Consider the following 70,472-nt stretch of genomic DNA (forward strand, 5'->3'; position numbering starts at 1 on the left):
ATCATCCTATAACATGAGAAGTAGGACTTAGGCATGCATCTGGCCAAGCCCTCGAAAGAGGCTCTGTTTTTGTTGGTGTGTTTATATTTGTGCTTTGCGGCAGGGAGTCACGGTGTAATAAGTCCTATATGGCACTCCGTTAAGTCCTCATTGAAGGCATGCGGAAAGGGTTAGCAATCAACCCCCGCCTAGTCTCATCGAGTCTGTTCAGTATGCGCACGCTACGCGTGGCTCGCTTCTGAACCTGCACAAGATCTTGTTATCGAGTATGTCAGGAAAAGGGTTCATGCAGCCGGACCCCCGCCTTTCTTATAGCTCGCGTTGCTCGACGTTGATGCTCGGTGTACGCACGCACCGTTTTCCTTTACGATCCGTGACGGCTTGGTTGCTGAGAGGGGTCCGCCCTCTTGTCTATGGCCCGATCATTTTCACGAGGTCTAATGCTTGGTTGACTTGGGTTGAGCTGCTCCCCTTGGCTATGGCGGGACCGCTTTTTCTACCACTCGGTCAGTACCGTTGGTTTTGTTTGTTTTACGAGCGGATGCTCGTTTGTGTGCTTATTGTGTGCTTCCCTTTTTCCCTCGTAGGTTGATAGCTTAGCTTAGACTTGTACCCTTTGTATGACAACATTAGGTAGCAAGCTTTCCCCTTTAGCTTAGGTCTTCCTCATGCATTCTTTAAAACACAAACCACACTCTTTGATTTTCTTTTCTTAAGAGCTTGTTATTTCCGCTCCATTCCCAAGCATAAGTCTCCAAAGGTCGAGCAGCGGAGTGTGAATGTAACTCGTTCACCTAAAAAATACAAAACAAACAGAAATTAGTTAGCCGAGCTACGGTAGCTCTGATTCTGCAAAACAGATACGTAGGCAGCGGGGTAGGGCCCGTGCGAGCATAATACTTTCTTTTCCCTACATTCTGCATTCATTTTAGTCCAGATTAGTGTAGATTTGTTACACACACATAGTTTTAGACACAGGCGTGGATACCATCGAGTACGATGGGCGTGAGGGGTGCTAGCACCTTCCCCTTGCGTAACCGACTCCCTTACCTTTTTTCTCTGGTCGTGAGACCGTTGTTTTGTTTTGTGGTTTGCTGGCATTCCCTTCCTTTTCAGGATAAATATGTTAGTGGCGACTCTGTTAATTTTCGCGGTAGCGACAGCTGGCGACTCTGCTGGGGACGTCTCGACCTATTGCTGGTCCGGACTCAGCGAGTCGATCCTAGCGCTTGTGTGTTTATCTTTGGGTGTTTTTACTGCTTTGCATATTTACCTGTTTGCATTGCATTCTATGTGCGCTTTTACTTTTCTGCATCATATTCTGGACTGGCTGGATCTCTGTCTGTTGGGTGGGTGTTTCAAGAGGTAAAAGGCCCAATACCCAGGCTATGTGTGAACCATAGGAACCCTAGGATAGAGTGGGAGCATGGTTTGTCTCGAGGTGTACGTCTCGGGATGGATTATGTGAACACGAGCAGAGTAGTGGTTTCAAACGGAGGTATTATCGTCACCCGCTTACGCGCTGTGATGATGCTTACCTTCGGGCGGACCGTATACTGCGTTTCATGACCTTACCTTGGCCTAGATTTTACCCGTGAGTGGGGCGGGAATCAATGATCATATAACAGGTACATTGTTGGTGACCGTTGTTCTCGTTCGTGGGTTACCGTTGTTCTTGTTCGTGGGTTACCGCTATCCTCGTTCGTGGGTTACCGCTGTTCTCGTTCGAGGGTTGTTACCATGGTCCTTGTTCGTGGGTTACCGTTGATCTTGTTCGAGTGTACTATTGGTTCCTGTTCGTGGGGTACTATGGTTCTTGTTCGATTGTGGTAATTTGTGTTCTATTCCAGTGTGTTGGTGACTATATGTTCTGGTTCCGATGGTAACTTGTTCCGTTGGGGACTTATGGTTCGTGTGGTGGTCCGAAACTATGCCGAACCTTTGAACTTGTGCCGTGTGATTTCTCGGCATCATCAGATATATCCAGTATTGTGGGTCCCACCACCTTGCATCATTGCATGTTTACTTTCCCAAAAAAATGATGTACAAAAAATAACTAGCATACTAGCATGCATGTTCCATCCATTTCCAAGGAATCGTGTCTTTAAGTCTCGTGTCGAGCTTTTCCATCTCTTGCTTGCTAAAAAAAATCAAAACACGAGAATTTCTTGGAAATCGAATGAACATGGCATTGCACGCATATCATACATCTCATACATTTCATGCATAACAGGTATTCAAAGATCAAGGGTCTCTTATTCAGATTTGGTATTCTCACCAGACTCAAAGACTCGACTTCTTCTTATTGTTTGTTCAGAGATCAGTCATGAAACAACTTTGTGGGGTGACCAAGAAGAAAGCTCAGTTGGGATTATCTTTTTGAAGACTTGTCTTATGCTCATTTGCTTCCATGCTTGCTTTATTTGCAACTGGTTAAGCTCCGTGTTGTGTGGATGTCTACAAATTCTTTACTGGATGATTATGATACTAGGTGTGAGTTCTATCCTTGAGCACCTGGTCGTGATGTTAGGATCTACAAGTCTTCGAAATTGCTTGGGGCTCCCGCACGAGGGATAAGCAAGACATTGTCTATCTTGAGCATTGCACCATTCGCATTGCTCGAATCCCTAAAGCATTACAAATTTCCTGTGACTTCGCCAGAATCTTCTGCCATACAGTAATCAAGAGTGATCTACAAAGGCCCCTCTCATTCTCAAGGTTGTGCTTCATAGCCCAAGTCACTTCTCTTGGAATTTCCTCTTCAACAACCTTTGCTTGTCAACAGAGACGGAAAGAGAATGTGAGAAATAAGTTGATGTAATCCCAATGCCTGGTGTTCGGTTTCTTCCCTGTTTGTTGGAATTCCAGTGGGTTAAGATTCTTGCTTTGGGTCTTCCTCACCACAGATAGCTCTCCTGATTTCGATGACAATACTCGGTGTTTTTCATTCTCGGGGCACCTGATCATAATGTCAAGCCTTACAAGGTGTTGAAGTACAAAAAAATCTAGAGCTTGCTCGATGCAAAGGTGTTTGAGTTCACTCATAATGGTTCTTACTATTCAATCCCATTTCATCTGTTGCAAGTAGAATGTTTGTTCTTCCACGAGGAGTAACTCATGAGAATCGCTTGCAATTGGTACTGCCAGAGGTTTCCTTCACAATAGCTATGGTGTGTTCCAAGTAACGACTTTCATGGCCAATCGCAGAGGTTATTGTTGTTCGTCAAAAGTAATACAAGTTTCCTCCATTCATGATGGTGTTTTGTGTTTCAGCAGACATACTTAGGGCTCCCGACCGAGGGATAAGCAAGACGCCTTGTATCTTGAGTTTGTGCACAACTGGCACGACTCAAATCCCTAAAAGCTGGACACTTGCAACTTCTGTATGACTTTGCCGAAATCTTCTTCCAAGAAGTGATCTAAAGTGTTCTGACGTAGTGCTTGGTGTGTTTTCCACTCTGGAGGCACCTGGTTATTTGATTGGAGATTGTAAGCCATTCAAAGAAAAGGTTCAAGACCTGATTAACTCAGAGGCTATCACATTCACACTTGAGGGCCAGAATTGAAGTTCTCCTTTGACTTAGCGGATCTTCTGAAGCAATAAGTCCATACGGAGAGGATCTCCTCAACGTTGGTTTCTTAAATCATCATGCATGTTCATGTTTAAGCTTTCTTGTTTTGCTCAATACTGTTTGTATGTAAAACTTGTTTGTTTTTTGAACTATAATCATAATGCATTGGATATGTTTGTCTTGAAAAAATCCATTCGCTTTTGCTCTTATATGTTTTTCTATGCTTTTTGTGATACTCAACTCTTGTTAACAAAGCATGATAACTCCGTAGGGAGAATGATGAACATAATACCAATAACCTCAAATGGTATGCTTTTGAGTAAAACCCTGTTGATGATGTACAGGCATTGTTTCAAATTCCCAAACACCGGAGATATAAGGGAGTGAAACCCTCGTTAACCCCTCTGAGCCTTCGAAGTAGGAGTTTCTTTTCTATACGAAAAAACCCTCATTTTTAACCTTGGGGCAGGGTAGTGTTCAGTTAACCTGATTGAGTATTCAAAATTCATCAGGAGCACACATCTAAGGATACAATAATGGTTATCTTTCAAAAGGTTGAGGAAAGTAAAACCCACAACGGTTATCCCTCACATCAGGAGGTTGAGACCAACATCAAAGCCGCTGTGGTTTATCCCTTACATCAGGAGGTCAAAATATGACGATACCACAATGGTAATTCTTCATCAATCAAAGACTCGGGCAGTCACAATCACTTCCAGCAAATCTGAGATTCAGGATCACACGACTTGTTCAAAAAAAAAAAGAAAAAAAAAGAAGAATGAAGAAAAAAAGAAAAAGCCCGCTAAGTCAACAACTTGAAAACATGTGACTTAGGCAAAAGTTAGGGCTTCCCGCTGGACATCCAAATCAAAATTCAAAAGAATTTGTCCAGGCAAAATTTAGGGAAACAAAAAAAAAAGCAAAGCAAAGCAAAAGCGAAAAATAAGGATTACAAAATAAAGATCCTCAACAAAGAACAAGGTCGTGTGATCAGACACCAAAAACAAAAGCTAAAGTGACGGCCGTGTCCAGAAGACCTCATTGACTCCTCAATCATTTCCAAACTTCTCTTGAAAGATGAATGCTCGCATCAAGTTAACTGAATTTAGGATTGGAGAACATCATGAAGGGGGTGGGCACCAAATAATTTGAGCCCAAAATCCTTTTTTCTCAAACCGTGAACCTGACCACGTTATAACCCTTGAAAGTCCTAATTGAAGCAGGGTTAATTCGAAAGCAAACTATACACGAGAATACGGTAAGCTGACTCCTAGGAGATCCGCTAAGCGCTTGAGTTGGTATCACACCATCTTTCTTTCAAAAAAACTCGATGTTATGACATCCTTTCAAAAAGTTTCTTTAAACTTCAAGACAAACATACTCTTTGCATTAGAATTATATTTCTCATAATAAATATTCTTTGCATATGAACAAGTGCTTAACATCAAGAAAGTTTCCATCATGAACTTCAGATGAAAAGTGTATTCCTCCCAAAGGATAAGTTGTCTTCACAACTCCGTTGAGCAGAGGCAGCAATATTTCAAAGTCTGATCACCCTCAGGGGCACAAAAGTGTTTGAACACTCTATCAAGTAAGTTTTCACACAATCTGAGGCAATCAGGTCAAGATTCAAAGAATCTCTCAAAATGCTAAGAAATCAAGGGCATTCACCCAAGCACAGTTGAAGTTACCTCCAATACAGGTCAGACAGGGGCATGGTTCTAAAGTTCATGATATTGGGGAAAGTTGGCAATGATAGCACGAATATCCAGAAGTCCCTACGAGACAAATTTCTTCAAAGTCCCTACAGGCTGGGGCAAGACAGTATGCATTGGCATTTTTTCCTCGTCAAGAGGTGTTCAGTTTAAAGTTCAGGTGTGAGCTAAACAACTTATGAACTTGAGAACCATCAGGTTGTCATCCTCAATGGTCAGAAGCTGAAAGTCCAATCTTTAGTGGCATCTCCTTGCATTTCAGTGTGATTTTCAAATCCCTTCCAGAGGTTGCACCCGTTGCTTATCGGTATCCCTTAACCAGATTCATGTCATGTGGATATCGAAGTCCTTTGCTTTCCGACCCTCGAGTCGTGAGTTTCCAACCCTCGTGTTGTGAGTCCTTTGCTTTCCGACCCTCGAGTCGTGAGTTTCCAACCCTCGTGTTGGGAGTCCTTTGCTTTCCGACCCTCGTGTCGTGAGTTTATCTCCTTTCCGACCCTCGCGTCGTGAGTTTATCTCCTTTCCGACCCTCGCGTCGTGAGTTTGATTCCTTTCCGACCCTCGCGTCGTGAGTTTATCTCCTTTCCGACCCTCGCGTCGTGAGTTTGATTCCTTTCCGACCCTCGCGTCGCGAGTTTGATTCCTTTCCGACCCTCGCGTCGTGAGTTTATCTCTTTTCCGACCCTCGCGTCGTGAGTTTATCTCCTTTCCGACCCTCGAGTCGTGAGTTTACCTCCTTTCCGACCCTCGTGTCGTGAGTTTATCTCATTTCCGACCCTCGAGTCGTGAGTTTATCTCCTTTTCCGACCCTCGTGTCGTGAGTTTATCTCCTTTCCGACCCTCGCGTCGTAGATTTCCAACAATTGCGGATGGTTGTCATATACACCCCAATGTGGCTGTAAGCCCATTACTTGTCGGCATCTTTACAATCAATACGAATATGCAGAACGCTATGAAAGCCAATGCCTGTTTGGTCCCTTTGAAGTCAACACTTTCTTGACCCCTTAAGCCCACTTCCTGGTGGCATTCTCTTGGAGAACCAATGCCTATTTGATGCTCCGGCCGATACTTGTTTGGTGTTCTAATCACTGCTTGCTTGTCAACTTGTGAATCCATTGCTTGTTAGGAAAGTTTAAAGCTCAGATGTCTGATAATCTGTTTGCTCTTGCATTTGCCCATTGTGGGTGAGCAATTACTATCCTCTGCCATGTGAGGAAATCCTGTGGACGTCATGCCATATCCGGGGGCATTTTCATGTGTTTACCTCGCAGGTACATTCTTTCGAGTATGCCGTGTCTGCGCGTTGGTGGATATATCCAAATAAGAGATTCTCACTCCCCAGCTGAGCGCATCCTAATGAGAGATTCTCATTCCCCAGCTGAGTGCGCCCAGATGAGATTTTCTTTGTTCCAAGATTCTCATATCCTCAGCAAAGCACATCTCATAGCATTCTCCATGCTCCAGAAGCCTTATTCCCCGACAGAATGCCTTCTCCCCAGTTGAGTCATGATTGGATGATATCTGATTCCCCAACAAGCTCTTAATGAGGTTCCTTGCCCGAGTTTCTTGTTCTCCCCAGTAGAGTGTTTCTCTCCCACAGATTGACCTGTTTCCCCAAGAGAGTCATCTGATTCCCCAGTGGAGTTGTCTTAACAAAAGGTTCTTACGCTAAGTTCCTTATCCCCAGCGGATCTCTCATCTCCTCAGTGGATCGTTATGCAGAAGTATTCATCTTCCCCACTGAGCTTCTTCCCTCAGCAGAGAGTCGTTCGTATCCTCAGCAGGATCTGTTCTCATCAATGATTTCCCCAGCGGAATGCGTCATATACAAGCAAGTTGGTCACTCCCCATCAGAGTTGTCTCCATAACTTGTCTTTATCTTCACATCCCCAGGGTGTCGAGAATTCGCTTCTCCATATGAAGTTGCCAGGGTATTCCCCAAGCAGTTAAGTGGGATGTTCTTATCTCCAAACAGGATTTATTCCCCAAGCAGAGCTCGCATCCAAATTTGATCGTCTCCAGCAGATTTCTGATTCATCTTGGCCAGCTCGCAGTTTGTGACCCTTGGTCACCCGTCTTGTCCTTTCCGCAGAGTTCCATACTCTCTCCAGGACTTCTTCAGCAATTCAGTGCTCCTCCGTTGTCTCCCTAAGCAACGTTCGAATCATGCATCATTTGCATTGCATTCTCAAAAGCGTATAGCGTCTTCCTTCTCGAAAACGTTATTCCATACACATTCATACATACATCGTGCATAAACCATATCATATCTGTTGTTTCTTTCTACAGGAAAGTTATCCAGATTCAAATGCTCCCTAGAGAGCAATATTCGCCTAGTCATTACAGGCGCTTATCCTAATGTTTTGAATCAGACGAGGATTGTTCTACTTATTTTCTGGCACAGCTCAGATCAGTTCAAAGACATTCCTATTCCCGATGCCCCCAGATCGGTGGAAGATATTTGTTCCTATTCCTGATAAATCAGACTTTCAGTTGAAGGAACCGCCTCCGGATCTCCCAAGATCTTCCGAAGGAGCAAGCCCTCTGATACATCAGATCAGTTGGAAATATCTACTCCCTGACGATTTAGTTCGTTCAGAAGAAGAAACTCGTTTGCCCAGTCCTGATACCTTACTATCAGTTGAGGACGTTTTCTTTACCCGGCGTACACAGTTCGGAAGAAACATTTGTTCCTATCCTAATATTCAGATTCAGATTAGTTGAAAGAACCGCCTCCGGATCCCCGTGGTCTTACGAAGGAGCAAGCCACTGATATCATCATATCAGATGGAGATGTTTACCTGATTGACTTTTTCATTCAGATGAAGATTGTCCTACTTATTTTCTGGCATCATGTCCAGATCAGTTTAAAGGCATTCTTTCCCCGGCGTACACAGTTCGGAAGAGATATTGTTCCTATCCTGATTTCCAGTTCAGTTGAAGGAACCGCCTCCGGATCCCCGTGGTCTTACGAAGGAGCTAGCCGCTAATTCCCAGATTAGTTGGAATATCTACCTGATGATTTAATTGCATCAGAAGAGATGTCTTCCCAGATTCCCAGATCATGATTCCCAGATCAGAGATACCTATTACCCGTTGATGCCCAGATCAACCGATGTATCTCCTTCGATTCCCAGATCGACTTAAGACATCTATCCCGATGCATGTTCGGAGACATCTGCTACGTCTGATACTCAGATCAGTCGAGATGTTCCTTCTCTTGATGCCCAGATCTTTTGAAGTGTTTCCCCTGCCTGTGGGTGCCCGTTCCTTCTTATCACAAGTTGGAGCATATTTAATTGTCCAGATCAATTGAAGTTTTTTCTCCCTGCTTGCGGGGTGGTACATTCCTTCTTATTGCAAGATGGAATCTTCTATTGATCAAGAGCGCAAATTTTCGAGTTCATTCTGGTATTCAATCTCCTTCCACCTCAACGGTTCGAAACCTCCGTTTCTCACTCGTCAGGTTCAAGAAGTTTGAATAGGGGCAGCTGTTGCACCCCAAAATTTGCCCTCTTCATCGTGCTATAAGTTATAAATGGCGTTTATTTCGTCATTCAAAAATCAAGAAAAATTAAAGAGTTTGCATTGTTTTGAGACTGTTAAGTCAAGAGGGTTGTGAGGTGGATTGTAAGAGAAAAAGTCATTGCAAGATTACGAGCTTGAGGAGGACATTTTGTTCAAGGCGCCTTTATACTCTCATTTTATTGGAGGCTTATCGTCCAAGGTTGAGTTAGATTGACAAATTGAATCGAATTAGAGCTCCATTGAAGTTTGCAAGCGGATTGAAGTTTAATCACTAAAAGAATAGTCATGCATGTGTTGATTCAAATATCACTCATTTAAATTCAAGGTTTAAGACCATTTGGCTCAAGTTCAAGTTTCAACTTCATTTATTTCATGAATCATTGGTTTGCGATGGAGACTGAAGTTCAAATTAAATTCACGATTCCAATTCTATTCAAATATATAAGTTCAAATATACCAAAGTCCAGTCCATACAAATCTTTAGAAAAAAAAGAAAGAAAGTTGAATTACAAAAGAAAAGCCCATCCTAATTTTTCCTTGTTTCAAGCCTCTCCATTTCAATCTTAGAATTTCATGCTTTGGCTTTCCTCCACCGATTTTGTTAAATTCTTCATGACTTACACAACAAAACAAAGAAACGGTGAATCGAAGAAGAAGTCAGCAGGCGTAATAAACCGAACTGGTTCGCTAATTGCAGATCAAAAAAGAAAAAATACACATAACTAAAAGGCTTGAATCTTTTTTGCCATGGAAGAGGGATTCATAACAGAAAAAGAGCTCTAACAGAATTCCACAAAAAAATGTAACAAACTTTCGGGTTCTCTCGATCATTTTCGTGAATCTTCATCATCTTTCTCCCTACACAAAAAAATCACCATAAGAGAACGCTCCTTCAACCTTCTTCTCTCAATCTCCAAATCTCAGAACCGAATATCTCTTCGCAATCTCCAATCTTCATCACCTTCAAACTCTGAATCTACAAAACGAAAGGAGAAATTCATAACAGAATTTCAGAGGAAAAAAGAGATGTAACAAACTCCTCACAAACTCTCTGAATCTTCATCTTGATCCTCCACCTTCACTTCACACGAATCGACTCTTGAATCTCACCACCGAGTCACCACCGATTCTCCATCATCTTCGACCTTCTGTCACAACTTCATCATCACGTAATAACCTGCTTCAACACCTCGCTTCACCTTCAATGAAGATACTCTTCAATCTCAATTCCGCATAATCTTCAGCAACATCACAAAAATCTACATCACGGACCTTCAACCTCCATCAACAAAGAAGCTTCACCAAACTCTTCAATCTCGAATCAATCAACATCTAATTCATCAGTAACAACAACGATTCAAGAAAACGCATAAGAAGACGAAATCATTGTGAAGACGAGATGAAGAGGATTAACGATGAATCGGAGAAGAATGGATGCAAAATATCACCTGAATAGCACCACGGAATTCTCGTAATCGACCTCATTGCAGCGCCATCGTGTAAAGGACAAGCTTGAAGGCGATGAACTGAGATGGTGAGGGTGAAGCCGCAGCGATAGAGAATTGAGACGGATGGATTTGTGATGTTGTCGGAGATTGAATCACTAATCCAAATTGAAGGTGATGATCGGAGGGAGAACCTCTCCGCCTCCGGCGCCGCGTTTTCACGAGAAGAGGAAGAAGGAGTGCCTTGATGAATCTGATGCGTCGCATTGAAAGTAAACCTAATTCCCCTTTTACTTTTGTTGTGATTAGTTGAGTTGATTAAGATTAATGTGTGATTAAACAATCTGGATGTAAATCATTTCAATTGATGATGAATAATCTGAATTTGGATCAAACTTGGACTTAGAAAATCTAGAAAATAACTTTGGGCCTGTACCGAAATTGATTGCTGCACCCCCCATGTAGCCCAACTCTGCTTTCACTTGTGCAAAAAAAACTGTGACAACAAAAACATATCCTTGGGCCATTGATTGGGGCCCTGCGCCCAGAACTGCTATGCACACCAAATGTCAATTTTAAACCCCCTGTGTCACTTCAATTTTGTATTAGAATTTAGATTTCCCTTCTAGTTTCTTTTCCTACTTTTGCATGATAAGAATATAAAAACAATTACGTTTGTTAGACTTTTACTTGATAAAAGGAGATAATAAAAAAACATGTAATATGTTCTCTTGTTAGAATTTAAATGTTTTGCTATATTGCTTAGTTTTAATTCTTTGATAAAATGCTATAAAAAATATGACGTTTGATTAGCTTTCTCGCATTGATAAAAAATAACCAAAAACATGTAATGTTTTGCTAGTTAGACTTTAATTGTTTTGTACATAGTTTTGTTCGTTTATTTTTAGATAAAAATGCCATAAAAAACAATTTAATCTTGTTAGATTTCGCTCTAGAATTTAATTAGAATTTAATTTCTATTATTTTTTATGGCGGGTGCGTGTCTCCTTGTTGCTACTGATTTGTTTGCTGAGATGTGCGAGGTACTTTGAGAGGGTTCGATTGTGATTTGATTGCTTCGTGTTCCACTTTATTTGTGGGACACAAATTCACTTCTGGTGCGATTGTTTTGCATTGTGTTCCACTTTATTTGTGGGACACAAACCTATTTCCGATGTCAGTCACCCGATCTCTCATTCATTGAGATGTATACTCCTGTATTGTCTGGATTGTTTCCCTTGCAGGTTGCTCGTGTGGTTATGCTTGACGTGTACCACATGTCGCTCGTGATTTATCTTCATGGCGACGCTTTGTGACTCGCTTTGCTTGATGATGGCTTACGCGAAGTATTTCGGACTTCTCTGCTTACGCTTGCTAGCTCATTGCGGATTTGCTATCCGTTCAGTATTGTCTCCTTGTCCCTTTTACCGCTTTCTCGCATCATCCTATAACATGAGAAGTAGGACTTAGGCATGCATCTGGCCAAGCCCTCGAAAGAGGCTCTGTTTTTGTTGGTGTGTTTATATTTGTGCTTTGCGGCAGGGAGTCACGGTGTAATAAGTCCTATATGGCACTCCGTTAAGTCCTCATTGAAGGCATGCGGAAAGGGTTAGCAATCAACCCCCGCCTAGTCTCATCGAGTCTGTTCAGTATGCGCACGCTACGCGTGGCTCGCTTCTGAACCTGCACAAGATCTTGTTATCGAGTATGTCAGGAAAAGGGTTCATGCAGCCGGACCCCCGCCTTTCTTATAGCTCGCGTTGCTCGACGTTGATGCTCGGTGTACGCACGCACCGTTTTCCTTTACGATCCGTGACGGCTTGGTTGCTGAGAGGGGTCCGCCCTCTTGTCTATGGCCCGATCATTTTCACGAGGTCTAATGCTTGGTTGACTTGGGTTGAGCTGCTCCCCTTGGCTATGGCGGGACCGCTTTTTCTACCACTCGGTCAGTACCGTTGGTTTTGTTTGTTTTACGAGCGGATGCTCGTTTGTGTGCTTCCCTTTTTCCCTCGTAGGTTGATAGCTTAGCTTAGACTTGTACCCTTTGTATGACAACATTAGGTAGCAAGCTTTCCCCTTTAGCTTAGGTCTTCCTCATGCATTCTTTAAAACACAAACCACACTCTTTGATTTTCTTTTCTTAAGAGCTTGTTATTTCCGCTCCATTCCCAAGCATAAGTCTCCAAAGGTCGAGCAGCGGAGTGTGAATGTAACTCGTTCACCTAAAAAATACAAAACAAACAGAAATTAGTTAGCCGAGCTACGGTAGCTCTGATTCTGCAAAACAGATACGTAGGCAGCGGGGTAGGGCCCGTGCGAGCATAATACTTTCTTTTCCCTACATTCTGCATTCATTTTAGTCCAGATTAGTGTAGATTTGTTACACACACATAGTTTTAGACACAGGCGTGGATACCATCGAGTACGATGGGCGTGAGGGGTGCTAGCACCTTCCCCTTGCGTAACCGACTCCCTTACCTTTTTTCTCTGGTCGTGAGACCGTTGTTTTGTTTTGTGGTTTGCTGGCATTCCCTTCCTTTTCAGGATAAATATGTTAGTGGCGACTCTGTTAATTTTCGCGGTAGCGACAAAGATACAAGTAATGGGTTTGATAAGGATTGACAAAGTTTCAGACATAGATAAAGCTTCAAACATCAACATAGTCTCAGACAAAGACAAACAAATATATTACATCAAAAGCCTTAAAATAAATCTCAAAGCTAGTGTCAACACAAGAGAATATATTAGACAAGGCAGAAGAAATCTCAAAGCAAATGTCAACACAAGAGAATCTATCAGACAAGGCTAAGAGGAGTTAATCTCCCAATTTAGTAAGTCAGTGAAACTTTTGTAAAAGAAAAAGTTCTTTCTTTATAGAAGTAGATGGATATAAACGCATGCGCGCGCGCGCACACACACACACACACACATTTAAAACCTTTTTTTATAAAAGACTTTGAAAAGAAAAAGTCTAGAGAATTATATATAGAAGTTGCATAGAAAATGATGAGAGCATTCAAAAAGCTAGAAAATATTTATGACTGAATCTAATCGATTATCTCAATCGATTAGATTGGCGTGTTCTTGAGGAACAAGGCAATTTAAATGCATTCAAACGATTAACAACGACTATATATCACTTTTTCCTATTTTGGAACTCATAGTGTTCTATTTAAATAATCTAATCGATTAGCTCAATCGATTAGTAACAATCATTTTGGATTTAATGTTATTTCCTCTTTTGAATATTTTCAAGCTTATAAATAGAGGTCTCATTCCTCATTTCAATTCATCCAGAAATCGAATTTTGTATTGACACACACTTTGTCACTCTAAGTTTTCATCTTCACTTTCTCTCACTAGTTCTTATAGCAAAATATTTGTATGAGGAAAGATCTTTTGTGAGTGAGGTGTCCTTGTAATTTTAGATGGATAACATTGTATAAGTTCTCCAAGAATGTTGTTTATGCATCTTGGATGAACACAATCTATTTAGGGATAAAACTATGTGAAGCTAAACCCGTTAAAAGCTTTGGTTGGGGATTGTGTGATCAGTTCTTGATATTAATATAGGTTGAAGATTGTTAATATTGATGAAGTTCCCTTAAGGTTCTTAGTAATATTTGTTCCTTTGATGGATGAAGTTTATTGTAACACCCCAAAATTCATTTAATTATTTAAATGAATTATTAACAATTTATTTGTCGGAATTTAGTAGAAGTTGGGAACTGTTGGATTAATAAGCTGGTTTTAATTATTAAAAGGCATTATCGGATTTAACGGTCGGTTATAGTAATATGATATTAAGGAGATTATATTATTATTATTATGATGAATTAATTTTAGTTGGAGGATTATTGTTAGAAAATAATATTTTGGATGTTAGAATATTATTTATTTTGGTTGGTGTTAGTAGAATAAGGAGGTGTTTTTAGTTGGTCCATTTGACTATTGGATTATTTGATTTAATAGTTTAATAGAATAATTGGTTTATTTTATTAATAGAATAATAAGTGAGGTTATATATAAATAGTAGTGGTAGTAGAAAAATTAGGTTCTTACGTAGAAGAGAAAAAAATACACCGCCGGAACCAGAGTTAGGAGTTCAACCGGAAACTGTTAGAGACCAAAAATTCAGGTAAGGGTGGGATTCATGCTCTATAAATAGGGACATGATAAATTGTATGTGGGTTTGAGGAATTTTTATTGTCTCTGTTGTGTCGATTGAAATTTATGATATATTTACCTGTATGTGTGCCTTGGTGTTGGAAATTATTGTGAGAGTATACTATCTATGATATTATTTGAATGGTACCTCTGTGATAGTTTGGTGGAATTAAATCTGTGATCGATAATGTAACAGCAAGTGGGGGCGCCGACTACATGAGAGAGGGACGGGCACCACCCTTTTCATTCTGTAGAAACATTATATAGGATTTTATTAGGTATTATGACATCATCCTGGATATTGTTTCCCTTATATACTAACGTTCCTTTATAATCACAAATTAGACATGATAGATTTTTATTGAATTTAGTATACAGCAAAAGTGATGCATATAGATAAAATTTAATATATATACCTTGATAACATCAATAAATTAATAATTTAGTAATCTATTAACTATGAATCTTAACTTGGAATATATAGAATTGAATTAATTAGGTTAGTTAAGATTGATACATGAACATGGTTACAGAGTAGTATTTGAAGTCATAGAGTATATATACCGCAGTGTCAATTTTACAGTGTTGATAAAATAGCAAGAACACTAGTAATTGATACATTTATATACTCCAGGGATGAATTTTAGTTGCAGAGCCAGAAACAAATAATAACATTTCAGATTTTAGTAGCAGTGTATTTAGCAGAGTAATAACTATGTGGCAGTAGCAGAGTCAAATTTCAGTGTACTTTTGAATGAGAAAAAAATTAATAACGAATCGAAAATTAATTAACTGAATAGTATAAATTAGGCGAGTCCGGAATCGATTCGGTATCCGGTAATTGACGACGTTTTCGGCGATGTTTTGGCTTGTTGCATATTTTGAGATATTGCGAATTTTGCGATGTTGCAGGAAATTAAAGTGATGAGTAATTATCAATAATGATTGATATATTTTGGCGACGTAGGCGAATGCCTTATGCGACGTTGTTTTGTGGTTGATTGTGGTTGTTGCATTCCATAGTGTCTCATAAATTGCATGTTGTAGCGACGGCCTGGATTGGCAAAACAGCGACGAAGGCCTATGCCTGTTTTTGATGCCTCGGTTATCTGGCAATTGGCGATGGGGGCTGAAGCCCTGGGTACCACATGCATGATGCATTAGTCGTGTCTCATTCATTTGCTTTATTGCGACGTTGTGTGTGATTATGTGATTTTTGATATTTTGAATTGTTTGTGATTGAAATCGAGACGTGACATATATATTATGACTTGAACCGTAATATACTTTTTATCATGACTTTATTTATATTGTTTGATATCTCACCCTTTGCTTGTTTTCGCCGTTGCCTTTATAATGGTAACGTGCAGGTGATGCTAGTGAGTGAAGGATTAGCTGTCGCGAGTTGAGTCGGTTGTCGCTCTGATACGTAGCACTCGGGGGGATAAAACGATTGTTTTTATTGTTGTTTTAATTGCTGAATTTTATTTATTTTTGATTTAAATTGTAACTTAAAGTTACCGTGCAAAGATGCTACGACTTGACTTGAGTACTTATGAAGTTTGATGATTCCGCTGCGAAGTAATTTATTTGATGAAGTGTTTTTTTTTAGGATTAAAGTAATGCTATAATTTGTCCGCTTTCGTTTAAGTGCTATGTATCTATGTGGAGGCATAATTGTCGTATGTGAACTAAATGACGAATGTGACATCCTATTTTATCGTATGAAAATTTTAAAATACTTTGATTTTTGTTTATAATTATCGGGTAGATTTGGGGTGTTACATTAGTGGTATCAGAGCAGGTCGGTCCGTCCGACCAGTTGTCGAGTCGTAGTTAGTTAACAATCGAGTATTGTTAATTACTTTTATCTGTTGTTTATGTTGTAGTGCTTAGTTGAGATGGCTGGTAGAAACGATGTTGCGATTGCTGCTGCTTTGGAGGCTATGGCGCATGCTTTGGCGAATCAGCCAAATGCTGATGAGAATGCTGGATCTCGTAGTTTAGCGACCTTCCCGAGGGAGAATCCGCCGGTCTTCAAAGGCAAGCATGACCCTGATGGCGCATTGGAGTGGTTGAAGGAGATTGAGAGGATCTTCCGTGTGATGGACTGCACTCAGGCGCAGAAGGTTCGATATGGAACTCATATGCTGGCAGTTGAAGCTGATGACTGGTGGCTAGAGACTCGCCAGAGATTGGAAGTTGCTGGAGAAGAGATCACTTGGATTGTTTTCCGTAGGGAGTTTCTGAGGAAGTATTATCCTGAAGATGTTCGGGGTAAGAAGGAGATTGAGTTCCTAGAGCTGAAACAGGGAAATATGTCAGTGACAGAGTATGCTGCAAAGTTCACTGAGTTGGCTAAGTTCTATCCGTATTATGACGGAGCAGGTGCTGAGTTTTCAAAGTGCATCAAGTTTGAGAATAGGTTGCGCTCTGAGATTAAGAAAGCTGTTGGGTATCAGAAGATTCGTATCTTTCCTAATCTGGTTGATAGTTGCAGGATTTATGAAGAAGATCATAATGCACATTACAAAATTGTCAAGGATAGGAGGGGCAAGCAGAACCGTAGTACACCTTATGATGCTCCAGTTGGAAAGGAAAAAGCAGAAGTGGCTAATGGCAAGAAAACTAGTGGGGGAGGAGCTCCTGCTAGCGTGGTTTGTTTCAAATGTGGAGAACCTGGTCACAAGAGTGATGTGTGTACTGTTGGGGAGAAAAGATGTTTCCGTTGTGGTAAGATAGGACACGTAACTACTGATTGTAGGCATAAAGAAGTTATCTGTTTCAACTGTGGTGAAGAAGGGCATATTAGTAGCAAGTGTCAGAAACCAAAAAGGGAACCAGGCAGTGGAAAAGTGTTCGCTTTAGTTGGAACTCAGACAGCTAATGAGGACAGGAATGTCGGAGGTGCGTATTTCATTAGTAATACTTTTAATTACTATCGTTGATTATTGGTGTTGCTAGTTGTTTCGTTGTTCCTTTTGCGTTGAATGATTAGTATGTTAGATTTAAACCTTGTTGAGTTTGATTGTTTCGAAGGAATAGTAGTTAGATTGTTATCAAACACAACTTGGGGATCGGAGAGTTAGAAACTAGAACGAAGTTAAGGATGGTGGTATCAGATGAATTTTCGAGGACGAAAATCTTTTAAGTGGGGGAGAGTTGTAACACCCCAAAATTCATTTAATTATTTAAATGAATTATTAACAATTTATTTGTCGGAATTTAGTAGAAGTTGGGAATTGTTGGATTAATAAGCTGGTTTTAATTATTAAAAGGCATTATCGGATTTAACGGTCGGTTATAGTAATATGATATTAAGGAGATTATATTATTATTATTATGATGAATTAATTTTAGTTGGAGGATTATTGTTAGAAAATAATATTTTGGATGTTAGAATATTATTTATTTTGGTTGGTGTTAGTAGAATAAGGAGGTGTTTTTAGTTGGTCCATTTGACTATTGGATTATTTGATTTAATAGTTTAATAGAATAATTGGTTTATTTTATTAATAGAATAATAAGTGAGGTTATATATAAATAGTAGTGGTAGTAGAAAAATTAGGTTCTTACGTAGAAGAGAAAAAAATACACCGCCGGAACCAGAGTTAGGAGTTCAACCGGAAACTGTTAGAGACCAAAAATTCAGGTAAGGGTGGGATTCATGCTCTATAAATAGGGACATGATAAATTGTATGTGGGTTTGAGGAATTTTTATTGTCTCTGTTGTGTCGATTGAAATTTATGATATATTTACCTGTATGTGTGCCTTGGTGTTGGAAATTATTGTGAGAGTATACTATCTATGATATTATTTGAATGGTACCTCTGTGATAGTTTGGTGGAATTAAATCTGTGATCGATAATGTAACAGCAAGTGGGGGCGCCGACTACATGAGAGAGGGACGGGCACCACCCTTTTCATTCTGTAGAAACATTATATAGGATTTTATTAGGTATTATGACATCATCCTGGATATTGTTTCCCTTATATACTAACGTTCCTTTATAATCACAAATTAGACATGATAGATTTTTATTGAATTTAGTATACAGCAAAAGTGATGCATATAGATAAAATTTAATATATATACCTTGATAACATCAATAAATTAATAATTTAGTAATCTATTAACTATGAATCTTAACTTGGAATATATAGAATTGAATTAATTAGGTTAGTTAAGATTGATACATGAACATGGTTACAGAGTAGTATTTGAAGTCATAGAGTATATATACCGCAGTGTCAATTTTACAGTGTTGATAAAATAGCAAGAACACTAGTAATTGATACATTTATATACTCCAGGGATGAATTTTAGTTGCAGAGCCAGAAACAAATAATAACATTTCAGATTTTAGTAGCAGTGTATTTAGCAGAGTAATAACTATGTGGCAGTAGCAGAGTCAAATTTCAGTGTACTTTTGAATGAGAAAAAAATTAATACCGAATCGAAAATTAATTAACTGAATAGTATAAATTAGGCGAGTCCGGAATCGATTCGGTATCCGGTAATTGACGACGTTTTCGGCGATGTTTTGGCTTGTTGCATATTTTGAGATATTGCGAATTTTGCGATGTTGCAGGAAATTAAAGTGATGAGTAATTATCAATAATGATTGATATATTTTGGCGACGTAGGCGAATGCCTTATGCGACGTTGTTTTGTGGTTGATTGTGGTTGTTGCATTCCATAGTGTCTCATAAATTGCATGTTGTAGCGACGGCCTGGATTGGCAAAACAGCGACGAAGGCCTATGCCTGTTTTTGATGCCTCGGTTATCTGGCAATTGGCGATGGGGGCTGAAGCCCTGGGTACCACATGCATGATGCATTAGTCGTGTCTCATTCATTTGCTTTATTGCGACGTTGTGTGTGATTATGTGATTTTTGATATTTTGAATTGTTTGTGATTGAAATCGAGACGTGACATATATATTATGACTTGAACCGTAATATACTTTTTATCATGACTTTATTTATATTGTTTGATATCTCACCCTTTGCTTGTTTTCGCCGTTGCCTTTATAATGGTAACGTGCAGGTGATGCTAGTGAGTGAAGGATTAGCTGTCGCGAGTTGAGTCGGTTGTCGCTCTGATACGTAGCACTCGGGGGGATAAAACGATTGTTTTTATTGTTGTTTTAATTGCTGAATTTTATTTATTTTTGATTTAAATTGTAACTTAAAGTTACCGTGCAAAGATGCTACGACTTGACTTGAGTACTTATGAAGTTTGATGATTCCGCTGCGAAGTAATTTATTTGATGAAGTGTTTTTTTTTAGGATTAAAGTAATGCTATAATTTGTCCGCTTTCGTTTAAGTGCTATGTATCTATGTGGAGGCATAATTGTCGTATGTGAACTAAATGACGAATGTGACATCCTATTTTATCGTATGAAAATTTTAAAATACTTTGATTTTTGTTTATAATTATCGGGTAGATTTGGGGTGTTACATTAGTGGTATCAGAGCAGGTCGGTCCGTCCGACCAGTTGTCGAGTCGTAGTTAGTTAACAATCGAGTATTGTTAATTACTTTTATCTGTTGTTTATGTTGTAGTGCTTAGTTGAGATGGCTGGTAGAAACGATGTTGCGATTGCTGCTGCTTTGGAGGCTATGGCGCATGCTTTGGCGAATCAGCCAAATGCTGATGAGAATGCTGGATCTCGTAGTTTAGCGACCTTCCCGAGGGAGAATCCGCCGGTCTTCAAAGGCAAGCATGACCCTGATGGCGCATTGGAGTGGTTGAAGGAGATTGAGAGGATCTTCCGTGTGATGGACTGCACTCAGGCGCAGAAGGTTCGATATGGAACTCATATGCTGGCAGTTGAAGCTGATGACTGGTGGCTAGAGACTCGCCAGAGATTGGAAGTTGCTGGAGAAGAGATCACTTGGATTGTTTTCCGTAGGGAGTTTCTGAGGAAGTATTATCCTGAAGATGTTCGGGGTAAGAAGGAGATTGAGTTCCTAGAGCTGAAACAGGGAAATATGTCAGTGACAGAGTATGCTGCAAAGTTCACTGAGTTGGCTAAGTTCTATCCGTATTATGACGGAGCAGGTGCTGAGTTTTCAAAGTGCATCAAGTTTGAGAATAGGTTGCGCTCTGAGATTAAGAAAGCTGTTGGGTATCAGAAGATTCGTATCTTTCCTAATCTGGTTGATAGTTGCAGGATTTATGAAGAAGATCATAATGCACATTACAAAATTGTCAAGGATAGGAGGGGCAAGCAGAACCGTAGTACACCTTATGATGCTCCAGTTGGAAAGGAAAAAGCAGAAGTGGCTAATGGCAAGAAAACTAGTGGGGGAGGAGCTCCTGCTAGCGTGGTTTGTTTCAAATGTGGAGAACCTGGTCACAAGAGTGATGTGTGTACTGTTGGGGAGAAAAGATGTTTCCGTTGTGGTAAGATAGGACACGTAACTACTGATTGTAGGCATAAAGAAGTTATCTGTTTCAACTGTGGTGAAGAAGGGCATATTAGTAGCAAGTGTCAGAAACCAAAAAGGGAACCAGGCAGTGGAAAAGTGTTCGCTTTAGTTGGAACTCAGACAGCTAATGAGGACAGGAATGTCGGAGGTGCGTATTTCATTAGTAATACTTTTAATTACTATCGTTGATTATTGGTGTTGCTAGTTGTTTCGTTGTTCCTTTTGCGTTGAATGATTAGTATGTTAGATTTAAACCTTGTTGAGTTTGATTGTTTCGAAGGAATAGTAGTTAGATTGTTATCAAACACAACTTGGGGATCGGAGAGTTAGAAACTAGAACGAAGTTAAGGATGGTGGTATCAGATGAATTTTCGAGGACGAAAATCTTTTAAGTGGGGGAGAGTTGTAACACCCCAAAATTCATTTAATTATTTAAATGAATTATTAACAATTTATTTGTCGGAATTTAGTAGAAGTTGGGAATTGTTGGATTAATAAGCTGGTTTTAATTATTAAAAGGCATTATCGGATTTAACGGTCGGTTATAGTAATATGATATTAAGGAGATTATATTATTATTATTATGATGAATTAATTTTAGTTGGAGGATTATTGTTAGAAAATAATATTTTGGATGTTAGAATATTATTTATTTTGGTTGGTGTTAGTAGAATAAGGAGGTGTTTTTAGTTGGTCCATTTGACTATTGGATTATTTGATTTAATAGTTTAATAGAATAATTGGTTTATTTTATTAATAGAATAATAAGTGAGGTTATATATAAATAGTAGTGGTAGTAGAAAAATTAGGTTCTTACGTAGAAGAGAAAAAAATACACCGCCGGAACCAGAGTTAGGAGTTCAACCGGAAACTGTTAGAGACCAAAAATTCAGGTAAGGGTGGGATTCATGCTCTATAAATAGGGACATGATAAATTGTATGTGGGTTTGAGGAATTTTTATTGTCTCTGTTGTGTCGATTGAAATTTATGATATATTTACCTGTATGTGTGCCTTGGTGTTGGAAATTATTGTGAGAGTATACTATCTATGATATTATTTGAATGGTACCTCTGTGATAGTTTGGTGGAATTAAATCTGTGATCGATAATGTAACAGCAAGTGGGGGCGCCGACTACATGAGAGAGGGACGGGCACCACCCTTTTCATTCTGTAGAAACATTATATAGGATTTTATTAGGTATTATGACATCATCCTGGATATTGTTTCCCTTATATACTAACGTTCCTTTATAATCACAAATTAGACATGATAGATTTTTATTGAATTTAGTATACAGCAAAAGTGATGCATATAGATAAAATTTAATATATATACCTTGATAACATCAATAAATTAATAATTTAGTAATCTATTAACTATGAATCTTAACTTGGAATATATAGAATTGAATTAATTAGGTTAGTTAAGATTGATACATGAACATGGTTACAGAGTAGTATTTGAAGTCATAGAGTATATATACCGCAGTGTCAATTTTACAGTGTTGATAAAATAGCAAGAACACTAGTAATTGATACATTTATATACTCCAGGGATGAATTTTAGTTGCAGAGCCAGAAACAAATAATAACATTTCAGATTTTAGTAGCAGTGTATTTAGCAGAGTAATAACTATGTGGCAGTAGCAGAGTCAAATTTCAGTGTACTTTTGAATGAGAAAAAAATTAATAACGAATCGAAAATTAATTAACTGAATAGTATAAATTAGGCGAGTCCGGAATCGATTCGGTATCCGGTAATTGACGACGTTTTCGGCGATGTTTTGGCTTGTTGCATATTTTGAGATATTGCGAATTTTGCGATGTTGCAGGAAATTAAAGTGATGAGTAATTATCAATAATGATTGATATATTTTGGCGACGTAGGCGAATGCCTTATGCGACGTTGTTTTGTGGTTGATTGTGGTTGTTGCATTCCATAGTGTCTCATAAATTGCATGTTGTAGCGACGGCCTGGATTGGCAAAACAGCGACGAAGGCCTATGCCTGTTTTTGATGCCTCGGTTATCTGGCAATTGGCGATGGGGGCTGAAGCCCTGGGTACCACATGCATGATGCATTAGTCGTGTCTCATTCATTTGCTTTATTGCGACGTTGTGTGTGATTATGTGATTTTTGATATTTTGAATTGTTTGTGATTGAAATCGAGACGTGACATATATATTATGACTTGAACCGTAATATACTTTTTATCATGACTTTATTTATATTGTTTGATATCTCACCCTTTGCTTGTTTTCGCCGTTGCCTTTATAATGGTAACGTGCAGGTGATGCTAGTGAGTGAAGGATTAGCTGTCGCGAGTTGAGTCGGTTGTCGCTCTGATACGTAGCACTCGGGGGGATAAAACGATTGTTTTTATTGTTGTTTTAATTGCTGAATTTTATTTATTTTTGATTTAAATTGTAACTTAAAGTTACCGTGCAAAGATGCTACGACTTGACTTGAGTACTTATGAAGTTTGATGATTCCGCTGCGAAGTAATTTATTTGATGAAGTGTTTTTTTTTAGGATTAAAGTAATGCTATAATTTGTCCGCTTTCGTTTAAGTGCTATGTATCTATGTGGAGGCATAATTGTCGTATGTGAACTAAATGACGAATGTGACATCCTATTTTATCGTATGAAAATTTTAAAATACTTTGATTTTTGTTTATAATTATCGGGTAGATTTGGGGTGTTACATTAGTGGTATCAGAGCAGGTCGGTCCGTCCGACCAGTTGTCGAGTCGTAGTTAGTTAACAATCGAGTATTGTTAATTACTTTTATCTGTTGTTTATGTTGTAGTGCTTAGTTGAGATGGCTGGTAGAAACGATGTTGCGATTGCTGCTGCTTTGGAGGCTATGGCGCATGCTTTGGCGAATCAGCCAAATGCTGATGAGAATGCTGGATCTCGTAGTTTAGCGACCTTCCCGAGGGAGAATCCGCCGGTCTTCAAAGGCAAGCATGACCCTGATGGCGCATTGGAGTGGTTGAAGGAGATTGAGAGGATCTTCCGTGTGATGGACTGCACTCAGGCGCAGAAGGTTCGATATGGAACTCATATGCTGGCAGTTGAAGCTGATGACTGGTGGCTAGAGACTCGCCAGAGATTGGAAGTTGCTGGAGAAGAGATCACTTGGATTGTTTTCCGTAGGGAGTTTCTGAGGAAGTATTATCCTGAAGATGTTCGGGGTAAGAAGGAGATTGAGTTCCTAGAGCTGAAACAGGGAAATATGTCAGTGACAGAGTATGCTGCAAAGTTCACTGAGTTGGCTAAGTTCTATCCGTATTATGACGGAGCAGGTGCTGAGTTTTCAAAGTGCATCAAGTTTGAGAATAGGTTGCGCTCTGAGATTAAGAAAGCTGTTGGGTATCAGAAGATTCGTATCTTTCCTAATCTGGTTGATAGTTGCAGGATTTATGAAGAAGATCATAATGCACATTACAAAATTGTCAAGGATAGGAGGGGCAAGCAGAACTGTAGTACACCTTATGATGCTCCAGTTGGAAAGGAAAAAGCAGAAGTGGCTAATGGCAAGAAAACTAGTGGGGGAGGAGCTCCTGCTAGCGTGGTTTGTTTCAAATGTGGAGAACCTGGTCACAAGAGTGATGTGTGTACTGTTGGGGAGAAAAGATGTTTCCGTTGTGGTAAGATAGGACACGTAACTACTGATTGTAGGCATAAAGAAGTTATCTGTTTCAACTGTGGTGAAGAAGGGCATATTAGTAGCAAGTGTCAGAAACCAAAAAGGGAACCAGGCAGTGGAAAAGTGTTCGCTTTAGTTGGAACTCAGACAGCTAATGAGGACAGGAATGTCGGAGGTGCGTATTTCATTAGTAATACTTTTAATTACTATCGTTGATTATTGGTGTTGCTAGTTGTTTCGTTGTTCCTTTTGCGTTGAATGATTAGTATGTTAGATTTAAACCTTGTTGAGTTTGATTGTTTCGAAGGAATAGTAGTTAGATTGTTATCAAACACAACTTGGGGATCGGAGAGTTAGAAACTAGAACGAAGTTAAGGATGGTGGTATCAGATGAATTTTCGAGGACGAAAATCTTTTAAGTGGGGGAGAGTTGTAACACCCCAAAATTCATTTAATTATTTAAATGAATTATTAACAATTTATTTGTCGGAATTTAGTAGAAGTTGGGAATTGTTGGATTAATAAGCTGGTTTTAATTATTAAAAGGCATTATCGGATTTAACGGTCGGTTATAGTAATATGATATTAAGGAGATTATATTATTATTATTATGATGAATTAATTTTAGTTGGAGGATTATTGTTAGAAAATAATATTTTGGATGTTAGAATATTATTTATTTTGGTTGGTGTTAGTAGAATAAGGAGGTGTTTTTAGTTGGTCCATTTGACTATTGGATTATTTGATTTAATAGTTTAATAGAATAATTGGTTTATTTTATTAATAGAATAATAAGTGAGGTTATATATAAATAGTAGTGGTAGTAGAAAAATTAGGTTCTTACGTAGAAGAGAAAAAAATACACCGCCGGAACCAGAGTTAGGAGTTCAACCGGAAACTGTTAGAGACCAAAAATTCAGGTAAGGGTGGGATTCATGCTCTATAAATAGGGACATGATAAATTGTATGTGGGTTTGAGGAATTTTTATTGTCTCTGTTGTGTCGATTGAAATTTATGATATATTTACCTGTATGTGTGCCTTGGTGTTGGAAATTATTGTGAGAGTATACTATCTATGATATTATTTGAATGGTACCTCTGTGATAGTTTGGTGGAATTAAATCTGTGATCGATAATGTAACAGCAAGTGGGGGCGCCGACTACATGAGAGAGGGACGGGCACCACCCTTTTCATTCTGTAGAAACATTATATAGGATTTTATTAGGTATTATGACATCATCCTGGATATTGTTTCCCTTATATACTAACGTTCCTTTATAATCACAAATTAGACATGATAGATTTTTATTGAATTTAGTATACAGCAAAAGTGATGCATATAGATAAAATTTAATATATATACCTTGATAACATCAATAAATTAATAATTTAGTAATCTATTAACTATGAATCTTAACTTGGAATATATAGAATTGAATTAATTAGGTTAGTTAAGATTGATACATGAACATGGTTACAGAGTAGTATTTGAAGTCATAGAGTATATATACCGCAGTGTCAATTTTACAGTGTTGATAAAATAGCAAGAACACTAGTAATTGATACATTTATATACTCCAGGGATGAATTTTAGTTGCAGAGCCAGAAACAAATAATAACATTTCAGATTTTAGTAGCAGTGTATTTAGCAGAGTAATAACTATGTGGCAGTAGCAGAGTCAAATTTCAGTGTACTTTTGAATGAGAAAAAAATTAATAACGAATCGAAAATTAATTAACTGAATAGTATAAATTAGGCGAGTCCGGAATCGATTCGGTATCCGGTAATTGACGACGTTTTCGGCGATGTTTTGGCTTGTTGCATATTTTGAGATATTGCGAATTTTGCGATGTTGCAGGAAATTAAAGTGATGAGTAATTATCAATAATGATTGATATATTTTGGCGACGTAGGCGAATGCCTTATGCGACGTTGTTTTGTGGTTGATTGTGGTTGTTGCATTCCATAGTGTCTCATAAATTGCATGTTGTAGCGACGGCCTGGATTGGCAAAACAGCGACGAAGGCCTATGCCTGTTTTTGATGCCTCGGTTATCTGGCAATTGGCGATGGGGGCTGAAGCCCTGGGTACCACATGCATGATGCATTAGTCGTGTCTCATTCATTTGCTTTATTGCGACGTTGTGTGTGATTATGTGATTTTTGATATTTTGAATTGTTTGTGATTGAAATCGAGACGTGACATATATATTATGACTTGAACCGTAATATACTTTTTATCATGACTTTATTTATATTGTTTGATATCTCACCCTTTGCTTGTTTTCGCCGTTGCCTTTATAATGGTAACGTGCAGGTGATGCTAGTGAGTGAAGGATTAGCTGTCGCGAGTTGAGTCGGTTGTCGCTCTGATACGTAGCACTCGGGGGGATAAAACGATTGTTTTTATTGTTGTTTTAATTGCTGAATTTTATTTATTTTTGATTTAAATTGTAACTTAAAGTTACCGTGCAAAGATGCTACGACTTGACTTGAGTACTTATGAAGTTTGATGATTCCGCTGCGAAGTAATTTATTTGATGAAGTGTTTTTTTTTAGGATTAAAGTAATGCTATAATTTGTCCGCTTTCGTTTAAGTGCTATGTATCTATGTGGAGGCATAATTGTCGTATGTGAACTAAATGACGAATGTGACATCCTATTTTATCGTATGAAAATTTTAAAATACTTTGATTTTTGTTTATAATTATCGGGTAGATTTGGGGTGTTACATTAGTGGTATCAGAGCAGGTCGGTCCGTCCGACCAGTTGTCGAGTCGTAGTTAGTTAACAATCGAGTATTGTTAATTACTTTTATCTGTTGTTTATGTTGTAGTGCTTAGTTGAGATGGCTGGTAGAAACGATGTTGCGATTGCTGCTGCTTTGGAGGCTATGGCGCATGCTTTGGCGAATCAGCCAAATGCTGATGAGAATGCTGGATCTCGTAGTTTAGCGACCTTCCCGAGGGAGAATCCGCCGGTCTTCAAAGGCAAGCATGACCCTGATGGCGCATTGGAGTGGTTGAAGGAGATTGAGAGGATCTTCCGTGTGATGGACTGCACTCAGGCGCAGAAGGTTCGATATGGAACTCATATGCTGGCAGTTGAAGCTGATGACTGGTGGCTAGAGACTCGCCAGAGATTGGAAGTTGCTGGAGAAGAGATCACTTGGATTGTTTTCCGTAGGGAGTTTCTGAGGAAGTATTATCCTGAAGATGTTCGGGGTAAGAAGGAGATTGAGTTCCTAGAGCTGAAACAGGGAAATATGTCAGTGACAGAGTATGCTGCAAAGTTCACTGAGTTGGCTAAGTTCTATCCGTATTATGACGGAGCAGGTGCTGAGTTTTCAAAGTGCATCAAGTTTGAGAATAGGTTGCGCTCTGAGATTAAGAAAGCTGTTGGGTATCAGAAGATTCGTATCTTTCCTAATCTGGTTGATAGTTGCAGGATTTATGAAGAAGATCATAATGCACATTACAAAATTGTCAAGGATAGGAGGGGCAAGCAGAACCGTAGTACACCTTATGATGCTCCAGTTGGAAAGGAAAAAGCAGAAGTGGCTAATGGCAAGAAAACTAGTGGGGGAGGAGCTCCTGCTAGCGTGGTTTGTTTCAAATGTGGAGAACCTGGTCACAAGAGTGATGTGTGTACTGTTGGGGAGAAAAGATGTTTCCGTTGTGGTAAGATAGGACACGTAACTACTGATTGTAGGCATAAAGAAGTTATCTGTTTCAACTGTGGTGAAGAAGGGCATATTAGTAGCAAGTGTCAGAAACCAAAAAGGGAACCAGGCAGTGGAAAAGTGTTCGCTTTAGTTGGAACTCAGACAGCTAATGAGGACAGGAATGTCGGAGGTGCGTATTTCATTAGTAATACTTTTAATTACTATCGTTGATTATTGGTGTTGCTAGTTGTTTCGTTGTTCCTTTTGCGTTGAATGATTAGTATGTTAGATTTAAACCTTGTTGAGTTTGATTGTTTCGAAGGAATAGTAGTTAGATTGTTATCAAACACAACTTGGGGATCGGAGAGTTAGAAACTAGAACGAAGTTAAGGATGGTGGTATCAGATGAATTTTCGAGGACGAAAATCTTTTAAGTGGGGGAGAGTTGTAACACCCCAAAATTCATTTAATTATTTAAATGAATTATTAACAATTTATTTGTCGGAATTTAGTAGAAGTTGGGAATTGTTGGATTAATAAGCTGGTTTTAATTATTAAAAGGCATTATCGGATTTAACGGTCGGTTATAGTAATATGATATTAAGGAGATTATATTATTATTATTATGATGAATTAATTTTAGTTGGAGGATTATTGTTAGAAAATAATATTTTGGATGTTAGAATATTATTTATTTTGGTTGGTGTTAGTAGAATAAGGAGGTGTTTTTAGTTGGTCCATTTGACTATTGGATTATTTGATTTAATAGTTTAATAGAATAATTGGTTTATTTTATTAATAGAATAATAAGTGAGGTTATATATAAATAGTAGTGGTAGTAGAAAAATTAGGTTCTTACGTAGAAGAGAAAAAAATACACCGCCGGAACCAGAGTTAGGAGTTCAACCGGAAACTGTTAGAGACCAAAAATTCAGGTAAGGGTGGGATTCATGCTCTATAAATAGGGACATGATAAATTGTATGTGGGTTTGAGGAATTTTTATTGTCTCTGTTGTGTCGATTGAAATTTATGATATATTTACCTGTATGTGTGCCTTGGTGTTGGAAATTATTGTGAGAGTATACTATCTATGATATTATTTGAATGGTACCTCTGTGATAGTTTGGTGGAATTAAATCTGTGATCGATAATGTAACAGCAAGTGGGGGCGCCGACTACATGAGAGAGGGACGGGCACCACCCTTTTCATTCTGTAGAAACATTATATAGGATTTTATTAGGTATTATGACATCATCCTGGATATTGTTTCCCTTATATACTAACGTTCCTTTATAATCACAAATTAGACATGATAGATTTTTATTGAATTTAGTATACAGCAAAAGTGATGCATATAGATAAAATTTAATATATATACCTTGATAACATCAATAAATTAATAATTTAGTAATCTATTAACTATGAATCTTAACTTGGAATATATAGAATTGAATTAATTAGGTTAGTTAAGATTGATACATGAACATGGTTACAGAGTAGTATTTGAAGTCATAGAGTATATATACCGCAGTGTCAATTTTACAGTGTTGATAAAATAGCAAGAACACTAGTAATTGATACATTTATATACTCCAGGGATGAATTTTAGTTGCAGAGCCAGAAACAAATAATAACATTTCAGATTTTAGTAGCAGTGTATTTAGCAGAGTAATAACTATGTGGCAGTAGCAGAGTCAAATTTCAGTGTACTTTTGAATGAGAAAAAAATTAATAACGAATCGAAAATTAATTAACTGAATAGTATAAATTAGGCGAGTCCGGAATCGATTCGGTATCCGGTAATTGACGACGTTTTCGGCGATGTTTTGGCTTGTTGCATATTTTGAGATATTGCGAATTTTGCGATGTTGCAGGAAATTAAAGTGATGAGTAATTATCAATAATGATTGATATATTTTGGCGACGTAGGCGAATGCCTTATGCGACGTTGTTTTGTGGTTGATTGTGGTTGTTGCATTCCATAGTGTCTCATAAATTGCATGTTGTAGCGACGGCCTGGATTGGCAAAACAGCGACGAAGGCCTATGCCTGTTTTTGATGCCTCGGTTATCTGGCAATTGGCGATGGGGGCTGAAGCCCTGGGTACCACATGCATGATGCATTAGTCGTGTCTCATTCATTTGCTTTATTGCGACGTTGTGTGTGATTATGTGATTTTTGATATTTTGAATTGTTTGTGATTGAAATCGAGACGTGACATATATATTATGACTTGAACCGTAATATACTTTTTATCATGACTTTATTTATATTGTTTGATATCTCACCCTTTGCTTGTTTTCGCCGTTGCCTTTATAATGGTAACGTGCAGGTGATGCTAGTGAGTGAAGGATTAGCTGTCGCGAGTTGAGTCGGTTGTCGCTCTGATACGTAGCACTCGGGGGGATAAAACGATTGTTTTTATTGTTGTTTTAATTGCTGAATTTTATTTATTTTTGATTTAAATTGTAACTTAAAGTTACCGTGCAAAGATGCTACGACTTGACTTGAGTACTTATGAAGTTTGATGATTCCGCTGCGAAGTAATTTATTTGATGAAGTGTTTTTTTTTAGGATTAAAGTAATGCTATAATTTGTCCGCTTTCGTTTAAGTGCTATGTATCTATGTGGAGGCATAATTGTCGTATGTGAACTAAATGACGAATGTGACATCCTATTTTATCGTATGAAAATTTTAAAATACTTTGATTTTTGTTTATAATTATCGGGTAGATTTGGGGTGTTACATTTATCAATATTAATGAACTTTCCATTAGGTTAAAGCTTTGGTTGGGGATTGTGTGATCAGTTCTTGATATTAATATAGGTTGAAGATTGTTAATATTGATGAAGTTCCCTTAAGGTTCTTAGTAATATTTGTTCCTCTGATGGATGAAGTTTATCAATATTAATGAACTTTCCATTAGGTTTATGGTTAACCCGTTTAAAACCATAGGTTAAAAGATCAGCCTGTTAAAATCTCAAGAGGTTATTGGTTATCCTGTTAAACCAAATTGAGTTCATATATTTCGTGGAGAGAAGACTTACCGCTTACAGTTGGGAAGGAAGCTCGGCCATTTTTGTCTCAACATTTGAATGGAGAAGACGCAAATGATCAAATCTTTTGTCTTGTATTATCATGGTTGTAGGACAACCACCATTTCCTTGTATAAGGGGGTTCGTGAGCTTCACCTACTAAAAGCTTTCAAGTATATAATGAAAACTCTTAAGATTAGTTCTTGGGAGAGGATTAGGTCTTTTATTTTTGACCAAAAATTTATAATTCTTGGTTTTTTCTTCTTCCCTTAACTCTTTTAATTTCCACATTTTATTTTTATATTTCGCTGCTTAGAAATAGAAAAATATTTTCAAACTCTGATTTTAATCTCGAAAATTTTTCAAAACCATGTTTTTCCAAACCACACAATTGACCCATTGTGTGTGAAGTCTCAAGTCCAACAAGCCTGAGGCACCCCTGGTAACATAGGCGGCACATGAGGCATCCCAAGCCATGAGGCACCTTAGGAGTTTAGAGGGGACCCATCAGACTTAACACTGCTGCCTATTTACATAGACCATGTTGCCAGATATATCTGGGACAAATAGATAAAATTTAGTTAGATTCATTCTTTTGAACCTATGTTTGTTGTATTATTAAATTATGTTTGTTGAATTCATTCTTATTAAATTATGTATGCAGGAATGTGATCCGCTAAAAATATCAACCATGGGCAGAAGATTACTGGTCTACCTCAGCCTAATGAGTTATGGTTTTAGAAAGTTTTGCAACTACCCGGGATACGATACTCGTGCAAGACCGGTTATGTTACAGTTAACCATGGTATGCTTAATGCATTTGTAGAGAAATGGAACACGAAGACATCATCATTTTATCTACCACATGGTGAGATGACTATCACACTAGACGATGTCACGTGTCTGTTGCATCTTCCGGGTAGGAGACAAATTTTAAATCATGGGAAGATTACCAAATACAAGGGGTTAAAGTTGATGGTAGACTAACTATTAGTTGACCCATAGGTTTCCATGGAGGAGTTTGATTTCACTCGAGGGGATCGTGTTAGGTTTAGCTTCTTGGCGAAGGTGTTTACATATGAGCTACTAAGAGCACAACATGCTATTGGTGATGATGAGGAGGTAGCGCAACATAGAGCATATGATGTGAGAGCATACATGTTATATTTGATTGACACTGCCATTTTTGTGGACAATAGTGCCCTTACGTGGATGTCATCTACCTGTAATACTTCGAGGACTTTGAGCGGATCCATGATACAATTAAGGGGCACTTGTTTGGTCTACTTGTACTCTAAGTCATCTGAAGGTTGTATGTGGAAGACGAGTAGATGACAGACAATATCACACTTTTGACGGTAACATTTCTTGGTCTTTTGTTCTTGTGTTTCATTAAATTATTACAACGTCGTTACTAACTAATGATTCGTGTGTCCTTCTACACTTTTCTCAGGTTTGGATCCTCCAACACTTCCCATGCATCTCTGGTTGGTCATGTCTACCGACTTATACTGAGGACATGTTGTGTGCTTCAGTATTTTCCCGTTCAGAGGGAACCAGGCAACACAATCGTTCAGAGTGTATGTTGATCGTTTGGTAGCAGAGGATATACATTTTCATTCTTACGTCGATCAGCGTGAGATGATTCCCTTTGATGACATAGTCTTATACTCTGAATGGTTGGCTTGTGGGTCACGTCTGACGTCTTCTTATTTGCATGAGCGCGTCATACGTCAGTTCAGCTACATGCAGTACATTCCTCGAGATCCTTCTGTGTTTGCTCATTCCACTATGAAACATAGAGATATGAATGCTATGTTTGATGATTATGTTAATTATCTAATACTAGATGAGAACGACTGGAGCAACATAGATGGTTACATATGATGGTTCTTCCCGGTGTCACATCATTATATGGTACTTGAGGCTCCACGAGATCCACCTAGGCCAGGTCATCAGAAGAAACTAGAGGAGAAACATGCCAAGGCATATCACGTTGTTGATGTGTTACCTAGATGAATTCATCTCATGGAGATTGGACATATTGGTATTGATTAAGGACTCTTTCTGGATGACAAGCGAGGGACGTTGTAAATGCCATGATGGCAGAGACTCGAGAGGCTCTATAGTACAGGGCAACATAGGAACAGGGGAGCACGAGGCTGAGCCCATCATACACAATAGATTATAGTACATGTACCCTAAATATATTTTAGGTTGTATTTTATTTATAGACTCTGTTATAATTTTTGGATTTGATTTATATACTCTTTGACTTATAATTTTATATATGTCTTGGCGAATAGTGAATACCTAAACTGATTAAAAGGAAGATTAATACCGTCTCGGAAGTTACCGAGGGAAGAGTTCCACGCGAATTTTTGATATTGAATAATGAAGGCGTCGATGTGCTGAGTTGAATCAGATGAAGCCGCACGTGTTGTACTGAGCGATGGTGATTCTGAACGATGATATTCGCGATGCAGTTGTTGCCGTGAAGGATCGGGAGTTGTTGTTGTGAATTTGGTTTAGTTTGTGAGGTATGGAAGATGATGGTTCAGTTTAGTGAGTGTTTGATTTGTGATGAAGGTTGTGATGAAGAGCCAGTAGATGATGTTTTGGTTTAGTGTGATGGTTGTAGTTTGAAAGTGAGCACTGATGGATGTTATGAAAGTTTGGGATTATGCAAATTAATGATGAAGAAGGTGAGTTTGTTTTTGTTTGTATAGTGAGTATTGAATCTGAATGGTGGTTTGCTGCTAGTATCCGTCAAACGATTGTTGACGTTTTACAGGCTCATAGAGGTGAAGGTCACGAACATGGTGATGTATTGATTTGTACAGGTTTACAGAAGTTGAATGTATAAAGGTTTTTGATGAGATTTGGAGGAAGTTTTGGATGATTTTGGCAGCGTTTCGAAGCAATTTTCTTCCTTACGCCCCATTTCGAATGTTTAACCCCTTTGTTGATTGTTTGATTTTGTTTTGGGCCACTGTAGGAGGCCCAGCACCCAGAGCACTCTTTACACCTCCCTTTCATTTATTTTTAACCCATTTCTATTTTTGACTTATATGTTAGTTTTATTTCATTTTTATTATGTTTGTTCATTGTTTTAATTTATAATTGTTAAATTCTCATAAAAATACAAAAAATGCTTTTATTTTAAATTTAGATTTTATTTTCTTTATATTAAAAACCTAAAAAACATTAGTTTAGTCTTTTAAATTCCAATTATTAGATAGAATTAACATAATTTTAGGATTTAGAATTTCCCATTCATCTCATCTTTTAATTTTCTTTTTCTTTTCAACTTTTAAAACATTTAATAAATATCAAAAGTGGAGAAGGGTGAGTATCCTTGCATTGGGATTTAATTCACCATTATCCACATTTCCCTCTAAAAAATACCCAACAAATAAAAAACACTTAATACACTTAATAAATTTCAGATTCTTAAAAAGTTGAGAAGGGTGAGTATCCTTGCATTGGGATTTAATTCATCATTATCTACATCAAAAAACACCAACCAATCCATTTTTTTCTTTTCTCTTTAAGAACATGTTAATTCCTTTCCACGACAATTGTGTAAGTCTCCAAAGGTCGAGCAGCAGTGGAATGCGACGTTTAACATCGTTCATTTAAAAAACACAAAAACATACAAAAATTTGTAAGCCGAACTACGGCTGCTCTGATTCCTTAAAAGGGATACGTAGGCATTGGGTCGCGGGTCCTGAACGAACACATCTTTGTAAATATTTCTTTCTTTTCCCCGTGTTTCTTTTCTCTTTCTTTTTCATGTGTTTCCCTCTATCTTTAGGCTTTAGATTTTTAGATAACACCCATAGATTAAACTAACAAGAGCGGATCCCGTCGAGTATGACGGACGTGAGGAGTGCTAATCCCTTCTCCTTGCGTAACCGACACCCTTACTCTTTTCTCTGGGTCGTAAGACCTTTTCTTTGTTTTATTCCGTTAGGTTTTACTCGATGTTTTTCCTTTCCCATCTCTTGGGATAAATAAACAATCGATGGCGACTTCATTAATTTTAAATAATCAGTTGATTTCGATCCGGTTGTCACAGTCTTTTTTTTCATAGCCTTAATATTGTCGAATCATATAATTATTTGATTTGAGAATCTCTTAACTTAAAATTAACCAGAATTTATCGTTTACACTAAATACTAAGATACATATCTGAATTCTTTACATAGATGTATCTTCGAAAAAACTAACGTTTAACCAAAACAAAATTCTAAAAATTCATCTCTAAAACAAACTAATCTACAATATAAGAAAGTTAACTGCTCTGGAAAATACTGATTTGCCCCCCTGCTTCCATATTGCTCCACGTGGACAACTTACTTGCAAAGCTTCCCAATCTACCTCTTGGAATTACGTTTCTCTCTCATTTTTTCTCTTTCGCGTTTCTCTTTCTCTCTCACTTTTTCTCTTTTTTTCTTTCTCTTTACAGAAGGTGGGGTTGTTCTTCCTCTTCCTCGATCTTCTCCATCTTCCTCTTCCTCAATCTTCCCCATCTTCCTATTCCTCTTTCTATCTCTCTTTCCACTATTTGTTATTCTCTTTCTCTATCGTTGAGAAGAAACTCTGATTTCTGATTATGTAACGATGCACGAAATTAGGGTTTCAAAATCTTATTTAGACTAAAAGAAGAAACACGAAATCAGGGCTTTGGAGAAAGCACTGGTATCCCTTTTTGTATTCCACCATGGTGAGTTTCGATTTCGATTCTGTATCTTATGTGAAAGAACAATCAAAGCATTCATCGAAACAATAGGCTATGGTGATACTGAATACTGAAAAATTGTTTATTTATGATTCATTTTTATAAAAACTGAATGTTTGTTTATTTGCTGTTATTGTTGTTATTGTTGTTTTTGTTTTTGGTGGTGTGTTTAGGGAAGCAAAATGAGAAGAACTTGTTGAGTTTGAAGGGTTTGTTTTGTGACGGAGTTTCTTATTTTTTTGTCATTTTAAGAAGATTGAATCTGATATGAAACTTTTAATTTTTGATTTTTTTTTCTCTGCAGATGTGAGAGTAATGGAGTTTGCAGATGGTGAACAATGTCCGTTTTTTTAGAACTGTGCTTTGAATGCTTATATATGCAGAAAAATTAGGGTTTGATATTTATTAACAGGCCTTTCTGCAATCATCCTCTCTCTATCTCTCTCTATTCTCAAAACACGTGCTCATTTTATGTTGTTTTCTCGAGTATTATCTTTGACTCATTTCGGTTTTTCGAACTGATACGGATTCAATTTTTTTACTGGTGCAGGTCCGATTTGAATGTGTATTTGGACTCATAAGCTCGGTTTGGACTATCTACATTTTTTCGGTATAGATTCATACTTATTCTGTTTTATTGAAAAACCTTTTATCATCTTGAAATTGGAGGAAGTATTTAGAGGTAATTGCTATCTCACCCTCTCTTTCTGTCTCATTTGTGTGCACTTAATTAAGATTTAATATAATAATGATACATGCTGAATTTAACGTAGAGCGCTTCAAAGGATAGTGCAGGAATCTCAATTACCAGTGGAAGAGCATGAAGTGGTGATGAGGAATTTGGAGCGCAAAGAAACTGAGTACATGCGGCTTCAAAGACGTAAAATTGGAATTGATGACTTTGAGCAACTAACATTAATTGGTAAAGGTGCTTTCGTTGAGGTATGAAAACACAATTAAGCAATGGATTTGTTTCTTGGATGTTTTCTGGTTGTTATCAACTTAAAGTATATTCATGCATCACTGTAAGTTGTTAGCTTTTGTGAAAAATGTAGGTGAGGTTATGCCGTGGTAAAAGTACTGGAGAAATTTTTGCCATGAAGAAATTGAAGAAGTCAGAGATGCTTAGTTGTGGCCAGGTACCGTGTTATGTAAATATAGACATGCTTCCCCTTCTACTGCAACTTTCATTTTAGTATTTGGATGCTCAAAATTCATACCCTCATGTTGTTGTACTCGAGTTGCTTCTTTAAAGCTGATGCCGTTTGCTGCATTACGTATCTATTTATGCTGCTGTTTCTAGACCTCAGAGGTGATCCTTACATCAACCTCAGCTGTAAAGGATGAATGTGGGAAGCCCCAACTGAAGTTGTGTGGAAGGTAAGAAGACTTGCTGGACAATGTTTAATAAAATTTCAACCTTTAAATTTACCTACTGTTAGAGAATGTAAAAATTGAAGAGTGAGTCAATCATGTCTAAATGACTAAGACCAAAGAGAGAAAGTAAAGCATGCTGAGTTACAGTAGTTCACAACAATGCCATGGCCTTATCTAATCTCTCATAAATTTAGTTCATTGCATGTAAATGTATTTCTATAATTTTTGAGTCTGTGATGGAAAATTACGGTGTATGTATGTATCAGTGGTTCCTTTTGGGAAGTTATTTGTATGGTACTTCATTTTTTTCTCTTGCACAAAAAACCAATACCTGAACTTTTAAAAAGAAATACAAAATGCCGACGTGTGATGCCAATTGTGAAACAATTATTCTATCCTTTAGTTTTTTACCTCATAAGTTAATCTCGACTTGTGCAATATGTTATTTTTCCTATTAAGAATTTTACGACTATTTCGGTTGAATTTGTATTTCCAATGTTAAGTTGTAATGTATACACTTTTTGGCAGGCTGGTCTTCCCCCAGGCGTTCTGAATATAGTTTCTGGCTATGGTCCAATTGCTAGAGCACCTCTTGCAAGTCATATGGATGTGGATAAGGTATTTTTATGTCCATATCCTTTAGATTATCCCTTACACGTTGATATTAGTAAAATTCATCCATTTATATTAATATATTGTTACAACTTCATTTTTTCCCTTCTAATTTTGCAGTTAGCATTCACTGGATCGACGGAAACTGGAAAAATTGTGCTTCAACTGGCTGCAAGAGCAATCTTAAGCTTGTGACGTTGGAACTTGGAGGAAAATCACCTTTCCTTATTTCTGAGGATGCCGATGTTGAGAAGGCTGCTGAAATTGCAGGGTAGTTGTTGTTAACATATATATGGTGACATTAGGGCTTATGGGGTGGGATGATATTCGGTGGTACAACAATTCAAAAATTGATACTCATCATAATAACAGTGCGGTGTAATTGAGAAAAAGAGGTATACTTTATACACTTCATCTTAAACCTTAATTATTTAAAGTATTTACTGTAATTTCTTAGTTTAATATATTCTACGGTATTAATTAATGAGTGCATTTGTTTTGAATGTATGAATTAGTGTTGGTTTTCAAATCGTAACAGGTTAAAGAATTGAAGACTTTAAAAAAAGCTGTAATGAAATCTGATACCAAGACTGGTGCAATGGAATCTTTTGATCCTGAGAAATACATAGAAGCTAATTTACCGGTCCGGGTTAATGAACAAATAATGACCAACTTATTGCAGTCCCTCCTTGTTGGCCTATCGATAATAAGCATCTTCGTTAACAAGAGGATACCAAATTCAGTCTTATGGGGTTATTTTGCTTACGTGGCAATTGATAGTCTTCCAGGGAATCGGTAATGATATTTTTTATATTGTTGTCAATCATGTCTTTGGAAATGAAAAGTTTGTATTTATGTTTATTAAGCGGCCGCTGCAATTAATAATGTTTACATGAAGTCGTTCATGAAGACACTGATCATATGCTCTAAGTTCCATTTCAACAAATTCACTTGTCTGGTGATGAATCTCACTTTGATAACTATGATATGAGTGGTACTCAAAATATAAATCCAAGGATAGGTATGAAAATCAAGTTTTTTGTTTTTCTTTTGCTGTTGCATTTTCTTTATTTCTTAGTTTGGTTTCTAATGTATACTAACACAGAGTATTTAGAAAATTGCATTAATCTGATTGGCTTCTTTTCATGGATTTGATTATTAGGACTACCGAATTTGCATCTGGGCCATTGTTATGATTTTAATCTGTTGATTTTGGGTTGCGATATTTTCGGTGAATGGTTGTGTTGTGTCAATCTGATTTTGATTTCATTGGCACTAAGAGAGTGTTATTTTCTTATTGATTATAACATTGTTCAGGAAATAAATGGATTTAAGAGAGCAATGGGATCTAGGGAAATACTAATGTCGAAGCGATGTGTATGCTTGTGATGATGTCTAACAGAGTCGTGGATCTTGTGGTTTCCGTGTGTGGGAAGATGAACTACTCAATATTGCAAGCACTGATGAACTCGTCAATAACACGAGCGTTATTCCTATGCAACAGAGCAGGCAAAGATCTCAACGAATTTTTCAAGGGAGACCAAACTGATACTGATTCAGATGTTAACGACCTGACTAATGATTTGACTGATGGTAGTGATTTTCTATTAGCGACTAAAAGGATGAGAATAACATATAGTTTTGAGAATCCATCACCAGTTTCTAGATCTGAGATTCTTGAGGGAAAAAGTGGAGGATCAGGATCATCTGTAGAGGAGGAAAGTTCATCCAGAATCAATAAATTTAGCCTCGTGGGCGGAAATTGAGGCTGAAGCTTTTCTATCATCACGTATGTCGACACCCTCACGGATCAGTTGTCGACAAAGTTTATTCCAAAGCGACATTTTGGCTGCTGATGCCTCCTTAGGTACTATCTTCATATGTGGAAATTATCTTGTTCTTATTGCAGGTTCTTATCCAACGGGTTGGTTAGGTCGTCTTATTTTCTATCATCCAACTGAAACCTCTCATGTTATTGTTGCTCAACTTTTGTTTCTTGAATCTGAAAACCCTTCCAAGCCAATCAACATGTACCTCAATTCTCCTGGTAGTGCCGTTACTGCAGGTAGCATTTTATCGCCTTTAATGTCTCCTTAAAAATCCCTTTTTTTTTTATTATCCATTCTGTTGTACCACAATAACCCCCTAATTGTCAATCCCTTCATGTGAAAAAGTTGTGTTTTTGTGTTAAATAGGTAAGGTTTTCTTTTCCTGAGATTTACTTTGGAGTCTGTTTGAATAAGCAACTTCATTAAACAATTAAGCATGTTGTTAGTCACACATTGAATGAGATATAAGCTGAGAATGTGTTTATAAGTGAGAAACATCTCTCATTCTATAAGTCAGATTTATAGGATTGAGTTAGGCTAAACTCAGATTATAATAAAGTGCTTATCATGTTAGTGGTTATGTATTTCCAAAATCAAAACATAAGTATAGGGAAACTGTTTTTAGATAAGCTATAATTTGTTTTCAGAATATTAGGGAGAGCTCATCTAAATTAGCTTAAGAAAGTGTGTTGTAAAATGTTTTTAAGACCGCTCAAACACTCACAGATGTTAGTAGATATGCCGAAATAATCTATTCGTAGGTCAATCCAACTGCAACCCTGATGTCACAAGTTATGAACTTTTCTTTAAGACTGTTCAAGCCCTCGGAAATGTATATAGATATGCTTGTAGATAAACACCAAATAAAGTATTTTGAAATCAATCCAAACGCAACCTTAATCTAAAGAGTTCTGTATCTTTTAAAGGAATAGTGCATATATTCAAGTTCATTATGAACGAATGACTGAATGACTAATTGACTTATTGTCTTATAATTACCAAATGCCTATAACTGCTAGCTAACAAACTGTTGAGTTGGATAGTGATACAACTGAAGTCTGGTTGTGATGCGGGCTTGCAATTTATGTTACTATGCAATACATTCGGTCTCTGATCAACACAATGTGTTTGGGGCAGGCTGCGTCCATGGCTTCTCTCCTGTTTAGTGCGGGTGCCAAGGGTCAGAGGCGTTCTCTTCCGAATGCTACAATCATGATTCACCACCCTTCTGGTGGATACAGTGGCCAGGCAAAGGATATGCAAATTCATTCCGATCATATTAAAAAAATCTCGGAAGAGCTGAATAAGTTGTACGCCAAGCACACGGACCAACCGATTGATGATATTGAGAAGAAGATGGATAAAGATCATTTTATGTCTGCTAAAGAGGCAATGGAGTATGGGATTATTGATGAGGTTATTGATCAGAGACCTATGACTTTGGTTTCTGATGCTGTTGGCGATGAAGGCAAAGATAAAGGTTCAAATTAGAATTGGAGGGTAAGGTTTCTTTTAGTTGCAGTTGGTATAATTTTATCAATTGGACATAATTTTTGTAAGTTTCAGTTATTAGATTTTACAATTAAGCTTCTGTCATTCTTCTCAATTCGGTTTCATTGGCATATTTTTATCACACAGATTTTGAGCTTTAAGTACCCTTATCTTGAAGTTGCTAATCTACTATAAAGCCATTACTAATCAATTGGCCAAACATCCCAAAATGCCCTTCTCTTTATTTTCATTTGCACTGCCCGATGGACAAAAATGTAATTAACAAAATAAGTGTTCCAAAGAGCTACTTTTCTCATTACAAGTCACAACTGTTTTAATGTGATTGGTCCAAATTAACTTTTCTCTCTGCTCCCGTTTTCTCATTCCAATTTTTTCCTAAACTGTAGCTGACACAACCTTTCCTTTCTCTCCCTCTCTCCCATTTTCTTTTTTATCATCTCTCTTTATCTTCAAACCCTAATGTATGAGTAACGCTGTGTGAAATGGAAGACAAAGCGAACTCGCAAAATGCATAAACTCATAGCCACAAAAATCTCCGTCTCTGATTCTATGGTATGATAGAAACTCATCTTCATCTCTTCCAAATATCTCACTTCACCATTATTTTTGCTGCATCATAAACCCAATGAAAGCACTACAACCATTATCATTCTTTCTTGCTCTATTTTCAACTAGGTGTTATATAGATGATTTTGTTACCAATGTTTAATGTTGTTTTTGTTTTCTTTTTTAGTTTTTTCAGGATTTGTACTTCGACATGGCTGAAAATAACTCAAGGCATGTTCTTGCCCGATTTTCCATTCATTTTAGTTTTTATGTTGTTTTGGTTTTCATGTTTTGATATCCTTGAGCTCAATTATTTACATGTTTTCCAAAAAAAATTACGTTTTTATACCAGACTACACAGATCTGATGGTTAGAGTTTCATTATCCATGGTGAGTGTTTGTTTCACTAAAGAATTCGGGTTTCACCAGGTGAGTTTGATTTCTCAACTTGGTTTTCGATTTTTATTTATTTATTGTTTGCAATTTGAATGAATTTGTTTTTGGTTGTGGTTGATGTCATTTTTTATCATGAATCATGGTTGATTTATCACTGTGTTTATTATGTGGCCAGGTTGGTATTGGGTTTGTTCTGTGGGTGTGGAACTACTTTCTGATTTTTTTTAATTTGCTCTGTTTCTTAGCTGTTAAATAATCACGTTGGTTTTATGTTTATTCTTTTTCTTTTTTCGTCTGATTTTTGTTGTTACGAATTCGTTGTTGTGTTGATTTGTTGTTATTGACTGATGCTTACCCTGTCTCTACTCTCTGTCATCTTTTATATACCTTTGTGTTGAACTATTGCAGCAAATACTAGGTGAGAGATTCTGCTTTAAGATGGGAGATCAATGTGTCTTACTCTGCTAATATTTCTGTAAGCACTTTTTTCCTTCTAATATCACTTGTGAATAAGGAAAATTGGTTTAGGGTAGTCCTTTTTACTTATGAATTTGTCAACATAGCCTTGGTTCGAGTGGCACCAAGTTTCTTGGAGACAACTTGGTCTCTGGATTAGTCTGAACCACATTGAGGCTGCTTTGCGTCCAGTTTATTATACCTTGGTATTTTGACTTAAATGGAGTAGTTCCTTTCTCTATAAGAAAACCCTATAATCTTAGATGACATATTGAAGCTGTAAATCCACATTGAGTCTCAAGTCTGTTAAATGAATTTGTATTTTTACCCTTTTGAGGAGGATACCGATCCAAGCTGATAGTTTCAAGGAATTAAATGCCATTAACACAAGGAAATTTTTCATTATTTTTTCTTTAAATGGTCACTTTCAATATGTTTTGATGACATTTTTTATTTTTATTTGTGTAGATGTTGGTTTTGGGAAAAAATGGCGACTTAGTGCTATAAACCTCCTGCAATAGTGGGTCTAGGAAAGGGTTAGGCTCATTGTGTATTTTGTAGATTTTTTTTCACTTTACTTTTGCAAAAAACTAACTGCATAATTTGAATCCATGACCTTCTTAGTCACATGGCAGCAACTATGTGCACCTGACACCAAGTCTTTGTCTTCCGTTAAAAATTTTAACCCCAAAAAAGTTGTAAGATTTTTTTCATCCACACTCTAGATTATCTTGTGTGTTTAAAGTGCATGAGCAATAGAACTGGAATCAAATATGATATGTTGTTGTGTTGATTTGCACATTGGGTTTGTGTTGATTTGTTGTTATTGACTGATGCTTAGACTGTGAGCTAAGAATGTCGCCGGATCATGAAGAAAAACCAATTGTTATTTTTGTTTATAACTCCAGGATTTATGATGTTGGCATGAAGAAAAAAGGTGTCGACGAGTTTCCCTTCTGTGTTCATCTTGTCAGTTGTGTTGTAACAATCCATCTTTTTAATTGTTAGCCTTGTCTGCTAGATGCATACAAGGTATTGTACAATAAGATTATCTGTCTCTTCCCCACTGATAAAATATAACTTGAAAGTTATGCTTTTAATAGAAAATATTTTTTCAAAATGTGATAAAGTCTAATGTTTCTATCAATGATGAGAATGTTTCTACCAACTGAATTATTTAGCCAACAGTACTTCATCAACACAAACAACTCAACCTTTACACAATTTCAATTTTATTTAAAACTTTATGTTTTCTACCTATTACTTTCTTTATTATGTTCATGAATCTCATGCTGGTTGCTATGTTCATGAGAAGGGAAAGTTTGCAAGGGCTTTGGCATAAATACGAACTAGACATTACATTTTGTGGTCGAGTATGCACCAATATCAGCTATAATAATGTTCAGACAAGTAACTAGAGGCTGCACATAAGTTCTTGCAAATGTAATAATTCTTAGTAACAAGACTATGTTCACTACAAGAAAAATGACCTTTGGTGACAGCCATTTTTGAATGTTTTACCTACAGACAACAAAAATCGTCACTAATTCTTATTTTAATAGTTTTATTTATTCAATTTTACTTATCTTTATTATTATTATTATTATTATTATTATTATTATTATTATTATTATTATTATTATTATTATTATTATTATTATTTTAAACTCAGATCTCTCTCTTTTGACAAAATGCGAATAACCTTCTCCTAACGTGCCACTCGTCTCTCTCTTTCTCGTGCCGACAAAACGCAAAGAACTTTCACATAAGCGCTTTTCCAAACGCGCTTTTTTCTCAAATCGATTCTCACGGAAGTTCTCCAATGTTGCTTTTTCCCCAAATCGTTCAATCGCTCGACCCTAAAATTGTTCAATCGCTCAACCTCAAAATCGTTCAAATCGCGTAAACCTCAAAATTGCTCGTCCTTATTTCAATCTCAACTCTTTTAGCTTCAACCTAAATCACTTGAATCGTATCAATTGCTCAAACCTTAACAATCAGATCTGAATCGTTTCAACATCAAAATCAATCATTTGAATTGCTCAATCATCAAATCTTTTGTGTGAGCTCTGTTTATCATATCATGTTATAGGAGTTGTAGTTAAAATAATTCAATTTGATGTTTTTCATGCCTTTAAGGTCGAAGACATCGCCATTATATGCGCCTCGCGTCACCGACACAAATCAGGTACTATAAACTTTTAAAACTAGTTTAAACGTATTTTTGAATGTTTATCTGACTATTGATTTCATCTAAAATTTGTTGTTTTTGTCACTAATTTATACTTGTTATTGAATTTGAGTTCATGGTTATGCGTTAGTTTTGTCATGCTGAGGAAGACCGTTGTTATTTTTCTAGTTGTGTATTCATTTATTGTTGGTAATTACTTGCATTCACCAATTTCGGTTTCCAATTGCATGTGTATTTACTAAGGAAATGGTTGTTGCTGCTTTCACTATCAATGTAGTTGATGACCCCTGCACTTTGAGTAAAGTGTTGTACTTGAGACCCCTTGGAAATGTTTATGAGTGGAATCTAGATTTTGTATATTTACGTAAAGTTACGTAGCAGTAAATTCATTTCAACATTACCTATATACTAATGGAATCTAGATTTTGTTACTTCTGATGAGTATTTCTAAAGTTACATTTTCTCCTTCCGCGGAAGCAAAGATCCATTCACGACGGAGACAAATCCAATGCAATTCTCCATTCATAGTTTCAACTCAACTCAACTTACAATACCTACAACTATCTAGTAAATCAATTTTATTCTAAATATGGTTTGGAGTTTGACAAGTCTTGGTTTTTGGTATTGTTCTTTCTATTATACAGGCAATTGGCACAATCAACATGGCTACTGAGTTAATCCAAAAGTTGGGCATTTTTTCCATTGGAGGTTAGTATTTCTAAAATTTCAGATTGGTTCTCATTGGATACAATTGTAACTAAACTACTCACTTGTTTCTGGTCTTTTTCAGAGCCACAAAAGTTTTCAAAAGATGGTTACGAAGAACTGATGCAAGTGAGTGTCATCTTGCTCATGATATGCTTTCAATACTTCTTTTTTCATCTCTTATTAGGTGCTCTCCTAGTCGAATTCTGAACTTTCAATACTACTCACTTCTTTTGCCATTGAATTTTGGTTCTTTTTTCATCTATTTTGTGCAGGCACTTTGTCCCCAATTTAAATATGGGCGCTGCAATCATTGAAAGTTTGAGGAAGCACACAAAGTAACAATCTTTATTCGCTGATTTAAATTCTTTTATACATAGTTTCTTTTCTCTTTTTTGAGTTAATAGTGATTAACCCTTGTATGACATATTTGGACTGTCACTTGATGGTTACAAATCCTTTTGATTATGTTGAACCTTTGGGTGACTGGTTACAAGACAAGTTTTTATGGCCCTATTAATGCATATGCAGGGTATGCAAGAATGAAGGAATCCCATTTCGTGAAGTTGCTCCATCATGGTTAGAACATGAAATCTGGGAGGAAGCATTCATCACAAGTATTTTTCTTGTCTTTTCATTTATTCATTTTAATGTTATTGAGGATAGAACTCAACATTGCACAATAGTTCTTTTGGAAATGTGAGTGGCTGATGAAGCCTCATGAAAGCTGTACACTAAATCAATGATATAGGGTTCTGATACATTTAAACCGTTGGTCACTCACCAGCAGGTGCTGGTGTAGCCTATAGAAAAGTTCTTGTTCTATGTTGAAGTTATGAAATTTTTAATTATCTATTCTACTCAAACTTACAAGATTTCAGACTCTCCTTTTAGGTTTTCTTATATCCTAAAACTCACATGGGATCTGATGTCATTACAGGTAGCTTGAGGATTTTGCAACATGTAGAGAGTATTCAGGTTCCAACAGAATGGCAATCTGCCCATTCTAAAACATGGAAGGATATATCATGGACAAAAAAGCAATTTCAGGTGGTAAATTAATACCGTTGCTGCATTTATATTAATTTTATTTTAGTTTCTCACATTTTGAGTTACTGCAGGGTGGACCTGGAATGATCACGAATTTAATCCAGGTAAATTTTCTTTATTATTTTCACATTTTGAAGATAGGTTTAACTAATCACTCTTAAAGAGTAAAAATCTTCAAAGCTTTTACTCACTCAAGCTTTTTCTTATTTTTAAGTTATATATTTTCAAATATCGCAATTGTAAAACCAAAATGCGTGATTTTTTTAATCAGGAAAAAGTTATGGAGAAAGCAATTTTGGAAGGGTACCCAATGAGAAACATATGTACAAGGTGAAGATCCTACTTCTTTGCTGAGATGAAATAGATGGTAGTTGACCTATGATCCGCTCTTGACTGTTTGCAACCGTTGGTTCTATTATGTATGGAATCCTTTGATCTGTGTTTTCCTCCATTTGTGGTTGAAGCTCATGAACTTTACTTGTTGTTCCATAATCATGTTACAAAATATTTTTTGCCTTGATATTATGCTGCATGCCCTCCTGAGTGTGTTCTACAGGTTGGTTCTTTATACTTGTATTCTCATAAATTTGATCATCAACATTGCTTGAGATAGGTGTAGCCCGTTCCTTAGAAGTGAAAGAATTCTGTTTAGTTTACTCAGTAAAACTGTGAGATAAATGTAACTTATGATACTTTACTATTAGAATTTAGAGGGCTTTGATTGTTCTGCTGCAAGTTCTTGCCAGTCTTTGTATGCTCCTTGAAACTGTGAGTTATGACTTGTTTGACTGCATCTTGCAGATTATTTAGTCTTGAAGTTTCAGCCATCTTCAACCCTTCATTCCCGAACCTTGCCTTTGTTCTATACTACCTTGCGGTTTTTTGAATTGAACCTTTTTTTTTTAATTTAATTTACACAGGTTGCTGAAAGATTTGTTGCTGCTATTGATGAATCCGCAAAACCACCATTTCAAATGGGATTCTTTATTGATTACAATATTGATGATATACTAAGACAAGCAACTGAATCTACTCTTAGGTATCAAAGAGGTACTTTATAACATCTCACCCGATCAGGATCCTTATGTTTACTCCTCGTTTATGCTTCCGTGTTATGTGTACCCAGCCAAGTTCAAAGGCTAATCTGATGCAATAATATTTTTGCAGGGGAACCAATCTCAGTGCTAGACGGAGTACCTATTGCAATAAAGGACGAGATAGATTGTTTACCGTATCCAACAACGGGTAAGGCAGTGTACTGTTTTAATGATTTTCTCAGGATCATCTATTCAAATGATTAAGCTGCTAATTTCATAATTCATTAAAGCATCTTATAATGGTGTGTTCAAGGAGGTACGAAGTGGATGCATAAGGAAAGGCCTTGTAAAGACGATGCATGTTGTGTTAAGCGCTTAAGGCAATGCGGTGCTATACTTGTTGGGAAATCCAATATGCACGAACTTGGGTCTGGAACTAGTGGGATAAACCCACACTATGGGTAATAATAACACCACCATCATCAGCATGTGTTACATTCTTTCATATTGTGTTTACATATTTTGTGCCTTTGAACTGTGAGTGATGTTGTTTCGGTTTTTTGAATTGAATCCATGCATGTTTTCTATTTCCGTACGCATCCAATTCTTGCATATACACTGTTCTGGTTTCGTGTTAATTTCATGAATATTTGCTGTTGTTGATACAAATGATATTTCGTGCATACTTATGCTGCTGTTTCGAATTAGGATTGCTCGGGTATATGTTACTTCTGTCCGAAATAATTTATGCATATTAGCAATTGATGTTTCGAATTAATTTAGTGTGTACTAGTTCTTTATGTTCTTGCATATGCCTCTGTTTCAGGAAAATCTTGGTTGCATTCGTAAGACTCTCGCTGACTTCACCAGCTTGAATCACTGAGTAGTTAATGTACTACTTCTGTCGGGTGGACTCCATCAAATGCTTTCGAGCCTGGTGGTTACAAATCCTCTTGATTATGTTGAACCTTTGGGAAAAGCTTGTGCTTCTGGGTTTACACTAAATAAAGCTGGTGCTTCTGGTACTTCGGGTGGACCGTTTCCCGTGGGTTTACACTAAATAAAGTTGGTGCTTATGTTGAATCCTCTTGAATATTTAACTTGGTCATTGATTAGATTCATACAAAATAGGGGTCTTTATAGTTATACTTATTCAAACAAAAAATAAGAAAATGTAGTTGAAATTCTTTGTTACTATATTGAAATATTTGAATTTAATTGAAATTGATATTAATAGTTTAATTTTAATATTAAGTTAATTTGTCATATTTAAATTGAAATAATAGAAAATGTATCGTAAATTTTTTTATCGAGTAATTGAATTTTAATATTATATTCAATTATAAAAAAAATTAATTTATAATTTTATTATATTTTGGTAAACTAAAAAATATTATTTAACAGAGTTCTAGTGATACCTATTAAAACAAAAACTGTAGGTAAAAATAGAAATATTTGTAACACTAACCTATGATATAGTGACATTCAGGTAAATATTTGCCTGTAGCTAAAAGCTATCGTGACACTTCTTACACCGTAGCACTACACCCCCTTATAATTGACGCTAGGGGTGGGCGTCACTCAATGTTTGCAAGACTTTTACCTACGGATTATTGACTTTTAGTGACACTTTTTGAGTGTCACCAAAAGTCAATTTTCTTGTAGTGGTTATTTGATATTATCATGGCAAATGTATCTAATGAAGACTCTCTTGATGGCAAACAAGAGAATAATGTGATTCAATGTGATTTAATTGACTATTATTTTATACAAACAAGAGAATAATGTGATTCAATGTGATTTAATTGACTATTATTTTATACATTAAAGAGAATAATGTGATTCAATGTGATTTAATTGACTATTATTTTATACATTAAAGTCATATAAAAATGTCAATTATTTTGTTACAAGTGAAGGATGAGAAATTTATGATAAGTTTTAGTTACAAAGGAAACAATAATCCTCAATATCTTTTTATAAACTATATCTAGGAGATAGTTATTGATATTATTTTGTTGGTGATGCCAATTATTTTGTTATAGAAATATTTTGTTGATAATGCCAATTATTTTGTTATAAAAATGTTTTGTTGATAAAAGGATAGCAACCTTCAGGAATCCTGCTGACTGCAACTGTCAATATAGTTAAAATATTAAATTAAATAAAATAAATATAAAAAAAATAAGCATGAATAAATTAATAAATATAATATAATTATATGTTTGAATGAGTGCTATCAATTTTTATGTTTTTTTTTATGATTATAAAATAATTTATATTTAATATTTTATGATGTATATGACAAATTGACAATGTTTGTAGTTTTGTTGCAAATACTTTAGCGAAGTAAACTTAACTCACTATTTTTACGGGTCACTATCACCACAACACATTTTTTATTTTAATTAATAAATTATAAATATTTATAATTATTAGTGATATTTGTAAATATTTATAATTATTAGACATATTGAATTTATCATGTTGATGATTTGTTACATATTTATTTTTAAACATTTTTAATTATTAGTGATTTTATAATAACAATTATATATAACCCACAATCAAACCTTATAGAATGATCTAAGATATTAATGAATTTATGCGTGTGACCTATCTTAAACCTTTTTGTGTATCATTATTTTGACTTAGAATTTAATTTTCATACTACTAATATATTATTAGTAAAACTTTTTTTAAATGGTTAATTTCCATTTTATATATGCAATCTGGTCAAACTTCTTTACTTCACAATTATCGTTTAAAAAATACTACACCACAAATAATGCACCCGTGCGACAACACGGATCTCTGACTAGTTATTCATAATAATGTAAGATGAATTTTTCAGCAAGCGCGTCTAATAGTATTTATCTGATTGCTAAATTATGTGTGTGAAAGTAATGCTTTTATATCTCTTAGTTTGGTACTTGAAGCTCTCTTTAAAATAGTCTAAATAAAATATTATCAAAAATATATGGGTTTTGAAAAAAAATTGTGTTGAGTTTTGTTTTGATAAGAAATTTTTTAAATATACAATTATACTTTTCAAATGTGATTGAATATCTTAAAATGTGTTTAAATATTTTAAATGATATTCAAATATATTTTTAAGTGTGATTGATTATTTTAAATATGAGATAATTATTAAACAATTTATTGAATATTACTTTTTCAATGATTAAAATGTCATATATTATTTGAGACCCTTTGAAATATTTAAAAATATTTAAATTGAGAATTACTTAAAAAATGTTTTAGAATATTTTAACATGTTTTTAAATATTTTAAAAATATATTTAAATATTATTTAATTATTTTAATATCATTAATAATGTGCTTAATTTTATAAAATAAGTAAACATGATTTAAATTAAAGGTTTTACTACTGATTTGAATATGGTTACAAAAATACATATTTTAATTTGTTGCTTCATACATTAATTAACATTTTATTTTTTGTTGGAATAAATAGTCTTGCTTTATATATTGATTTAAATAAAAATTTATTCTCTGATGTTGCTGTTAATGTGAGTTGCCTTATTTATTTCCCAAATAATGATTATTGATTTTAATTAAAAAATTATATTAAAAAATATACATTTAATATTCAAAAAAAATATACATCTGAAACGAGACATGGAATTATTGATCAAAATATTGATTATTAACTGGACATGAAGTTATTGATAAAAACTTTTTTTTTAACAGGACATAAAGTTACTTAATGTTGATTATTTATTTCCTAAATAATGATTATTAATTTTAATTTAAAAATTATTAAAAAAATATACATCTAATATTAAAAAAAACAAAAATAAATGTACATCTGAAACGTTATTGATCAAAAATATTGATTATTAACGGGACATAAAGTTATTGATAAAAATATTTTTTTTATTAATTATACCTTCAATTATTAATTTTTTTACGGATAATCAGACATTTTATATTAAAAAATATATATCTGAAACAAATGCGCGTCCCGTACCAGTACCCGTGCGAACGTACGGTTTGTTACTAGTTTTTAAAAAAAAAACATCCGAAAAAGACATCTTCAAAAACTGAGGCTTATTTTAAAAATTAGATCAGATCATTTTCTGGTACAACATAAGAAATTCTCTAATATTTTTAAGTACAAAATAAATAAATCACCACGCTGACACCTTCTGAATCTCATCTCATCTTTGAGGCCAAATCCAAGAGACCCCTTGTGCAAATCACATCTCTCATCCATCTTCTCTGTGTGTAGCTTCAACAACACAGACCCAAAATAGTTCATACACAAATCCAACCCTAATTTCTCAACTCTCATCCATCATGCCAGGTACCACGCCACTTTATTATACCTTAACTTCAAACTATTATTCACTCATCTCTTGTCTCAATCACCACCAATTTATTCCAAATTTCATGTTTTTCTTATAATTTCAAATTACTCAGCAAAATGGGTAAATGTTAGAGATTAAGTACTCTCTGAATACAAGTTAAATTTATGTTGCTACTGTGTTTCTCTCATTCACCATATTGCTAATTAGTTTGTTTGTTTGTTTTCATAGATTTACCTTGTTATGTTTTGTTTGTTAGGATAATAACTTGGTATAGCATTATTTTGAAATGGACGTCATGATTGGATTTCCCTCGGCTCATACTCATCTTGTTCTTTTGGCAAAACTCATATTTTACTAAAATGATTTTTGGTTTGGTCTAGTCTGCTTTATGAATCCTTAGCCTCTGTTTGTTAAAATTAGCGTTTGACTGATAAGTTAGCTTATAGCTTATGACTGATGGCTGATGATTGATAACTTATAGCTGATGACTGATGATTTATAGCTGATAAGTTATTCGAAGTGTTTGATAAAATTAGCGGTTCAATTACCTAAACGATTAAAATGACATTTAATATTTAATTGTTTTATTTTAAATTAAAATAAATTATAAAGGATAGTAGTGGGTTTTAGATAAAATATTAAGGGTAAAAATGGAAGAAAAAATGAAAAGTTATAAGCTAAAATGTTATTTGAAGTAGCGTCTGAAAAATAAGCTATAAGCTAGTAAAATAAGTTATAAGCTTGTGATGAAAAGACTGTTATAAAACAGATATTTTATTGTCATATGAGCTTATAAGCTACCAGCTATAAGTTCAACAAATGGCTAGCCTTAGTCCTGTCTAATTTTAATTATTTTATGATGCATTGTTGTGTTCATTTAGTTATTCCAATTTTGCTATCGCTACAGGGATGAAAGGTGAAACTATAGCTTGCTTCTCAAACCAAACAATTACGGCTCAGTTGTAACCGAAGGAAAGCATATGCAACAATGTACAGCACATATTTTTCCACAACCATATATGGTGTTAGCTGCAAAGAATCATTCCCTTTATCTTTCAATGGGTATGAAAGATTTGACAGAAACTCGTCACAATTTTCATCATGTCATGCTTGTTGTGACTCTTGTGCTCTCTCCACTCATAGACTACACTTAAAGCCTTCTCTTCTAAATGGGTTGAGTCAGTCCACTCTCCTTCAATTCTCAGCATCTAGGAGGTTTATTTTCAGAGGTGATGACCTTTACTTTTCTCAGGTTCCTTATGGTCTTGTCAGAAGCTCTTATGAGCTTAAGTGCCCTACCAATCAGACAAATGTTTATAATAGAACTAGAAGCAGAATAAAGGAACGATGTTTTTGCTCAGCTTCACAGAAAGGGAGACAAAATTTCTCTTCATTTTCTTCTCATGATGATTCTGAAATAATTCCTCATGATGATTCTGAAATAATTCTTAGTTTTTTGAGTGAGGAAACAGATAGAGATGCTTCAGATTTCAAACTGAAGAATGTATCTTCATCCAAAAGAATGGAAATTAACAAGAGAAACAATGTGAGTAGAGCAAGACATTTGAATTTAAGTGAGAAAACAAAAACAAAGAAAAAAGGAAACCTAAAGCAACACGAAGCATCCTCCATAGACTTGAGAAGAGAGTGTGAAAAACCTGACACTGAATGGGAAGCCCCTACTAAAGGTGAAAATTGTAGGAAACAAAGAGATATGTCTAGTTGTTCATCTTATTACACGCTTTCGTCAGGAGATTTTGAGAGTGACTTGGAAGTGCAACATAATACGGGTTTGGAAGAGTTTTCACTGGGATATGAGAAGAGTGAAGCAAACCATATGAAGGGAAAGGTAAAGGAAGAATTCAACAGACAGAAAGATGACTCAAAGAAGGTGCACGACGTTTCAAATAAAGAAAGAGTTGTATTTGGCGCGGATATTGATTGGAACATAAGAAAGAAGTCTGAAAAAAAGATGACCGAGGGAATTGTTTCGGAGATTGAATCCACAAGAGGGCACCAAGATATGCGTCCAAGAGAATCTACAATACATGAATCTGGTTATAAAAAAGCTTCTATTTCACAAAAGAAAGTCCATTGTGAGGAAGATGATGCATCTTTTGTAAAGCATTTGGATAAGAAAACAAACAAGACATACATGCAAGTAGGAAATAGAAGAAATCATCAATCTGCATATACACAAGAGTCTGGTTATGATGAAAACGAGTCAACTTTATTATCAGGAAAGAAACTCAGTGGCAGTGAAGGGAACCTTGAAATGTCCAACAGACATGAAAAGTTTGTTGGTTCTACTTCTACAACCGGAAAGGAAAGCTTAAAATCAAAGAAGACATTTGCTAGCAAGGAAGGGAAACTGGAGATATCAGAAACACATTTACAGGACACAAGTGATAAAAATAAAAACTTCATTGGTTCTTCTTCTACCAAAACAATGGATGTAATAGATAAAAGTTCCCAAAAATATATAGAAAATATAAATATTGAAAACACTGAGAAGACCTCTGATGCTAGGACGAAGAACACGGGAGAAAAAAAGAACTCAGTTCTGAGTTCTTCTCAGGGAGTGGGGTTGCAACACGAAAGAGAGAAGACCATTACACATGATGATGCCAGAAGAAGAAAAACCCAACAATTTTCTGAAGTATTACAAGCTCATGGGAATTATGTTGAAGATATATCTGTCATGAAGTCTAAAGCTAGTGTGAAGAACAAAGAAGAAAGTTCATACATAAGCTCACATGCAAGGGATTCGTGGCTCCAAACTGATAGAAGGAAAACTCAGAGTGTTCATCATAGAAAAGGATATGAACATGTCAGCACTTTATCAGAAGGCCGTGCCAATGACGAAAGGCAAGTTTCGAGTTCTCAAATAACTTCCGAGAAGATGAGCTTTATTCCAAAAAGTAAATTGGCATCAGCTGTTAAAACTAGAGAAAATTCTTCCCAAACTGATGAAACTGCCTCAAGAGGGAAATCCAGCTTCCAGGGATCATTAAATTCAGTTTCCGAGGCTGGAAAACAAGTGATGTTAGCAGATGGTAATGAAAGGAATTCTGAAATAATGTTGAACCCTTCTTCCCAAATGGGTAGAGTTTCAGCTGATGTTGAACGCACGGCTGGGTTTGCTAGCCCTGATAGCTACCTCGAAACTTCAGAAAGCAGCTCTTCTGCTTTGCATAGCAACTTGGGAGTAAGTCCTGCTATGCTTTCAGGACGACCATATGGCGGGCCTTCTATTATCATGACTCCAGAAGATGTGCTTGGTTCAGCTAATCGTTTTGAGGAATCATCGAAAGAGTTTGTTGACGAGTTCGTGGACAGGGTCAGGCATGAAGTCACAACTTCTGAAATACAAGAGATGGAAGTTGCTAGAACAGAGCCGTCCTTTGATGTTGTGGATAATCAGAGGCAACAAGACACTCAGAATGACTCTCAGTTAAAGAATCACGATTCTAGCCATTCCACTGGGCTTCTTGGTGCCGAAGGAATTTCTGATGAAATGTGGGATGTAAAAGAACCATCTGCTGAGCATGGTTTATTACCTGAAAAACCAGAGATCAGCAATGAAACTGCAAAACCAATTGTCAATAGAACTGGAAGGTCCCTATGGAGAGTAATTTCTGATATTGTTCGATTACGTTGGAATTCACATGCTGGTTCCTCCTCTTCTGCTGGAAGATCAGGTGAGAGAAACTCGCCAAACAAATCTGACAGTGAGACATGGTTTTCTGGGCAAGAGCATGAGGAAACCGGTAAAAGTAACGTGATGAAAGAAACAAGTGTGCTACCACAAGCCATGACTTCTGATAAATCAAAAGCAAGTGCTCGTTATACCGAAAGTGAGGGAGAGGTGTCTGAGACTAAAATGTTGAAGGACAAAGGAAAACTTATTGAAGTTGGATCATCTTTTCCAAATAAATTGGAAAGTGGATCAACATCAATAGGTACCTCATATGCTGATGGAGAGGAATTTTCTAGTTGTACTGAAAATGAAAAAGATTTGAAAGTCACTGCTTCTAGCTTTAAAAAAATAGAGTCGCCAATTCCATTATCTGTTAGAGGAAAACCTATTGCAGGAGAAATTATAAATATCGGTGGATCCAACATTTCTAGAACTGAATCAGGGGTGCCAACAAAAAAACCCGTTGCTCCAACGAAGACCGAAATGTCTGGCTCAGAAAAAAAGGATGGAGAGTTGAAACAAAGGAAATTTCAGCGGAAAGGGCAGGTTTTAAGAGATAGATTCGATGACTGGGAAGAAGCCTATAAAGTTGAACTTGAGCAGCGAAGAATTGATGAATTGTTCATGAAAGAAGCACTTTTGGAAGCCAGGAAGGCTGCTGATACTTGGGAAGTTCCTGTTGGTGCTGTTCTTGTGCAGCATGGAAAAATTATTGCCAGAGGATGCAACTTGTAAGGTTCAATGTTTTTGCATTAGTTCATTCCATCTAGTTACCTTAATTTTTGAATTTATACCAAAATATATGTTTCAGAGTAGAAGAGTTGCGGGATTCCACAGCCCATGCAGAGATGATCTGTATACGAGAAGCTTCAAAATTTCTCCACTCGTGGAGACTATCAGTAAGTTTTTCAGGTTTTAAGTTCAAGTGTATTTTGATGTTATAGCCGAAGTTTAATATTCATTTGACCAAAGTCAAAGCTATTTTTCCTAATACTACATTGTTATTAGGTGAAATTATTGCGCGATGTATTAAATCAGAGTCTTCCAATAAATTAGAATGATGGCTTATTCTGACACAAATTTCCCCTTGTCAGGAAACTACACTTTATGTAACGCTTGAACCCTGTGCAATGTGCGCTGGTGCCATTCTTCAGGCAAGAGTAGACACAGTTGTGTGGGGAGCTCCCAATAAGCTTCTTGGAGCCGATGGTAGCTGGATTAGGTATGCAGTCCATATACCTCTTTGTATTGTTCAAAACTGGAATTGAGTTTTCTGGCTTAGAAATAAACGATGATGATGATTGGTTTGCAGGCTTTTCCCCGACGGAGGAGAAAATGTTTCGGAAGGCAGAGATATAGCGCCTGCGCCAGTTCACCCATTCCATCCGAAAATAAAAATAAGAAGAGGAGTATTGGCGACAGAGTGCGCGGATGTAATGCAGCAATTCTTTCAACTGAGAAGGAAAAATAAGAAGGAAGAGGTACCACAGGAACCCTCTTGTCTTCCTGTTACTCATCACCATCCTGCCAAGTTACTCAATAAGATACATGACATATTTCATGTAATGTTTTGTCTCTAACAGACTAGGTTGACATCATGGTTTCTATGTTTTAAATGATTTGGTGAATAATACATTATTTGGATTCTCTCTGTCATTTTCAACCACCTATAAGCTGACGTGGAATGTAATTTCAACTACTGATTGCAACTTTCATTTCAAGAAATAAATTTGAACGCCACCATAATCTTTAATTATTTGAAAAGGGCGAGAAATTAGATTGAATAGAAGATAGAAGATCAGAGTCACTTTGGTACGTTGAAGTTGAACCGTCAAATACTAACAGAAAGGGAAAGAGACCTCGTACTTGCGTATAGGTTATTTTTTCCAGAAAATAGTTGCTAAAATCATAAAAAATGTAAATGACAACGAGGGGATGTATTACCAAAGACAATTTATCATAGCACCCTTGCTATTTTTTTAGTTTAGTATTTTTTTCAAGCCCCGTCAAAATTTTACTAAAATGCCCTTTGTTTTCGGAGAAACATCATCGCACACATAAATTTTTTTTGTAAAAATTTAATTTAGAGATACATCTTCGAATAAGTTCAAAGTTGAGATGTATTTCTGAAAAATACTATTTTTAGAACAAATGGTATTTTTGATAATTGCCTTTTAATTTGGATAATAAAATTTCAAATTGAATGGATAAAATTGCAAACACATTTATAAATAGCATATTCACCAAAGGTCATAAATTAGAGGTATATAATTATTATTCTGTCTCCTTTTCAAATTAATTATTATAGTGTAGCATTTGATATTTTTACCAATAACATTTAAAAACAATAAAATAATAAAGATTAAAAATAATTTTATAATTTTAATGACATATTTGTAACTTAAAATCATAATATTTATATGAAAAAGTTATAAAATAAAGACATTCATTTACCGTGATAATAATCTTCTAAAATAAGAAATTTATTATTAATAATATATCTTAATTTTAAATATTATAAAATATATATAAAGATTCATAATTATAAAAATATATTTGAAATTTAAATAAATCATAATATTTATATATATAAAAATTATAAAATAAAACATTCATTTACCGTGATAGAAATCTTCCAGAATAAGAAATTTATGCATTAATAACATATATTAATTTTAAATCTTTCAAAATTAAAGATATTTTTGGAAATACATCTCCGGATTAATTTTGAATTTATTCGGAGATTTATCTCCGAACTAAGTTTTTAAAAAAAATAAGATTTTGTACGTCCGGAGATGTATCTTCGAATAAACCTATGAGCATTTTTGAATTTTCAGAGGTGTTTCCCAATGCACAAGGGTGTAGAGAGGAATTGCCTTACCAAAAGGGAGTGGAAATGAGCCAAAAGGCATGACCGTCTACTATAAATTTTGATAATTGCTCTTTCCACTTTTAGAGGTTCTCCCATACCATACCAAAAGGGAGTGGAAATGAGCCAAAAGGCATGAACGTCTACTATAAATTTTGAGAATTGCTCTTTCCACTTTTAGAGGTTCTCCCATACCACTCTGAAAAGACTAAAATATCTCAATCGTTTGGAGATACATATCTGAAAGTACCTTTTACACAAACACACACACCTGAAATAACAATGATGAGAAACTCTTATTTTGTAAAAAAATTAATCCAAAGATGCATCTCCGAAATATCTTTTAGTTCATTCATCGGTGAGTTTTTCGGAGATACATCTTCGGAGTATGCTCTGTTAGATTAAAGCAGAAACAAACTGAAACAACAATGACAGAATAAAATTGAATCAACTTAAATTAACTCCAAAATAAACATTACATAGATAAAACATTACATAAATTTAAAATTACATATTAAAAATAGGAGGTGGTTTGGGATGTTGGAATATTCTTATAATATCGTCAGCTGATCTTTGAATCGTCGCACCCACTTCAATCGAACCCTTTGTTGAGTAACGGTAAAAGGTACTCCATGTCACCTTCAAATCATCATTTGTCTTCAGCTCAAGCATTGTGAACTGTATTGTATGTTCATGAACATAAAATACTTCTTTATTTGTAAATTGTGCACAAACATCTACCTCTACAACGGTCGATCGAGCATCCAGTTTAACATCAACATTTGCTTCTTCCAGTTGAACATCATCATTCACTTTATCCGATTTAACATCATTCTTCACTTCGACGGTTTAACATACACCCTCACAATAGCTTTAAGAAATATATCCGGGTGTACCATATCTATTACCACCAATAACAGAAAAATACTGTTAAAATTCAAACTATCAGGACAATTCAGAGATGTATATTCGGACTTCACCAAACTTTCTCCGGAGATGCATCTCTAGACTCCACGTTCATTTTCAACTTCGATGATGGATTAATGCAAAGAATGTGAGATGAAAAGAATGATATATATCTGTAATTCCATCTTGTTTTGCTCCCTTTGAAATGATGAAATACAATAATGATATTTTGGTGTTGAAAAGATAATTGAGAATGAGAGAGCTTTTTTCAAGGATTTTCCTATGGTTTTTTCTTTTAGCTCCCTTTTGCAAGGTGGTGTTTTATCAACTTTTCCGCCACTGAGTTGTTATTTAAATCAATTAGTTGCGTGAGTAACAAAGTCCTATAATTGAGTGCAGAAAACATTTCAAAGATACATTTCTGAATACACCCAAAAAGTATACGGAGTGACGGTGGGTGGGATAACTCAGCAGACACTTGCTAGTTGGGTTAAGGGAGTAGTTGGTCCAGGATTCAACTCCTGACAGCAACATTTATTTGTAAACAGGTTGATGGTATTTATAAATCAACAACTTTTGAAAATAAATACGAGGATGCATCTTCAGACTATTTTTTTTAAACTGGAATAAATCTCAGAAAAGAGAAGATTGACGTAATTTTATGTGCGTTCAAAAATACATTTTCAAATGAATGAAAAGCAATTTTAAATTTTCAAAAAAGTTTAGCATACTGATGTAAAGGTGAAAAAAACATTTCCTTAAATTTTTAAGGTTTGAGTCTAAGAACAGATCTAAATGGGAAAGGGCCCCACTAATTATTCAATAGTCCATAATTCATACGTATATCATGTACATATTCTTTAACTTAATGTAAGTTTTCTCTTAAAACAATAAACCATAAGGCAACTATATAATTATATATACTCATACTAAGTACTCACATATTTTAAGTTGAATTTAGTATATCATAACTATGTTTTTTTGTGTTATCAAAAAAAAAAAAAACTATGTTTTTTTGTTATGGGTACAATGATCACATTAATTCTTTATAACATAATTAATATGTAATGTATAATATTTTATTTTGGAAACTACTTAAAAAATCTATTTATTTTATGAATCAAACAATCCAATTTTTACAATTTTATGAACTAAACGTGCTTGAAAGTTACTCCATAACCATCACATTAAATTTTAATTAACGGGTGAATTGAGTCTAAAGTCCACTAATTTTACGAACCTACACATTTTGCATTGTTAGCGTAGATCAATGAAGGATGTCACAATCACATGAAGGCTACATTCCTCCTTCCACAGATGGCCAACGCCTTACGTTTCTACCTATCTTCTTGATCATAGCCAATAAATAAGAAACTAAGTATCTCTTGTATTCACAAACAACAATGGCTACAATGTTCTGGGTTCTCACTTTATTAAGCCTCAGCTGCCTGCTAGGATTCAATGCCCAAGCACCAGCAACGGCACCAACGAAGTTGCCGCCACCTACAACCCCAACAGCAACTGCACCATCAAAGTTGCCACCTACAATCCCAACAGCAACACCGCCTGTCATTACACAACCACCTACTGTGGTGGCATCTCCCCCCATCTCAACCCAACCACCTGCAAATATAGCACCCAAATCTGCTCCAGTGACATCACCAGCTCCAAAGGTTTCACCGGCATCAAGTCCAATAGTCCCTCCACCCCAACCACCAAAAACTTCACCTGTCTCAACTCCCACGTTGCCACCACCGTTACCACCACCACCAACATTACCACCACCACCAAAGATATCGCCAGCACCAGTTCAAACCCCACCTGCCCCTGCACCAGTAAAGGCAACACCAGCGCCGGCACCTGCACCCACAAAGCAAGCCCCGACTCCTACACCGATTACTTCACCACCAATACCGGCACCAACACCTGCAATAAACGCCCCTGCACCAGCACCTAAGTCTCCCAAACACAAGAAAGGAAAACACAAACACAAGCACAGGAGACATCATGCACCAGCGCCAGCACCAACAATTATTCACAAGAGTCCCCCTGCACCACCAACTGATTCTAAAGCAGATGTCGACACAACACCGGCACCAGCACCTAGTCTTAATTTGGTAAGATCTCAAACCATTATAATATCAAATTACAATTATATAAATATATAAACAGGTGATGATATAGCTAGTTAGATTAAATATAAACCATATCTTTTACCAACACATGTCATCAACATCACATTGTTCTGATCACATCCTATGTTTTTTACTTCACAGAATGGTGCACCATCAAACCATCATCAAGGGAGAAATATATGGGCAACAGCTGGATTTGCTTTCACTGTTTTCCTAGCGGTAACTGTCTACAGCTGCTAGCAGGCGCACATAGTATGGATCCTTTCTAAGCAGTTACGTGGTTTGCGGAATTTAAAATCATTTCAGGTGTAGAGATCTGAATAATGAGTGTCAATACTCTTACTATTCTTTCTTTTTAATGAATATGGATTTTTGAATTATCGAAATAATCAGGAAATGTCACATAAAAATGCCTAGTTATGAACTACACATCAAATTTGATCAACTTCTGAGTCTGGGTTCATTTTCTCCCGAAAATCATACTCCGTGATTAGTCCAAGATTGTCAACTAATTTGTGATGCCGTTGACAGCCTGCACACTAATAAGAGGAGTTTCTAATTACTTACAATGGAATAAGTGATATGATAACAGCAATTATGCATATATGTTTGTAAGGAACAATGGAATCAATAAGGTATCTAAAAAACACTTAGCAAAAAAATATATATATAAAAGAAAACTATTGAACTGGCTGCAATATAAACGACACAAATACATTTTCATACTTAATCCAAAAATTCAGTCATTCCATACATTATTGAACTTCATGAGAAGGACAAAATGGAAATTATTGAATAGAAAAATGTTTATAATATATTAAGTACAACAACAGCAAAAGCAATGTTATATATTTCGCCTAATTGTGGCATTTGGGATCACTTAATTGCAGCCTCTAACACATTGCAATGTCACAAGGGATATGTGAACTTCTATGATTGAAAATAAGCTTAAAAGGCCTGAAGATAAAGAGTGATAAACTAGTGACACTTTACTGTGACAACAAGTTTACTATTAACACACATAGCCCATAATCCAATGCAGTATAGTAGCTACATGAAATATGGATAACATAATTATATCTTTTCCCTCTCTACAGAATTCATGTGCTATTTGTGCTTTTAATGATCCCTATTCCCTTATCCAATGTCTATGTTGTCACTCTTAGATAGTGCGGCAGTCTACCCCAAAACTGAAGTTGTGGGGTGCGGGATGATCTCAATTTGATATATTTAAGAATTATTACTCAGTTAATACTTTTTTTTTTTTGATCACATTACTCAGTTAATACTTAAAAATACATAATTGCTGAAAAATGAAACAACTTACTTAAAATTCACATTCATAATTACAAATAAAAGCCACAGGCCTTGAGGGACACTATCGAAATTCAAGAAAACAAACAAGTTAGGCCTCTAAAGCTTAAAGTAACTACACATTAAAACTCAAACAAAAGTTCTCATCAATAAGTTATAACAATTAGCTGTGCCTCTGCAAAACAAGAAGAATCAAAACTGAGGGGCGGAAACAGTGAAACAGAAACAGAGCTGCGAAAGAGGGAAAGCCTGCAAATGAAGCAGGAGACAACAGTGGCCGGCAAAGGCAGGGATTTGGACATTTGGTCCACATCATTTGATTGCACCTAGGGATGGGAATAGGCTGGGCTTACTAATAGGGGCCTATGGCCTGGCCTGATTATGTTTTTGAAAAAGCCTATTTAATTAAATAGCACGGACTTAAGTCATCAAAAAAGTCTACAAAATCTGATAGGCCAGTTTATATATGCATAAACATAATAAAAATTATTAAAACATTTTTTATATGAAATATATTTTAGAAATGCTCGACATCACGGTCTTTTTTTAGCACCACAAAACATTGTTAAATGTAAATTTTGGAGTCATTTAGGAATAAAGTTATGTTGTTGTTATATACACGTATTTACTACTTATTTTTTACAAAATTTTCAATGTAAGACTTGTGAATTTGTGTATGAAAGTGTTTACAAATTCGTAAGTCTTACATCAAACGTATTGCTAAGGATAACTAACAAGGGTGTGTATATAAGAACATGACTTTATAGATATATGTGCACTTAGCACTTTTTGTAGTGCAACTATAATTATTATAATACAATGTTTTAATAGTTTTCTTTCTGGTCTGTCCATGAAGTTGTTTGAGTCTATGTGTTAAAACCCAATGTTTAACAACTTTGGTAAATAGGCTCTTTCATAAGCTTTAAGGTTAGATCAGACTTTTAAAAAAGTCAGATCAGTAAAAAAAGCTTATAATTGTTTTAGGGTAATCTTGTCTTTTTTTCCCTAAGATGTCGGATATGGGTCGGGTTTGCGCGACATGATTGATTGAACACCCCTAAAAGAGCAAAACCTTATAATACAGACAAACCCAAATTTTTTCTATCTAGTGAATCTCTTTGTCTTTTGCATCACAACTCTCTATCTCTTGCAACTCTCTCTGTCACACGTAGCTCTTTCAATCTGATAAGATCAATTTAGTATTTAGGGAAAATGGTAAACAAGTACACAAAAGTAGCTAGGAAAGAAATGGATTTTATTGAGTACTAGAGTTCAAATGGGATCTAGTAGTACAAGAAATGCAAAAAATAATAAAGTGCATATCACCACTTCAGTTTGCCCATCTGACTAAGGGTGATATACACTGCTATATTTTAACTTAGTACCTGCGTGTTTAAGCAATTCAGACCAGAAATTGCTTAAGAAAACTAATTACATGTTATGTTTAGACTTTAGAAGGAGAAATAAATACAAGTAGAAGTGAGTAAATACATGAGGTCGGAATGAAGAAGTAATGCATACCTGAACAAAAACGGCCCCCCTTTCATAAGCTAATCGGTTTACAAGCCTGTTTGTTCTTTCACCGCACAAGTCACATGTAAATTGTACGAGCAAACTTCTTCTAGGAAGATTTAACTGAATACTAGCATCCTGCATATGCCAAGCATAATAATAGTTTACTGATATCAGAAAAAAAAAAAACCCTAACGAGGCAAAGCAAAAGAGAAAGAGATTAACCGGTGCAGAATTGTGTGATTCTTGCGGATTCGGGGCGGTTACAGAATCATCATCGGCCAGCAATCCATGTACTCGGGTGGGAAGCCGTTGTGGAATTCTTGACCTGATGAAACAAGGACGATTTGGTTGCTCATTGCTGTTACTAGTAATCAAACGGAGGGACGGATTACGGTTACTAGAAATGGAACTAGGGTTGAAACGGAGGGGAAGATTAGGTTGCCGATTTGAGGAAGAGAAACAAGTCAAAACTGTTGCAAAATTGTACACACTGCCTGTAGCCATTGACGATTCAATCATCTCTGCCCTTTCACACTCCTCCGGCAATTTTATAACTCACAGTATACTCTCTATTTTATTTTAGGGTTAAATAAATTTTTATTCGTATAAATATGAAAAATTTCAATTTTAGTCTCTACAAAAATTTTCTTCAAATAATGGTCCTAGCAATATTTTTTGGGCAAATTCTTAGGTACCATCTTGTTTTGAATGGGTACTGGATTGAAATGGACGAATTAAAAATGGCCACTTATCTTATTTAATTGATATTTTATTTAATAGTTATTTTTAAAAAAATAAATAAATAATTTATATAATTACAGATATAATTTTGGCCACGTGCAAAATTCTGTTTTCCCATTTATTTCTTTATTTTATATTTTTATTTATTATTATTAATTATTAATTGTCTGGTTTCAGATGAGTTATGAACGGCGGGGTTGGATTGTATTTTCTGTGGCAAATAATTTTCTTATGATGTGTTCGTTTGATTTCGAATCGGGCTCTTAATTCTGGTGGTGATATGGTAGATCCGGTTCCGGTCGTGTTCGTAGTCGGAGTTTCTCCTACTCCTGTCATAGGTGGCCTCGTCGGCGCAAGGAGATTGAACGGAGGAGTTGTCTACGTCGTAGGATTTACCAGCTTCAACACCGTAAAAATCTTGAAAAAAAAGGAAATTAATTTCAATAATAGATAGATTTATTTCAATATGATTCTATTTTTTTCAGATTTCGTTAATTTGTCATTGTTGAATTTGTATAGTGGAATTGGATTATGTGAATTTGATGAGAGGTTTTGTTGAATAAGATTTTTGTGATTTCAATAAGACTTTTATGGCAATGTTCACATGGAAGAACAAGAAGTTTATTGGAATGGTGATAAAAGCTGGAAAATGTTAGCTTGCTGTAATAAAAAAATTTGGAGAGGTTTTTGTGTTTGAAAAATATGTTAAAGTGTAGAAGTTTTATACGTGAGTAAAAAAAAATTTGTGAATGAAATTGTTAGTGGTGGAGATTTTTTTTTGTTTTTGTTATTTAGTGATGATGTGAGTTCTGATTTTGTGATGCATTTGTGAAGTTTATGTCAATGCTGATGAAGGTTAAAGGTAATTATAATAATGGCGAAATTATAGTGAGGCAATTTCATGATTTATGGATGGTCATTTAGTTTTGGATTGATAGTTTTTGTATATAAGTGATGTTAGAATTTTTTGAATTTGTAAAAGTGGAGATGAAGAAGAAAGTCTATTACAAGAAGAAGAAGGAAATATTGAGTTTCTTAAAGAACATAACGAGAACAAAAATAAAAAAGTGGAATTGTTGGTATATTTTTTAATTTGTTTAATTGATTGGTCTGATAATTATTAATATAATGATTTTTTATAAATAAAATTAATATTAATAATTAAAATTAAAATTGTATAAGTGAACCTATCAAAATTAAACATGTCAGACAGGGTACTGGTACCCAATAAAATTGAATGGGCACAAAAGTGTTCACCTATTTTCTGTCCCTATTTTTGGTCTCTCCCGTTAAATTAGGCTTACGTGGCAAGCTAAGTGTCACACCACGTCAGTTAAAGTCAATACTAAAGAAAAAGAGATAGATTGCGGGGGTTTTAAACCCCCTTTAAATAACTTAAAAAACAATAAATTTTCACAAGCAATTAATCAAACAATTGGTAGGGAAATATTTGTTACCCTCATTCTTTATATCATCAAACCTACAAACTTACACTCTCTCAATCCTCTTTGCATCTTCTATATATCTTTTCCTTCCCCATCTTTCTGTGATTAATCAAACCATGTCTCTACAAAATGCACTGATTAATGAGAACAAATTAATGAACATTATAATTGAGATAGTTTCGCTGAGTTGGTATCTCAATAGATTCGTAATAATCTCGTCAACGTTACTGCATGCATAGAGAGAGAGAGTAAATAATTAGACAGATTGCATTATTTCATAACAACATAATTTTCCAATAATAACTATTAAAATAAGATCAACAGTAAACGAAAATTTTTAAGGAACAATGCATCTACTATCTACCCAATACTAAGAAATTGTCCAAACTGTCTATTTTACCCTTCCCTTATCATTTCTTTACACATACAAAAGGTTAATCATGTAATTAAAGAAATAAAAAATAGAACATGCCAAATGTTGTCTTCTCATTGGTCAGTTCTTTCAATTATTGTAGTTGCATAAACCTTTTTACTCCAACCTCTTCAATGCTGTCACAACATTTTAATATTCTCTCTCTTCCATTTTCTCTCGTCTTCCCTCTATTCTCCATTAAACCCTAGCCGCCGTCGGCTCTTTCTCCAGCCACCACCACCCTAAATGAAAATATTAAGCCCATTTTCATATTCCCCGTAGCGATCTCACCGTCGACCGTCGCCTATCCTTCTTCAATACTCGCAAAACAACTGCATCAATGGCAAAGCAGCTCCACGAGATCAAGGAATTTCTCTTGACGGTGCGTAGAAAGGACGCGAGATCTGTGAAAATCAAGAGGAGTAAGGATGTGTTACTAAAGTTCAAGATTCGTTGCTGGAAGTATTTGTACAAGTTGTGTGTTTTTGATACTGATAAGGCTGATAAGTTGAGGCAATCTCTTCCTCCCAGTTTGATTGTTCAAGATCTGTAGATTGAGTTCTGTTTATCGGTTCTGTTTTATATTTTTTGAAATTTGAAACCTTAGGTTTTGTGACTTGGTTTTGTGTTTATTATAATTTATACTTTTATATGATTGCTTTTTGAGTTGCTATGTAAAAAAATATGATTTCTCACTCTCTTTTCCAGTCCTCAAAACCCTAATCATGATTTAGGCATGATGATTATGATGACAACAACATTTGGATGACATGTAGAGAATGAAATGGAAGACGAAGCTGCTGCTGCGTGAGATGCAAGCCAAGGTCGAGAAAGAGATGGATCTGTGCAGGGTGATTCCTGTTTGTCCCCATTAAGATCTTTGTGTTTTTAGTTTTATGCTATTTTTGTACTTTATTTTTGAAAAAATTCTGGTGTGTGGTTTTGTAAGAGATGCTACTGTTGAGACAAATCAAGGCCTTCACCTGTTTTTTGCTTCTTTTCAGATGACAGATCAGTTCAATATCAGTGTTTGAATTTTCTGGGAGTTGGCAGAATGATGCAGCGCAATGGTTAGTTTTTGGAATATTTGTTATTTTTTGGAATTCTCTTTATCAGCTTTAGGTGCCTTAGCAAGAGCTATAGCTCTCGGCTTAACAAAATCCAAAGGAATAACAACCTTATCAACATGATAAATATCAAGTGTTTTATCTGTGATGAAAGCGGATCCTGCAGCTTCTGAATATGTGGTTCTTGACTCATATTTTGGTTTATTTCTTAATGTGAATTGTTTAATTTGTTTGGTTAGTTTGGTATATTTGAAAGTGGGATTGATGATGCTGCTAAAAAACCCGGTTGCTCATGGATAAGGATAGAATGTCAATAACTATTTGGTATTTTTGGAGTTTTCTATCATGTGAGTTTAAATTGCTTGGAGTTTTACCTTGGTATTTTTGGAGTTTTCTATCATGTGAGTTTAAATTGCTTGGAGTTTTACCTTGGAACTATAACATAGTATTTAACGTGTTTCAATGGGGTTTACAATTTATGGATCTTTGTTTTCATATTTATATAAACAAAGAAGAGGAATCCTACCTTGAATAACATTATTATCTTGATCAATTTTTTCCAATGCAGGAACGCAAAATGCAGCAGTTATAGTTGGAATGCAGTTTTAGTACAAGAAGAAAAGTATTTGAATGTAGATGGCAGTATAGTTGGTTAAGTTAAAGATTAGATTTCAGTAGTGATTATTTTTTAAGCTATCAACACATTTGTCATAACAAATTGGTATTCAATTTACAAATTGTATTCTATGGCTGCTAAATGATAAGACATACTGTAAAGTTTTATTTTTAACATTTGAATATCTTATGGTAGAATCATCATTCATAACCTTTGGACATATTCCAATAACACCATGGAATGATTTCATATTGAATGGATTATAAGGTTATAAATATTGATTTGAGAGTTTCATAATAGCATTAAGACTTAAATATTTACTTTTAGAAACCATGTCTCCTTGTCAGTTATGCTAGATACTTCTTTAAACAACATCTCTTGCTTAAGTTTAGTTGTATTTCTAACTTAAGCATGTGCTATTCTTTTTGCATGTGTATATATTATTTAAATATTTTTTTCACAGCATTGTACTTTTACAATTGGACTATATGTTGTTGGTTTGTAAAGGGAATGGAACTCACCAACCATGCTTTATACAGTTTTAATGAATGTTGGGGTGGGGTGGTTTCTAACTCTTGGAGGTGGCTTTGCTCCTATTATAGGCCAAAGTCTTGTTGTAATTTTTTCTCTTGGAATCTTCTTCCGCTCTCTTGTTTCGAGTGATAGAAGTTTTTCCGTTTTGTATCATCGGTTGAGCACCCCTTATGCTCGCTAGTAATTCCATAGCCTATTAAAAAAAAAAACCAACCATTCTTTATACAGTTACTATTGACAAAGTTTAGCAGGTTTTAGCAAGTACTTTTAGCACGAGTATTCTATGTACTCTCAATAAGCATATGGTTCTAAGTTAACCATAAACTAGGGTCTAAAGCTTTAGCATATATATATATATATATATATATATATATATATATATATATATATATATATATATATATATATATATATATATATATATATATATATATATATATATATATATATATATATATATATATATATATATATATATATATATATATATATATATATTTTTTGAAATCTTTATTTTTTTGAACTTATCATATTGAAAAAAGCATTGTTACTAATATTGATATTGATATGTTATATACTCTATTGAAAAATTACACTTATAGGATATTCTTTCAAATAAACCATGGAGTTGTGTTTTTGCTACTAATCTGATAATCTTTCCCTTGCAATCAAAGTTCAACATTAATGAATTAAATTTTTTTCATTTTGGGAGAAATTGGACATGGAGCTTTTTATTTTCTTTAACTTTTAGTAAATTTCAACCCCACTCATTCAAATTTCACGGGTCACTAGCATTCTAATACTTATTTTTTTAAGCAATCAAGCCTTCTCAAATTATCTATGGAGCAATTTTCTCATGTCTCAAGCTATGTTGCAGAGTACAATTCTTGTCACCATAATACATATTTTTTATTCTAATCAACAAAATATTTGTTACATATTTATTTTTAAATATTTTCAATTAGAGATTAATTACTATGCACTGTCAGTGTACATTTTTTTTACACAATCAGTGCATTACAACCATTCACAAATATTATTTTATAAATACTTAAAATAAAAGTTAATTTTTAATAAGTATTTAACGGTCATGATTCACTGACGGTGTAAAACTGTTTTACACTGATAGTATATGCCAATTAAATTCTTTCATTTTTTTTATAATGACAATTATATATCACCAACAACGACACCTTATCAAATG

The 70,472-nt window shown here is 35.6% G+C and overlaps 9 protein-coding genes across 15 annotated transcripts; 8 read left to right on the top strand and 1 right to left on the bottom strand.

Annotated features, from left to right (window-relative positions):
* Window positions 1-16,328: 16,328 nt before the first annotated feature.
* LOC131648732 (uncharacterized) lies at window positions 16,329-17,375 on the top strand. Its single transcript, XM_058918461.1, has one exon. It carries the CDS (start codon window positions 16,329-16,331, stop codon window positions 17,373-17,375), a length of 1,047 nt encoding a protein of 348 aa, XP_058774444.1.
* Window positions 17,376-20,009: 2,634 nt separating this feature from the next.
* On the top strand, window positions 20,010-21,056 carry LOC131648733 (uncharacterized). The gene has a single exon (XM_058918462.1). The coding sequence runs from the start codon at window positions 20,010-20,012 to the stop codon at window positions 21,054-21,056; it is 1,047 nt and encodes a 348-aa protein (XP_058774445.1).
* A 2,634-nt stretch (window positions 21,057-23,690) lies between these two features.
* On the top strand, window positions 23,691-24,737 carry LOC131648734 (uncharacterized). Its single transcript, XM_058918463.1, has one exon. It carries the CDS (start codon window positions 23,691-23,693, stop codon window positions 24,735-24,737), a length of 1,047 nt encoding a protein of 348 aa, XP_058774446.1.
* A 2,634-nt stretch (window positions 24,738-27,371) lies between these two features.
* On the top strand, window positions 27,372-28,418 carry LOC131648735 (uncharacterized). The gene has a single exon (XM_058918464.1). It carries the CDS (start codon window positions 27,372-27,374, stop codon window positions 28,416-28,418), a length of 1,047 nt encoding a protein of 348 aa, XP_058774447.1.
* Window positions 28,419-42,209: 13,791 nt separating this feature from the next.
* On the top strand, window positions 42,210-49,011 carry LOC131649682 (fatty acid amide hydrolase-like). 5 transcript variants are annotated; one of them, XM_058919437.1, is made up of 14 exons: window positions 42,210-42,274; window positions 42,650-42,716; window positions 44,837-44,885; window positions 45,533-45,596; window positions 45,679-45,722; window positions 45,869-45,931; window positions 46,125-46,210; window positions 46,534-46,643; window positions 46,715-46,747; window positions 46,915-46,973; window positions 47,564-47,693; window positions 47,811-47,888; window positions 47,994-48,141; window positions 48,507-49,011. In XM_058919437.1, the coding sequence occupies exons 8-14, from the start codon at window positions 46,607-46,609 to the stop codon at window positions 48,553-48,555; spliced, it is 534 nt and encodes a 177-aa protein (XP_058775420.1). In that variant the 5' UTR covers window positions 42,210-42,274; window positions 42,650-42,716; window positions 44,837-44,885; window positions 45,533-45,596; window positions 45,679-45,722; window positions 45,869-45,931; window positions 46,125-46,210; window positions 46,534-46,606; the 3' UTR covers window positions 48,556-49,011. The 5 variants fall into 5 exon arrangements, with proteins under 5 accessions (XP_058775420.1, XP_058775419.1, XP_058775418.1 ...); XM_058919436.1 differs by having other exon boundaries at window positions 42,211-42,716; XM_058919435.1 differs by lacking the exons at window positions 42,210-42,274; window positions 42,650-42,716 and having other exon boundaries at window positions 43,742-44,885.
* Window positions 49,012-51,787: 2,776 nt separating this feature from the next.
* On the top strand, window positions 51,788-57,410 carry LOC131649683 (tRNA(adenine(34)) deaminase, chloroplastic). The gene is made up of 5 exons (XM_058919439.1): window positions 51,788-52,010; window positions 52,922-56,445; window positions 56,526-56,613; window positions 56,809-56,936; window positions 57,027-57,410. Exons 2-5 carry the CDS (start codon window positions 53,003-53,005, stop codon window positions 57,292-57,294), a joined length of 3,927 nt encoding a protein of 1,308 aa, XP_058775422.1. The 5' UTR covers window positions 51,788-52,010; window positions 52,922-53,002; the 3' UTR covers window positions 57,295-57,410.
* A 3,283-nt stretch (window positions 57,411-60,693) lies between these two features.
* LOC131649684 (lysine-rich arabinogalactan protein 19) lies at window positions 60,694-62,069 on the top strand. Of its 2 annotated transcripts, XM_058919441.1 has the most exons (3): window positions 60,694-60,992; window positions 61,032-61,606; window positions 61,766-62,069. In XM_058919441.1, the coding sequence occupies exons 1-3, from the start codon at window positions 60,893-60,895 to the stop codon at window positions 61,862-61,864; spliced, it is 774 nt and encodes a 257-aa protein (XP_058775424.1). In that variant the 5' UTR covers window positions 60,694-60,892; the 3' UTR covers window positions 61,865-62,069. The 2 variants fall into 2 exon arrangements, with proteins under 2 accessions (XP_058775424.1, XP_058775423.1); XM_058919440.1 differs by having other exon boundaries at window positions 60,699-61,606.
* LOC131649685 (uncharacterized) lies at window positions 61,678-65,036 on the bottom strand. Of its 2 annotated transcripts, none has more exons than XM_058919443.1 (3): window positions 64,676-65,036; window positions 64,460-64,588; window positions 61,678-62,156 (listed from the first exon to the last, which is right to left on the bottom strand). In XM_058919443.1, exons 1-3 carry the CDS (start codon window positions 64,970-64,972, stop codon window positions 62,133-62,135), a joined length of 450 nt encoding a protein of 149 aa, XP_058775426.1. In that variant the 5' UTR covers window positions 64,973-65,036; the 3' UTR covers window positions 61,678-62,132. The 2 variants fall into 2 exon arrangements, with proteins under 2 accessions (XP_058775426.1, XP_058775425.1); XM_058919442.1 differs by having other exon boundaries at window positions 61,678-62,163; window positions 64,676-65,034.
* A 2,130-nt stretch (window positions 65,037-67,166) lies between these two features.
* Window positions 67,167-69,605, top strand: LOC131649687 (large ribosomal subunit protein eL38z/eL38y-like). Its single transcript, XM_058919444.1, has one exon. It carries the CDS (start codon window positions 67,392-67,394, stop codon window positions 67,602-67,604), a length of 213 nt encoding a protein of 70 aa, XP_058775427.1. The 5' UTR covers window positions 67,167-67,391; the 3' UTR covers window positions 67,605-69,605.
* The last annotated feature ends 867 nt before the right edge of the window (window positions 69,606-70,472 follow it).

The sequence above is a fragment of the Vicia villosa genome, linkage group LG2 (genome assembly GCF_029867415.1).
Source record: "Vicia villosa cultivar HV-30 ecotype Madison, WI linkage group LG2, Vvil1.0, whole genome shotgun sequence".
Taxonomy (NCBI): domain Eukaryota; kingdom Viridiplantae; phylum Streptophyta; class Magnoliopsida; order Fabales; family Fabaceae; genus Vicia; species Vicia villosa.

Bases quoted from the DNA above. Each gene is read 5' to 3' on its own strand.
- LOC131648732 (XM_058918461.1), top strand. From the start codon at position 16,329: ATGGCTGGTAGAAACGATGTTGCGATTGCTGCTGCTTTGGAGGCTATG.
- LOC131648733 (XM_058918462.1), top strand. From the start codon at position 20,010: ATGGCTGGTAGAAACGATGTTGCGATTGCTGCTGCTTTGGAGGCTATG.
- LOC131648734 (XM_058918463.1), top strand. From the start codon at position 23,691: ATGGCTGGTAGAAACGATGTTGCGATTGCTGCTGCTTTGGAGGCTATG.
- LOC131648735 (XM_058918464.1), top strand. From the start codon at position 27,372: ATGGCTGGTAGAAACGATGTTGCGATTGCTGCTGCTTTGGAGGCTATG.
- LOC131649682 (XM_058919437.1), top strand. From the start codon at position 46,607: ATGGAAGGATATATCATGGACAAAAAAGCAATTTCAG. The intron at 46,748-46,914 runs GTAAATTTTCTT...TTTTTTAATCAG, and splicing joins TGATCACGAATTTAATCCAG to GAAAAAGTTATGGAGAAAGC. The intron at 47,889-47,993 runs GTAAGGCAGTGT...GGTGTGTTCAAG, and splicing joins TTTACCGTATCCAACAACGG to GAGGTACGAAGTGGATGCAT.
- LOC131649683 (XM_058919439.1), top strand. From the start codon at position 53,003: ATGTACAGCACATATTTTTCCACAACCATATATGGTGTTAGCTGCAAA. The intron at 56,614-56,808 runs GTAAGTTTTTCA...TCCCCTTGTCAG, and splicing joins TCCACTCGTGGAGACTATCA to GAAACTACACTTTATGTAAC. The intron at 56,937-57,026 runs GTATGCAGTCCA...ATTGGTTTGCAG, and splicing joins GCCGATGGTAGCTGGATTAG to GCTTTTCCCCGACGGAGGAG.
- LOC131649684 (XM_058919440.1), top strand. From the start codon at position 60,893: ATGGCTACAATGTTCTGGGTTCTCACTTTATTAAGCCTCAGCTGCCTG. The intron at 61,607-61,765 runs GTAAGATCTCAA...TTTACTTCACAG, and splicing joins CAGCACCTAGTCTTAATTTG to AATGGTGCACCATCAAACCA.
- LOC131649685 (XM_058919442.1), bottom strand. From the start codon at position 64,972: ATGATTGAATCGTCAATGGCTACAGGCAGTGTGTACAATTTTGCAACA. The intron at 64,589-64,675 runs GTTAATCTCTTT...TGGCATATGCAG, and splicing joins AATCACACAATTCTGCACCG to GATGCTAGTATTCAGTTAAA. The intron at 62,164-64,459 runs GTATGCATTACT...TCCTCTTATTAG, and splicing joins GGGGGGCCGTTTTTGTTCAG to TGTGCAGGCTGTCAACGGCA.
- LOC131649687 (XM_058919444.1), top strand. From the start codon at position 67,392: ATGGCAAAGCAGCTCCACGAGATCAAGGAATTTCTCTTGACGGTGCGT.